Source organism: Zingiber officinale, chromosome 7A, assembly GCF_018446385.1.
Source record: "Zingiber officinale cultivar Zhangliang chromosome 7A, Zo_v1.1, whole genome shotgun sequence".
Taxonomy (NCBI): domain Eukaryota; kingdom Viridiplantae; phylum Streptophyta; class Magnoliopsida; order Zingiberales; family Zingiberaceae; genus Zingiber; species Zingiber officinale.
The window spans coordinates 126,965,568-127,037,214 of NC_055998.1; the positions used below are offsets into that span (position 1 = coordinate 126,965,568).

Below are 71,647 nucleotides of genomic sequence, written 5' to 3' on the forward strand. Positions count from 1 at the left end.
AAAAAAAAAAATACTAGATGTTCACATTGACCATAGAAAAATGTGCAGGATAAAAAAATTCTATATATATATATATATATATAATGTTAATTTACTAATTTTTATCTTTAATCTTTTTAATCTTTTTCTTGTGTTTCTAAAGAGTTTGATAAATATTCATAGTTTCGTCGAAATAATTCAAATTCCTTTCTTAAAAAAAAATATAGGTAGTATGAAAATCTAATCTTCAATGAAAGTTGAATATAAATGGATATAAGAAATGGGGATAAAAATAAAAGATATAAAATCTGATCTAAATCAGACTACGTCATCTTGGTCTCTATTGACTTTGTCTGCATCTCTTGATACCTTTCTATTTATTTATTTATTTATTTTCGGGATGATACTCTTATCTATTTCCTTGTATATGTTGATGATTTAATTATTACAGAAAGTGATACTTCTTCTGTTCCATACAAAATTATGATTAAGGATCTTAGGGCTCTTTCCCTCTTCTGCGGTGTTGAGGTTCGCCCAACCTCAAATGATATTCTCTTATCTCAGCAAAAGTATGTAATTGATCTTCTCTCCAAACACAACTTGCTTGACTCTAAGCCGGTCTCCACTCCTATTGTTGTTGGCTCTCATCTTACTTTACATTATGGGTCTTCATTTTTTGATGCAACTAAATTCCGACAAGTGGTTGGGAGCTTACAACATCTCTGTAGGACTCGCCCTGATATTTTCTTTGCCGTCAACAAGCTCTCACAGTTTATGCATGCTCCTTCAGAGACGTATTGGGGTGTTGTGAAGCATCTACTTTGATATTTCAATGTTACTAGGGATCTTGTCATTCGTCTTCTTGCGGATACACCTCTTACTCTTCATGGGTTCTCCAATGCGGACTGGGCAGGAAATCCAGATGGTCGGTGTTCTACGGGTGTATTTATTATTTTTTAAGTACTAATCCGATTTCCTAAAAATCTACCAAACAGCGCACGGTTGTGTGCTCTTCAACTGAGGCTAAATATCGCGACATTGCCTTTGTGGTGTCTTAGATCTAATGGATTATCACTTTTGACATACCTGGTTCTTCCAGTTACCACGCCTGCTGTTCTTTTCACTGATAATTTGAGTGTCACTTATCTTTCAGCTAATCCTGTTTTTACTTTTAGATGAAGCATTCGGCTATTGACTATTACTTTGTTCGTAATCTGATGTAGGCCTCCGAACTATGAGTTACTCATATTCCTACTAAGGATCAATTGACTGATGTACTTACCAAGTCACTTTCTCGACCTCGACTGTTTACTATTTGTAGTAAGATTGGTGTCATTTTTGGGACACCATCTTGAGGGGGCTTATTAGGAAATAATTATTATTAGTAAGTATTTATTTATTTCTTAGTTATTAGGGAATAATTATTATTAGAAAATACTTATTTATTTTTAGTATTTTATATTTTTTTTATTTTTCACTTGTAATAATATTTATATATCACATATTATTTTTAATAAAGTACATGAATTCTATCATCAATATTTACAATCTCATTAAACAAACCAAACAACCCCTAAAAGTTTTAGAAGTCAGGACACCATTTTTCACTTTTTGTAATATATTTATTCAGAAAGATGAGTAATTTATTAACAAAACAGGAGGCTTGCAATGTAAATGATTTATTGAAACCACTTATGATTGTTTATCAATTATTGGGAAACCTAGAAAGGAATATCCGAATTGAGTGCATCACACATAATCTAAGTAGTTTCACCATTTAATAAGCTGCAATGTTGTTGGCCATAAATGTCTTTCTAACCTCTAGTAATGAAAGTGCATTCAAATACTCATGTGCCCTACTTTCATCTTTTCTTCACATGTCTAAATAGTGGTTATGCCTGAGAAACCAAGTGATTTTTTGTCAGATTATTTATATGACATCAACCATGGAAGAGGATGAAGGTCGGGCTCTTGCCTCAGTATTCCTTGACCTTAACCTTTTCAGTTCACCCGTTGTACATATCAGCCTGCAAAGTAAGCAAGATATGTCAGGAATGGATCTCATTTAAAAACATCTTTGAAGGTTAAGACTGTTATTGCATGTAGATGTTTTGTCTCCACTGCAAATCACATATCTCTTGTAGCAACTCCTCCTTTTAATAGGCATCTTCCAACTGCAGAAAACAAAAGATGAAAATGCAATTAAGAATCAGAGCCTAGCAATTGTGACTATTTGCATTTAGACTTACATTTTAGGAAATTACATAACACACTTTGAAATATAGGATAAATTTTGGATTATTTTGAAATTTTAGAGTTTATTTTGAACTAATCATGATTACTGGTAGGGGTGAGCAAAAGTTCAATTTTAACTGAAAAAATCAATTGAATTTAAAAATTCAGTTTGATTATTTTATTTTTTAAAAAAATATTTATTCAATTAATTTAGTTTGATTTTGATTTTAATTTTAAAATCCTTATTCGGTTAAACCGAATAAACTAAAATAAAAAAATTGATAAATCTCCTATGTTAAAAAAAATGACTTCAATTTTAGTTAAATCTCGCATGAATCCATCATTATTAAAAAAAATAGTTAATTTGGTTTTCGATTGAATTAATCGATATTTTATAAGTCAAGTTTATTCATTTTTATTGGGAAATTTATTCGGTTCGGTTAATTTGAAAAAATTTAATTTACTCAGTTTCAATTAATTTGATTTGATTTGATTTGATTTTAACTAAATACTCAGTCCTAGTTACTTACCACTTATGCATTGCATGACTTCTATCACCTCCCTTGACCAACTTCTTCCACTTCATCCACTACATCTCCAATGCCAAAACCAACTCTGATCACAATTAGGAGAATGAGCGACCCAATCCACCCTCATCATAATCCACACCTCAGATATGTCAGCTCACTTGACCTATTTTTTGGGTTGTTACATTTTTCACAAGGGGTATTTGTTGGGACAATGACTCCTCCCTTGTTGCTGGAATTATTCACTGTGCTAAGATAGATTGACAATATATCTTAAGTTAGATGTATAGGTGTGGTATGTCAAGCACATAAAACTTGGAATGATAAATATCTTAATCAAGTAAGGAGTTGTAACAGAATTTTATTAATTCGATTGTCTCATTTTCACTCTCTTCTTTATCATATTAGTTTACTTATTTTCACCATCAAAATAAGCACCCCCATATATGGGTCATCCATGAATAGCTAGTATTAGTTTTTTTAAATATATTAAATATTTTTTAGGATTTAGGATTTAGAGTTTAGTGTTTAGGCTAAAGAAAGTTTTTTTTTTTGAAAAATTAATACTAGGTGCTCACAGGTTGCTCATAGGGATGACAATGAGTCAAATTCGAATTGGATATTCATTCTCATACTCATACTCATTAAAGAATCGGATATCTTCTATACTAATAATTTTTCATTTTTCAATTCAATTATCATTATTCAACAAGAGTATATTAAAATATTAAAAAATATAATTAAAAAATAGATTAAATATTTATATAGTCTACTCCTAACATATAAAAAAATAGTTAGCGGTTTTGGAAAAAGAAAATTTTCTTATATATATAAATATAAATATTCATAGATTCATCAAAATATTTCAAAATTTTAAAAAAAATATAGGTGGTAATAAAATATTTGAGTAGAGTATAAATACGAGGATGAAAGTTAAATACAGATGAATATAATTAACAAATAGGGATAGAAATGAAAGACATGAAATCTCATACCTAAATGCTACCAATCAAGACATCTCTTTAATCTCATCATCATTTTTTTTCTCTCTCCTTTCTTTTCTATTGGACAAAAAATAATAATCAATCAATTAATCAACACAATAATTCATTTTATTTTTCAATGTATTAATCTATCATAAATTTCATGATTTACCTACTAAGAGTCCCCACGTAGAGGTCCAGTTAACTAGAGGATGATAAACTTATTATAATGAGATAAGAGATTAATTCTCCACATACGTATATCTTAAGAAAAAAAATCCTCCCACCTCTAGTCATTTAGCGGTCGATTATAAATTGATCTTGTGATTTATTTCCCTTAATGATTTACACATTAAAATAATTTTTTATGAGCTCATCAATTTTATTGCTTTTGGTTGTGAGAGTGAAAAGTCTCAATAAAGACCGTTATAGTTAAACAACTTCAATGCATATTATTTCTCATATTTTAATACATGAACTAATTAGCGACAAAACTATAATGAAATAATTATTTCCTTTACTATAATTTGAGATAACTGATTTAGACTTACTCAATTGAAAGAGTCAAATTACTCGAAAAGTTCTTGTTGACCATATATTGAGATTGATATTGAAAAAAATAAATATTAAATCCTAAAAGAGAGAATACAAATGATACCGACGTAATTTGGAAGGCAAATTTATAGCACAGGAATAACGAAAGGGAAAAATAATAGCTATCTGAGGGGTTTAAATAGTCATCATCGAAAATTTAATTTAAAAATTAAGTTATGCAGCGAAAAATAGAAGTAAGTAAAATAATATTAACATAAGTTGTTTTTACTTGATTCGGAACTTTCGATAACTCCTATTCCAAGGCTCGCACTCGTCGAGTGCTTTCGTTGAGTAATTCACTAATAGTTCGAAAAGGTTACAGATTTCCAGTACAAGAACTATAAAACTGTATTACCGACAACAAAAGAAAAAGAATCTTAATCGTCGATTGTCAGAGGAGTTTTACAGCATCACAGGACCTTTTTCAGAGCACCGAGCAAAAGAAAAAGTCGTAGTAATTGTTGTTATGAAGCTCCTGGTCGAAGGCATTTAAATAGGTCCATTCTGGATGCTTGGAATCCCTCCGGACGTCTAGACCACGTGACTCCGCCAATTGACGCTCTCCACGTCAACTTGTGGATAATTCTTCGGGTCCAGGCGCCTGGACTGCCTGGGCGCCCGCAGCCCCGTCTGGGCAAGCCTAGTCTAGGCGCCCGGAGCTGGTTTGGGCGCCCGGAGCCTTTTTCTTCAGTTTCTCCTCCTGCAAGGAAAAGTTAGTCCAGACAATCGAAAAATAAATTTTACCCTGCAAAACAACGTTAGCACAACATAATAAAATATGAGTATTAATTAGATCATGTCTTCATGAGACTAGGACCTAGTTAAGATCTCAACTTAGGTTTCCCAAATAGACCTAAGTTGGAACGACGTCTATAGTTCCCTCAACAGAGAACGCGTCCTCACTGGATTTCTCCTCCAGCTGCTTACCATCACTTACCACTTGCAGTCACTTGACTTGCCTCTAACCCATCAAGTCTTCCTTCCAGTTGTCAGGTTCGTAGACCCAACTGGACTTTAGCTGTTTGTCAGGTCCCACGGACTCAACCGGACTTCCCACCAGATATCGAGCCCCGTGGACCTTTCTGGATTTCGTACCAGCTATTGGGTCTTGCAAACCTAGCTGGATTTCAGCATAGTGTTAGGTCCTTCAGACCAATCAACTCCTGGACACTTGATAGAAAGGTTAAACAACAAATCACTCTAACTTTAGACCCCTTGTCATTCATCAAAACATGAGCTAGATTATTAGTACAAATTGCACGAACAATCTCCTCATTTATGATGCAATGACAACCTGAGTTAAAGTTAGAAAAAAAATAATATTGAGACAAAAACAAACAAATGATAAAATTTGTTTTACATTATTTTGTTTGTTGTTTTTCTACATTAATTCTTACCCTCCCCTTTAGCATTCATCAAAAAAACTAAGGTAAAGGAAATGTAAATATACAAATAATGTCAGACAATAATGAAAAAAATTGAATGCTTTGTATATCTAAGACTTAAGGAGAGGTTTGAAATCAATACTTCAAACAAAATTTCTAAGAAAACTTTTAAGAACAAATCGATTTAAGAAATTATTTTTAAGAGTATTTTTGAAATAAGAACGAAAATATTTTTCTAATGAAACTACTTTAAGTTTGAAAAAAAAAATTCGAACTTCATTTGATCAAAAAATTTTTATGTAAGAATTTTAAAGTTATTTCAGAAAACTTTGCTAAGAGAAATTATAAGGATTTTTAGGAAAGTACTTGCAAAGTAATTTAAAAGACTTTCTAAATTTTATAAGTAATCTCTTTCAAAAATATTGAATGAAGTTTTTCAAAGATGTCAAAAGTAATGACTCTTCAAAATATTTTAAAGTTATTTTTCTAAAATATTTACCAGAATATTTGTAAGGAAACTTCCAAATAGGTTTTAAGTAATTTCAAAATGAATTTCAAATTTTGTGAGTAAAAAAATTGTCTAAGGGATAAAAATATTTCTAAAATTATTTTTAAGGTACTTTTCTAAGAAATAACATTTTAAGATTAATTTTTAAAGTACTAAAAGGAACAAAGAAATATTTTTAGAAAGATTAAATAATTTTTAAATTGTTTAGAGAAATCATCCCCCTTAATCTGATATAATGATTCAAAAAATAAACATTTGATTACCAATTTGAAAAAATTATCTAACCGTTAATTACTAAGTATCTACCAGAAGATAGTAGTGTTCACTTGGTTAGTCAAGTTAAGTCAGATTTAATTCAACTTATTGTTTATTAAGGAGGATTACTTAACTTGATCACTGTATTGCGGTATTTTTCGCCCAGACTTATATTGATGCACTGATATAAGCATCTGAAGTCCAGGCAAGAGGCCTACGCATCTCATGTCATTCTATATTTTTGAATACACAACCAAGGTAGACTTAGTGTGTTTGTGAGATGCTCGTTACATAGATCTATAGGATCATGCTTGATATGGGCTTAATCTAGGCTAAGACTATTTTTTTTTTTTTTTTTTTTTTGCAACACTAGAGAAATGGGAAAGTTTTTAGAAAGTATAAGTAGGTAATTTTCCTAGAATTTGAAATTTTCTAGAAAATTTGTTTGATGATAAATGTCCTAGTCTATTGTGTACATTCCTAGTCGCCTTCGTAGATTACTGAGTTCGGATTCTGGTAGTGGTTTAGTAAAAAATGTCAGACAAATTTAACTTGGACTCAACATAGTTGAGTTTAATGTCTCCTTTGACAACGTGATCTCTAATGAAGTGATGTTTGATTTCAATATATTTGGTTCTTGAATGATGCACTGGATTTTTGGTTAAGTTGATTAAACTGATATTATCAATATAGACTTTTACATTTTTATAGTTTAAGTTAAAGTCTTTTAATATGTGCATCATCCATTACAATTGTGCTAACACTCACCCATTGTTATGTACTCGGCTTCAGCAGTAGATAAAGTAACACGGTGTTGTTTTCTACTAAACTATCTGATAAGTAATGATCCAAGTAATTGGCATCCACCACTTGTACTTTTACGATCTAGTTTGCAGCCGGCATAATCAGAGTTTGAGTAGCCTATTAGTTCAAAAATATGTGTTCTTGGATATCAAATTCCTACATTTTGTGTTCCTTTTAAATATCTAAAAATTCTTTTTACATTAGTTAGGTGGGATTCCTTAGCACAGGTTTGGTGTCTAGCACATATACTAACTGCAGACAAGAAATCAGGTCGACTTGCAGTTAAGTATAAAAGACTGCTTATGACACTCCTATAGAATTTTAGGTCTACATATTTTCCATTTGGGCCACTATCTAAGGTTGTGTTAGTTGCAATTGGTGTTTTTATTTCTCTTGTATTTTCTATTCCAAATTCTTTAAGTAATTCTTTGATGTATATTTATTGATAAACATAATTTTCTTCATTAGTTTATTTAATCGGTAATCCTAAAAAGTAAGTTAGTTTATCTACTAAGCTCATTTCAAATTCTTGTTCCATTAAGGTTATAAATTCTTGTAGAAATTTTGAATTGGTTGAACCAAAGATTATATCATCTATATATACTTGGGATATAAAGATATCTTGTTTGATTGACTTTACAAATAGAGTTGGATCAATTTGACTTTTGGTTGAACCCTTTGGAGATTAGGTAGGAGGTCAACCTTTCATATCATGCCCTAGGTGCTTTTTTAAGACCATATAAGACTTTCTTAAGTTTAGAGACATGGTTAGAATGATCTATACTTTCAAATCCAGGTGGTTGACCTACACGAACCTCTTCTTTAATTAGCCCACTTAAGAAGATAGATTTTACATCCATTTTATAAAGTCTGAATCCTTTATGGGCTGCATAGCTCAGTAACATTCTAATAAACTCAAGTCTGGCTACTGGAGCATATGTTTCATCATAGTCAAGTCCCTCTACTTTACCCTTTAACTACTAGTCTAGCCTTGTTTCTAACAATTTCTCCATTTTCACTTAGTTTATTTCTGAATACCCATTTTGTTTCTATTACCTTTTTATTATCAAGAAGTAGTACTAACTCCCAGACTTCATTTCTCTCAAATTGGGCCAGTTCTTTCTACATGGCTATAATCCAGTTTGGGTCAAGTAGGGATTGTTCTATAGTTTTGGGTTCAATTTTAGATATTAAGGATATTTGGCTTAGGTTTCTGAATGATGATCTAGTCTGAACTCTTAGGTCTGGGTCACCTATTATTTGTTCAATTGGGTGATATGAACTGACTCTTATTGTTCCATGCTGTGTTTGTTCTTATGGTTGATTTTGTTCAACTTCATATTTGTCTATTGCTTTTCACATGCTCCCCCTAGATCAATGCCCGCTCTAGTGAAATCAATCGGTTAGTATTCAGATTGAGTTGGGTTAAATTCTTTAGAGTTAGTAACTTCATCAAATTTTACATTGGTTGTTTCCTCAATTCTTAGGGTATTTTTATTGTAAACTCAATATCCTCTACTATTTAGGAAGTACCCTATAAAGATTTCATTTTCTACTTTTGAGGTAAATTTTTTCAAATATTCTCTTATGTTTAATATGTAAATAGGATACCCAAATACTTTAAAGTATTTTATATTTGGTAATTTATTATAGTAAATTTCAAATGAGGTTTTATTATGTTTTTTATTTATTATCGTTCTATTTTTCACATAGCAGGTTATACTAACAACTTCTGCCCAAAAATATTTTGGTAATTAGTATTCATTAAGCATTGTTCGAGTGACTTCTTAGAGAGTTTTATTTTTTCCTTCTACTATTCTGTTTTGTTAGAGGGCATTTGGACATGTGAATTCTTGATGGTACCTATTTTCTAAGCAAAATTTAGTGAACCTATGATTTTTAAATTCTTCACCATTATCACTTCTAATTCTTTTGATTTATGAGTCTTTTTCATTTTCAGTTTATTTACAAAAATTACTAAATATTTTAAAGGTTTCATCTTTATTTTTTAAGAATTTTACCCTAGTGAATCTTGAGTAATCATCAATTATGACTAGACAATATAAATTTTCATTAATAGATTTTACTCCATGTGAGTCAAACAAATCTAGGTATAGTAATTCAAGGGTTGAATTAGTTTAAATTTGATTAGTCAGTTTGTGAATTGATTTGGTCTGTTATTCTTATTGGCAAACAATACAAATTGTTAATTCTAAGTTAGGTAGTTTTGGTAATCCTCTAACTAAGCCATTTAGTTTAGTGAGGTTTCTAAATCTGGTATGGGGCATTCTCCTATGCCACAACTAGGTTTCTTCTTTTTGTGTCAAGTGACAATTGAGGAGTCGGCTAGGTTAATTGTATAAATATTATTATTCCTAAGTCCTTTTAATTTTATTGTAGAATCTTTCATGTGTTTAATTAAGCATTCAGTGGATGTAAACCTGACTTTATATTCGGAATCACACAATTGACTAACACTAAGCAGGTTAAACTTAAAATTTTAAATAAGAAGTACTTTATTAATAATAAAATTGGATTCTAATTCAATGTTGTCTATTCCAATTACCTTCAGTTTACCGTTGTTTCCAAAGACAACTGTTTCTAGTCTTTTGAAGGTTAGCTTTGTGAACATTGTTTGATCCCCGGTCATGTGTCGAGAGCAACTACTACCCAATATTTATTTAGATTCCTCGTTAGGACCTTCAGAAACGAGTACGGACTCATGACTTGATTCGACTTCGAACTCGTCATCTTGCTCCTTCCGACTCGCTTTATGATTCCGATTATGTTGTCATCAATGCGAGGTAGTTGTGATGCTTCTGATCTTCGACATCTGATTCTTCTAAAGATGATTCATCCCACGTCGCCTTGAGTGCCTTCTTCTTTCTGGTTGTTTTGGGTTTGTCATCTTTCATCTTTAGACACTCGTGCTTGTAGTGTCCTTTCTTATTACACCCGTAGCATATGATCTTCGCCTTCGTGTCATTTAACTTGATTACCTTTTGTAGGTCCCTCTTCGAGAAATTATTTTTTCTTCTTGTGAATATTTTTCTGACCGTGTTCACGAGTTGTTCTTCTTCGTCTTCTGAGTTAGATTCAATTTCTAGCTCTGGCTTGTTCTTGTGTTTAGATTCTTTCGAGAGACCTGCAAAAAGTACAATACCTTTCTCAACCTACTTTGAGTTAGTTAGTTCATGGAGTTCAAGTTCACAAAACAACTCATCTAATTTTAATTTAGATAAGTTCTTCAAAATTTTGTAGTCATCCATGATGAATGCCCATAGTGCATTTCAAGGAAACACATTTAGAGCATACCTTATCAAGTTCCGGTTCTCCATTTGATGGTCGATTGTGTGAAGCCCGTTGAGGATGCCTTTTATCCTTGTATGTAGTTAACTCGCAGATCCTCCTTCCTGTATTTTTATGTTAAATAGTTTATTTAAAAATAGATTCCTTTTTGTTACCTTTGCCTCGTTGGTTCCCTCGTGTAGTTCGATAAGTTTGACCCATAGCTCCTTTGCACTTTCGTGTGGGTCAATGCGGTTTAGCTCCTCCTTTGTTAATCCGCAATAGATTGTGTTGAGAGCCTTGAAGTCGATTTGGACCTTCTTCTTCATTTCCGGATTCCAATTTTTAGGATCCATTGGAATTCCAATGTTGTCGATGGGAGATTTGTAACCTTTGGTGAAGTTGAACCATATTGGTCAAAGTCGGTCTTCAGGTATACCTCCATCCGCTTTTTCCAGTACAGGAAGTCGTCACCGTTGAAGAAGGGTGGACGGACGGTGTTGTATCCCTTGTTTTAGACCATTTAAGTTACCTTTGCACACAAACAAATAAAAAAAAGGAAATCCTAAGACTATATCTTGGATTAGCAGTGTGAGAGATAATAAAAGTATTTAAAAATTTGAATGGTGTTACACCAATTCAAAGTATTTTGCAATGAAAAAACTGTATCCAAAGAGGTAATTGTACCAATTTGGATTATATCGAAAAACCTCAAAAATGGAAAGAGATATTAAAAACAAAAAATTCACCCCTTGCTTGATTGATGGTTGTACCAATTTAGAGGGGTACTTGCTGTGATATCATTTGTTGGATCAAAAATTCATTTGGGGAGATAGCAATCGTCGAAAATTTGATTTAAAAACTAGGTTACGCAGCGGAAAATAGAAGCAAGAAAAACAATGCTAACACAAGTTGTTTTTACTTGATTTGGATCCTTCGACGACTCATACTCCAAGGTTCGCACTCGTCGAGTGTTTACATTTGGTAATTTACTAATAGTTTGAAAAGGTTATAGATTTCAAGTACAAGAACTATAAAACGGTGTTACCGACAATAAAAGAAAAAGAATCTTGATCGTCGGTGTTGGAGTAGCTTTACAGTGTCGCAAGAGTTTTTTCGGAGCACCGAGCAGAAGAGAAAGTCATAGCAATTGTTGTTATGAAGCTCCTAGTCAAAGGCCTTTAAATAGGTTAATTCCGGGCGCCTGGAACCCCTCCGAGCGCCTAGACCACGTGGCTCGGCCAATCGATGCGCTCCACGTCAGCTTGTGGATAATTCTTCGGGCCTGGGCTCTTAGACCAAGTCCGAGTACTCGCACCGCTATGGCGTCCACTGTTGGTTGATCCTAGGAATATCGTACCGGTTCCACTGTACAAAAATTTTATACAAGTGTCAAACCTTTCCTAACAACCTATTGTGTTCTTTAGAAATTAAATTCGGAATCGCAAACGGAACTTAACATTATTGATTCCAAATTTAACTTATCTGTTCTTAGTGGTTTAGACTTGGATCGCAAACGATGATTAACATTATTGATTCAAATTCACCCATGTTACAAATTTAATTAAATATTAATTTCAGAAATCGGCTTCCAGGTTAAACATGGCGAGGCACTAAGCCTTCTTGGATATGGGAGCAACCACCACTTCCTAGACAAAGCCTTTCAATGAAATCTAATATTTAATTTCCTTATATAACCCTAGGTTTAACCAAAAGGAACAATCGAATCACAAATTCAAAAAACAAAAAAAAAACACAAACTCGAATCATAAATTCGAAACCTAGAATTACATGCCTCTTGTGTTTGGAATTCATACAAAGAAAAACTAGTATGATGCGGAAAATAATTACTAGTTATACTTTTCTTTGTAAACAACAACCTCTTGATCTTCTACCGTATTTCTCTTCTTATCTCGGACATCGTGTGGGCGACGATCTACCGAGATGAGAACCACCCAAGCCCTTCTTCTTCCTTCTTCCAAGTTTCGGCCAAGCAACCTTCTCCAAGAGATTATAAGTCTCGGCCACCAACCAAGCTCCAAGGAAAAACTAGGATTCCTTTAACCCTTTATATGGCCGGCACCTTCAAGAGCTCCAAATAAGGAAAATTTTGTACACAAAATTAAACTTCCTTATTTGCTTCTGGAAATTTTTAAAATAAAAATTTCTCTAATAATTTTTCCCTTCATGGTTGGTTATAAAAGGAAACTTTTATAAATTAAAATCTCTCTATTAAAACATGTGGATGATTTACAAAAAGGAAAGTTTTCTTTAAAATTAAAATTTTCCTTTCAATCTACAAATAAGGAAAGTCATCAAATCTTTTCTTAATCTTTTTTAGAAACTATAAAAGGAAATATTTAATTTTAAAACTCTCTTTTAAAATCATGAGGATGGTTTCATAAAAGGAAAGTTTTATCAAAAATTAAAATCTTCCTTTTAACTACAAATAAGGAAAGATATCAAACCTTTCACTTAATCTTTTGTAGAAAGTTATAAAGGGAAAGATTTATAATTTTTAAAACTCTCTTTTAAAATAATGAGGATGGTTACAAAAAATGAAAGTTTTCTCAAAAATTAAAATCTTCCTTTTAACTACAAATAAGGAAAGATATCAAACCTTTCACTTAATCTCTTGTAAAAACTATAAAAAGAAAGATTTAATTTTAAACTCTCTTTTAAAACAATGGCTTCCACATATGGAAAGATTTTAAATAAAATCCCTTTTATTCTTTACATGGTCGGTCACACCAAGCTTAGACTCCAAGCTAGGGCCATCCACCTTGACTTGGCTCAACCTTTGGCTTGGCCGACCCAAGCTTGGACTCCAAGCTTGCTTGGCCGGCCACCTAAGGTTGGGTAGGAAAGTGGTATAGGTGGGTATCACACTTTATAAATAAGAGACTACGATAGGGATCGAGAGGAGAAATTGGTTTTGGTCTCCCGATGAAATTAAGCTTCCCGTGTTCGCCCCGAACATCCAACTTAATTTCATCAATAATAATTCATTCCACTAAAGAATTATTATTGAACTACCGCACCAATCCCAAATTACATTTTGGGCTCCTTCTTATCATGAGTGTGTTAATCTCTCTGTATTTAAGATGTCGGATGTCCACTAATTAATTGAGTTATTCACAACTCATTTTAATTAATATCTTAGTCCAAGAGTAATACCACTCAACCTTATTGTCGTGTCGGACTAAGTCCACCTGCAGGGTTTAACATGACAATCCTTAAGGGCTCCTCTTGGGGACATTATCAACCTAGATTATTAGGACACAGTTTCCTTCTATAATCAACAACACACACTATAAGTAATATCATTTCCCAACTTATCGGGCCTATTGATTTATCGAGCTAAATCTCACCCTTTGATAAGTCAAAGAAATAAATACTAAATATATGTGCTTGTTATCATATTAGGATTAAGAGCACACACTTTTATAATAACTAAGGTCTTGTTCTTTTATTAAGTCAGTATAAAAAGAACTTACCTTAAATGGTCCTGCTCAATACACTCAGAATGTACTAGTGTAATTTATCAGTCAAGATAAACTAATACCTAATTACACTATGACTATTCCAATGGTTTGTTCCTTTCCATCTCAGTCATGAGCTACTGTTTATAATTTATAAGGAATTGATAACATTATCTTCTGTGTGTGACACCACACACTATGTTATCTATAATATAAATTAATTGAACAACTACACTTAGCTTATAAATATAGATATTTGACCAATATGATTCTTATTTCTAAGTAAATGTTTATACAAAAAGTTAGGCTTTTAGTATACATTCCAACACCCACAACCCAATCTAAGCAAGTCTGGTCCGGGCGCCCGGACCAGCTCCGGGTGCCCGGACTCCTTCCAGGCACCCGGGCCCCTTTTCTTCAGCTTCTCCTTCTGCAAGAAAAGATTAGTCCAAGCAATAAAAAAATTTATTTTACCCTGCAAAATAGAGTTAGCACAACATAATAAAATGTGAGTATTAATTAGATCATGTCTTCACGAAATCAGGACCTAGTCAAGATCTCAACTTAGTTTTCCCAAATGAACCTAAGTTAGATCGATGCCTACAGTACCCTCAACTGGGAACGCATCCTCATTAGATCTCTCCTCCAATTGTCTACCTTCACTTACCACTTACAATCACTTGACTTGCCTCTGACCCACCAGGTCTTCTCACCAGTTGTCAGGTCCACAAACTCAACTGGACTTCGGCTGGTTGCCAAGTCCCGCGGACCCAATCGGACTTTTCGTCAGATACCAGGTCCCACGGACCTATCTGGACTTCGCACCAGCTATCGGGTCCTGCGGACCTAGCTGGATTTCAGTCTGGTGTCAGGTCGTTTAGACTAGTCAATTTCTGTACACTTGGTAGAAAGGTTAAATAACAAAACACTTTAACTTTATACCTCTTATTATTCATCAAAATATGAGTTAGATCATTAGTACAAATTACGCCAATACTTATGATTGTTTATCAATTATTGTAAATTATTGGCAAACCTAGAAAGGAATACCCCAACGGAATGCATCACACATAATCTAAGTAGTTTCACCATTTAATAAGCTATAATATGGCTGACCATAAATGCCTTTCTAACCTCTAGGAATGAAAGCACATTTAAATACTCATTTGCCCTATTTTTATCTTTTCTTGACATGTCTCAGTCATGGTTATGCCTAAGAAACCAAATGATTTCTTATTAGATTATTTCTATAGCATCAACCATGGAAGAGGAAGAATGCAATGCTCTTGCCTCAGTATTTTTTGACCTAAACCTTTTCAGTTCATCCACTGTACATATCAGTCTGCAATGTGAGCAAGATATGTCAAGAAGGGATCTCAGTTAAAATCATCTTTGAAGGTTGAGACGGTGCTATTGCATACATTTGTTTTACCTCCACTGGAAATTACATATCTCTTGTAGTAGCTCCTTCTCCCTTTCATGGCCAGCTTCCAACTGCAGGAAACAAAAAGTGAAAATGCAATCAAGAATTGGAACCTAGCCACTGTGACTACTTGTATTTAGGTAGACTTACATTTAGGAAATTATGTAGCACACTTTGCAATCTAGGATAAATTTTGGATTTAGTTTGAAATTTTAAGAGTTTATTTTGAACTAATCAATCAACTCAAACACGATTGCATGCAAGGTAAACAAAAGTTTGGTTAAATTAAATAAACTGACCAAATATAAAAATTTGGTTTGATTATTTCGATATTTTAGTTTAAAAAAATTGCTTATTTGATTAATTCGGTTCAATTTCAATTTTAAAAATCCTTATTCGGTTAAAATAAACTAGTAAATCTCTCATGTTAAAAAAAATTGATTTTGACTTCAGTTAAATCTTGTATGTTTCCATCATTGTTAAAAAAATTGGTTAATTAGGTTTTCGACTGAATTAACTAATATTTTATCGGTTCGATTTGTTCATTTTTATTTAAAAATTTCATTGGTTTAGTAAGTTTGAAAAAAAAATTAGTTTATTTAATTTCAATTAATTTAGTTAGATTTTAACCGAATACTCAACCCTATTTATTTGACCACTTATGCTTTACATTTCTTCCATCACCTCCCTTGACCAACTTCTTCCGATTCATCCACTATCTCCAACATCAAAACCACCTCGGAATACAATCCAATGGAATGATCTATCTGTTCTCACATCCACCTCCATCATAATGCACACCTCTAGATATGTCTGCTCACTTGGTCTCTTTTCTGGGTTGTTACATTTTCACAAAGGTATTTGTTGGGGCAATGGCTCCTCCCTTGTTGCTGGATTTATCCACGGTGCTAAGATAGGTTGACAATATATCTTAAGTTAGATGTATAGATGTGGTGTGTCAAGCACGTAAAACTTGGAATGGTGAATATCTTAATCAAGTAAGGAGCTATAACATAATTTTATTAATGATTGTCTCATTTACACTTTCTTCTTTATCATATTAGTTTACTTATATTTACTATAAAAATAATAATATTGGATATTCTTACTCTAATAGCTCTCTGACCCTTCACTCACATCTATGGGTAATCCATGAGCAGTTAGTATTAATTTTTAAAAAATACTAAATATTTCTTTTAGGATTTAGGATTTAATATTTAGGCTAAAGGAAGTTAAATTTTTTTTAAAAAAAAAATTAATACTAGGTGCTCACGAGTTGCTCATAGGAATGACAGTGGGTCGAGTTCGGATTGGATTCTAAATTCTTAGTCCCTATACCTATTGAGTATCGGATATTTATTCTCCTACCCATACACATTAAAAGATCGAATATCTTCTATAATAATAATTATTTTCTATCCAACTATCATCATTCAATAAAAATATATTAGAATTAATATCAAATTTAATATATATATATATATATATAAAGATTAAATATTTATATAGTCTACTCCTAACATAAAAAAATAGTTAGTGATTTTTTTTGTAGTTAGTGATTTCGGGAAAAGAATGTATATATATATATATATATATATATATATATATATATATATATATATATATATATATATATATATATATATATATATATATTATTTTCGATATTCGAGTCGGATATCAGATATTGATAGTCATTTCATACACTCTTCCAGTCGACTGGATATCTGATCCTCTATCTAGTTTGAAGGAAATTATCATTTATAGTTGCTCATAGATGGTGTATCTATATATATATATATAATAATAATAATAATAATAACATTATGGTGCTTGGATAAATTATTTTTAATATCTTATTATTTCTTCTAATGTTTAATTTGCTAATTTCTGTTTTAATCATTTTCTTATTTTTTTCTTAAGAATTTAACAAATGTTCATAGCTTCATCAAAATAATTCAAATTTGAAAAAAAAAAATAATAATAATGGTTGGTAATAGAATATTTGAGTAGAGTATGAATAATCGATCCTTCGACGAATATGAAGATGAAAGTTGAATACAAATGGATATAATAAATGAAGATGAAAAATGAAAGATATAAAATCCGAGTCAAATTCTACCCATCATCATCCTATGACATCTCTTTAATCTCATCACCTTTTTTCAAAAATAATAATCAATCAATCAATCAACAAAATAAGACAATTTATTTCTCAATGCACTCATCTATCATAAATTTCATGATTTGCACATTAAGAGTCCCCACGAGGTGTGTCCAGTTAATTAAAGAATGATAGACTTACTATAATAAGATAAGAGATAAATTTTTAAAAGGTGCATGTCCTCCGAGAAAAAAAAATCCTCTCATCTTAACTACTTAGCTGTCGGCTATAACCTAGGAATGGACTGTGAGAGACACATGAGATGAATGCAATCACCTTTTTGGTACAATGATTTGCACATTAAGATAAATTTTTATAAGCTCATCAATTTCAATACTTGTTTTGAGAGCGAAAAGTCTCAATAAAGACCTCCCTGGTTCAACAACTTCAATGCATTTTATTTCTTATATTTTAATACATGAATTAATTAGCTATAGAACTATAATGAAATAACTATTTCCTTTACTATAATTTGTGATAACTAATTTAGACTAACTCGATTGAGAGAGTTAAATGATTCGAAAGTGATTGTTGACCGTATTTTGCGATTGATATTGAAAAAAAAAAACACATTAAGTCCAAAAAGGGAGAATAGAAATGATAGTGTAATTTGGAAGACAAATATATAGCATAGGAATAACGAAAGAAAAAAAATAACCTCATTAAACAAACCACAAACAACCTCTTAAAGTTTCAGAAGTCAAGACACCATTTTTCCCATTTTACAATTTATTTACTCAGAAAGATAAGTAATTTATTAACAAAACAGGAGGCTTGCAATGTAAATAATTCATTGAAACCACTTATAACTGTTTATCAATTATTGTAAATTATTGGCAAACCTAGAAAGGAATACCCTAATGGAATGCATCACACATAATCTAAGTAGTTTCACCTTTTAATAAGCTGCAATGTCGCTGGCCATAAATGTCTTTCTAACCCCTAGGAATGAAAGCGCATTCAAATACTCATGTGCCCAACTTTCATCTTTTCTTCACACGTCTTAGTTGTGGTTATGCCTGAGAAACCAAGTGATTTCTTGTTATATAATTTCTATGACATCAACCATGGAAGAGGAAGAATGCAAGCCTCTTGCCTCAGTATTTCTTGACCTTAACCTTTTCAGTTCATCCATTGTACATAGCAGCCTGTAATGTAAGCAAAGATATATCAGGAAGGGATCTCATTTAAAAACATCTTTGAATGTTGAGACAGTGTTATTGCATGCACTTTGTTTTACCTCCACTGCAAATCACATATCTCTTGTAGCAACTCCTTCTCCCTTTCATGGGCAGCTTCAAACTGCAAGAAACAAAGGGTGAAAATGCAATCAAGAACCAAAACCGAGCAATTGTGGCTACTTGCACGTAGACTTACATTTAGGAAATTATATAATACACTTTGCAATCTAGGATAAATTTAGGATTTATTTTGAAAATTTAGAGTTTATTTTGAACCAATCCATCAACTCAAACATAATTGCTTATAGGTGTGAGCAAAAGTTCGGTTAAACCAAACAAACTGACCAAATTTAAAAATTTGGTTCGAGTATTTTAGTATTTTTCCAAAAAAAATATCATTTATTTGGTTAATTCAGTTCGTTTTTAAAAATACTTATTTGGTTCAACTGAATAAACCGTTGAATCTCCTATGTTAAAAAAATTCGATTTCGATTTCGGTTAAATCTTGCATGATTCCATTATTATTAAAAAAAATAGGTTAATTAGGTTTTCGATCTAATTAACTGATATTTTATACATTTTATTTGTTCAGTTTTTATTGGAAAATTTGGTTAGTTTAGTTAGTTTGAAAAAATTAGGTTTATTCGATTTCGATTAATTCGGGTCAGTTCAATTTTAATTGAATACTCAGTCCTAATTATTTACCACTTATGCTTTATACGACTTCCATCACCTCCCTTGACCAACTTCTTCCACTTCATCCATATTACATCTCCAACACCAAAACCACCTCTGACCACAATCCAAGGAATGAGCTACTTGATCTCACGCCCACCCCCATCATAATCCACACTTTTAGATATGTCAACTCACTTGGCCTCTTTTCTAGGTTGTTGTTACATTTTCACAAGGCGTATTTGTTGGGGCAATGGCTCCTCCCTTGTTGGCTTTAGCCACGGTGCTAAGATAGGTTGATAGTATATCTTAAGTTAGATGTATAGGTGTGGTGTGTCAAGCAAGTAAAATTTGGAATGATGAATATATTAATCAAGTGAGGAACTATAACAGAATTTTATTAACGATCGTCTCATTTTTATTTTCTTCTTTACCATATTAGTTTACTTATATTCACCATCAAAATAATAATATTGGATATTCTTACTCTAATAGCTCTTTGACCCTTTTGAATTATTATCTTTGACTATATCTTCTACATTTGTCTCTCAAACTACACTATTTATTAAGCTATATAAGTAAAGCGCATCGTAATATTCTAAAGTTGCATTTGAAATATCACATTTATACATTTGTAGTAGGTTAACAATGCTCACTTGTGTTAGTCTTGTTTAGCTATGAAAGTGCATCAATATAACCTCATATTAACCCTATTAATTCTTGCATAGTAGGATACATATATGTTGTGTTGTATGTAGTGAAACTATCCCAAGTGAGGTGATTTTTCTCATATGTGAAAAAACCGCCTTTAGGCTGCATAATCACTATGAACATAGAATTTCTCTTCATTCTCTGATTAAGATGCAAGCTAAATGCAGAAGCAATACAACCCAAATATCTTGGTGAGTTACTAGTTACATGTATCTGTATAAATTCATTGAGGTCTGGGTAAGTAACACTGATGAAATGAAGCAAACTTAAAGCTAATCCATGAACTAGAATAACACAGGCTTTGCAACAAAAAGTTAGCAAGAATTCAAATAAACTGCTAAACTCACAGTGTCCAAACTCATAGTGTCCTCATTCAAACGATTTGATGAACCAGTTGACATTGATGATAAATCACCAGCAATTAGCTGCTTCATCATACCAGCAATACATTCCTACAAGAGAAAATATGTTTGAAGAACCTGTAAGCATCAGGTTAGGAAAGAAGGATAGTCCATTTACCCATTGCAAGATATTTGCTTGCAAGACAGAATGCAGTTGTGGATACATGGAAAGTCCAAGATCTGATGGATGGTCAATTGATGTTGCTGAGTTTGGTGATAGTTGAGAAAACACCTGCAATGATCTACAAATTCTCAAGAAATATAATATCAAAAAAACAGAAAATGAACGATAGGAGGTCTGTAGTGGTTGAAAGTGAGCATAGCTCAGTCCTTATGAATCATACTCCAATAACATACATCAAAATGTGACATTTTATATTCTGATTGTGTACAATGGGTAACAATTTATACATACGTGTTGGGTATGTAGTTTATCTATAGTATGCAAACAAAATTGCTAATAATAGAGTGTTTACAAAATTTCTATGGATATAAGTTTAAAATGGTTCTAATTAGGGGTGAGCATTCAATTAATTTAGTTAATTTGGTATTAATTTTGTATAAATTCTTTTTATTATTTTTTAAACAAATTCAACTAATCTGTGTTAATCAAAATAATCGATTTTTAATTTAGTTCAGTTTTAGTAAAACTTTGATTTGATTCGGTTAGCCGATATTAAATCAATTTTCGATTAATTCGGTTAATTTATGGACCGAATTAATCGAATGTTCACACCTAATTCTAATGTAAATTTGATAAAAGTGAGAGCTCATGCAAAAAAGAGAAAAGTATTTTATAAACACTCTAGACGAATGACAAAATTAGTTGAAGGGATCATTTTTGGATAGAAAGAATACATATATATATTGTTGAAGAGAAAGGAAGAGATGTATTCTGCTCAAAGGATGAAGGCAGATTGGCCAACTAAGCTAGTTGGCACCTTCAACAAAAGTTTGTTTTTTTCAATTATCCCATTAACTGCACTAATCATCTAGTGGAAACAACAATCACTGTTTAAATTCCATTTTATATTTTCTCAAATAAGAGATCAAGCTTATTGAGATTTTATTGAAATCAAAATGGAATTAAAAAAAACACAAATTGGACAAGATAGAACTTGTGGAGAGCAATTGGATGGTAGAAATTTTAGTGGGTACTAAAGACATCTCCAATGAGTTGACCGAGGGCAGTCGAGTAAATATTCGGCACACATCACAAACCTCTTGATTAGTATTAACTAACACCAACTCCACTACCAGTCAGTACATGGATCACACTAAATTGATCTTATTCTGGCGAATTACTGAATTATTAAACCATATCATCATAATGAATTTTTAAACATTGCATCAAGCACTCTGTAGAAAAAGAAATGGTTTCCATGAAAACTCATAATAATGAAAGAATATAATAGAGAAACAAGGCTCCCAAGTCTTGTGAGGTGAAAAGTATTTCTCCAACCAACAAATTATGTGCCCTGAAATCTACATTTTAAATTCTTTTGCATGGCGTAGGATATGAATTAGGCAATTCAAAGAATCACTATAGTAAGAGTATCCTGAATATTATATATTAGTTGGTTGAGAATATAGTTATTAGGATTATAATGAGATGAAATAAATTGTTGAGGAAAAATGGTTAGTAGCGCCTTTCTCAAGCATAAAATCTAGAAAATAAATTTTAAAACTTGTGCAAATTGAAAAAGGAAAAAGAAGCAAAGATCAAACGACCACAAAACCGACTTATGTGGTTCTATGTAAAAGGGAGGAGGAGAATCCACAATTAAGCAATCTGGAATAGTACAAGCAATGGGCACAACTTCACCAACATGCTTGAAGAAACCAAAGATCAAAACTCCCAACTCAATAAGATTGGAAACCAAGAAGATGAAAAACAATATATCTATAGCACAAAAATAATTGCTAAACAACAAAGGATTCTCAAGATTAATCTCCATTTTGCTTCACTTGCAAAGAAAGGGGAAACTACCATACACAATGCCCAAAGAGGAAGGTAGTGAAGAAGCACAAGAGAGAATGGAAGAAAGTTGCAGGCTCAAATTAAGGTGGAGGGCTTTAAAGGTAAGTAAGAAGGAATTGTGTCATAATTTGAATTAAAATTTAAATTTTAAATCTTCCATGAAAAAATTCATATGCTCATTTAGCTACGCATAATTTTAGCTTTAAACATGATGATTCTAGGGTTTGATTTCGTGATCGCTCTTTTTTTCCTAAGGTTAGAAAAGCAACTCAAAATCTAAGAAGGATAGACACATGCTTAGGTGTAGGAACATGCAAGGAGAACATGGGAATTCTAATTAAAAAACACTAGTATTTTCCCTCTACTAACTTCCACTAAGATTTGAAATCTCATTCCAAGCCTAGGCTTTAGTCCTTGACCAGAATGAAACGCAACAAGCGACACTTAGTGTCGAAGACACAATAGGAGAAAGGAATTGAATCAGAGGCGAAAAGGAAGACAATGGAAGGAGAAAGAAAAAGACCTTAACCTTATCATATGGTTGTCATAGAAGCTTGCGCTGGAGTTGGACACAATGACCACTATCATTGTAGTCTATGGTCAAGCAACTTCATCTCCAATAGTACAAGCCTCAAGAGGCTTCATCATCTCAAAAAACTCATGAAAGTTTTATTAGTCACGGTTAGAAGTGTTCAAGAACTGAGGGCAACCAAAGACAATGGAAGATTTCTAATCGCAGTTTTGTTGTCTCAAATAAGTACTATATGTCGTCCAACGGGTGGAGAGAGATGCTTCCCATGTGTCAACTAGCATGGAACCCTATTTAAATCCTTGACTTCTGCAATATCCGTATCTTGTATCATGTCTATGCAATAATAGTTATGACAAAGTTATGGCACCCACACCGTTGCACCTATAATTTGAGAGAAAACTCCTTAAATTTAACTTGAATAAATATCACACTCTACATTTGAATGATTGTGATGGTAACTAAGTCAAAATGAAGATGAAAATGAGCACAGAAGATATTTCCCAAATATATCAATTAGGATGCATTCAAACAATTTTTCTTGTTTGATGAGAACCAACAATGAAAAGGTAGATATAATAAAAAGTGTTATGGCTAGAAATTCATAAGTATGAAATGGATTATCAAATATGAGAGACTTCCTAAACAAGAAAAGATATAGCATCCAACAAACCTGCATACTTTGACTCTTTTGAAGGATTGGAGAAGCCTGAAATAGAAACCCAGCATGTCAGTGTTACAATAAACAAAACAACACTACTAGAAAAACCATTACAAATGTACCTTTTCTGAATCAACAGTTTCTGACATCACTTTGAATCGACCTTTCCTCTGAACTTGTGGATGCTTTGACTTATCTTCAATATCATCAACACCTTTTGATACAAACAATATAAGCTAAGAGAGTGTAAAACAGGTGTAATTATATAGTTTAATAAACCAAATATTGAATGCTTGCCTGCTGACTTTGATGGTCTAGGTACTGTATCAATAGGTATATCATTTACTTTCTGAAGTTCTTCAAAACCATTTCCACCATTTTGGAGATGATTTTGTTTTCTAACACTAAAGAAAATGAAATAATAATTACTTAAAAACCTTGGTGAAAGTATATTATAATAGCATGTTAGCACATCAATCGTCGAGGTAGGGCAATGTTACTTGGTAGGTAAAGTCAAAGTGTCCATATAAAGTAAACAAAAAATAAGTTAATGAGATGTCAACTGCCTGAATATTTTATAAGAATGGCAAGACGAAAGAGGTCTATGAAGAACAATAGATTGGGCATTTGCAAGCATATGTAGTTAAGCATCTAAGCACAATATTAGCAAGAATACCATTGGAAAATAGGTAGTCCCTTTCAGGAGAATAATGAGATATTTTAAGGTGGAAAAAATCACATATTTTTCCTTCTCTCCTTTTTCTCCCTACAATTGTTGTAAGTTTGTCATCTTAGCTTCTTTCCTACATAACCTACATCTATGGTCCTTTAGTTTCTAGTTTGAACTAAATTCTAAGGGATATCCCAATCCATATTGAATGTTGAACAAAAGAAGCAATGGTCATCACCTCAATGCAGTAGTTTATATATATAACAAATGCAATAATGAAATTTGAATGATAAAGAGAACAACTTAAGTAGAAACTTTTATGCAAATACATGATGTCATTACTACCACATAAATGTAGCGACGAAATTGAAAATGGATGTGCACAACAAGTAATGCAAGTTATACATGAAGAAAAGGTTGTTTAAGTATAAGAACAATTATAACAGCTAGAAAACAATGAAACATTGCATGTATTTGTTATTGGAGTTGCACAGCATATAGCACATGTCAAACCTTTCTACTTTTGATGAGGGGATAAGTTCTGAAAATGATAAATTTGTAGAAAGTCTTCGCTCATGAGACGACTGAGCTTGCAAATTATCTTGATTCTTTCCAAAAAACTCAACTTTATTATTTTCACCAGATCCATTTTGTTCATGGTTAGGCTGCAGATCACTTCTGATAATTTTTTGATCATTGGTAACAGCAACCTTAACTTCATTGTCTGATCCATTAGATTTGTTTCTGTTAAAAAGATAAAATAAATAGTTCTTAAGAAAAATGAAATAGATAGTTGCATGAGAATTTAGTTGTCATTATGAGAATTTATGTTGAGAAACATAGTTGAAAATAGGGGTAAACATTCAATTAATTCGGTTAATTTGGTATTAATTTTATATATTTTATTTTATTATTTTTTAAACAAATACGGTTAATTCGGTGTTAATCGAAATAATCGATTTTTAATTTAATTCGGTTTTAGTAAAACTTTGATTTGATTCGATTAGTTAATATTAAATCAGTTTTCGGTTAATTCGATTAATTTATGAACCAATTAACCGAATGTTCACCCCTAGTTGAAAGAAATGTGTTGAAAGAAAGCTAATACAATGAAAAGATTAAATACCTGAGTTGCTCCTGCACAGATATTTCATTAAATTAACACAACAGAAATGACATTCAATAGAAACATACTAACAATGGTAAGACCTATATCATTTCCATAGATTACCTCTTGCATTGAGCAGGTGGATCAGCTGCCATAAGAGTTGACTCATCTGAGAGGACCACTTTCTGCTAATTCATATGTTGTTAGTAACCCAGACAAACTTCTCCCATCAATTTAGAGAAGGCTAGAACTTACAACTTCACTACTACACTTTGAAGAGAAAATAGGCACAAGTTCTTGAATTGTTTCTTCCAAAGTCTCATTTTCAAGCATTTGGCTTGAATTTGAGTCTTTAATTTCTTCATTTTCCATAATCTGACATGATTGAATTTACTTTACCAAAAGCATTTACTAATGGTTTCAACTTACAAAAACCATGGAAAAATAGACAGAACACGTTTACCAATAAAGCTTGAGCTTTCAAATCCTCCATATCAAAGTTCCAAGCACTAATTCCTCGTTTGTATTCACTCTAATAATGAAAAAATGGATAGTCCATTATAAGCATCAAAGACTACTAATAAGTAGAAAGCACATGTGGTGACATGATATAATACACTAAAATCTCTCTGAAAACAAGGATAAAGATATTGAACACAGGTCCTATCATGGAGTAGACAGGAGAGGGATTATTGAGAGAAGCTTAAAGGACTCTTGTTCTTAATGACAAAGGAAATAACATAATCACTTAAAGAAAGGTCATGAGAATGATAACCTGAGATAATTCTTCCTTCTCACTATCTAGCATTTTCTCTTGTGCAAGTAAATCTTCTTCTTTCTCCTATATTTAATAACAAAATTTGTATTACAGAGCTTGATGTAATTAACTTCAAGCAAAGTAATTCCATACGCTCCTACCTTAAGTGCTTGATGGCGATCAACTAGAGTCGGTAAGCCATCCAAAATCTTTCGTACTATGTAATCTTGTGATCGTGCCTGTTTGAAGAAAGGTTGTTTCAATAGCTTATGTGCAGACGGCCTCTTTGAGGGATCTTTGATCAAGCACATAGATATCATATCCTTGAATGACTAGAAGCCGAAAACAAAAAAGAGAGAAATGAGTTGTCATTCAAACAAAGAGGATACAACAAATGTAAGAAAATATTACTTTAGAGAACTTTTTATCTGTTTCGTAGTCAAGGCCTGGAGGAGCATTTTGCAAGGTCATGAGCAAGACCTGACATGTCAAATGAACTTGATATAGCAATTCCTATGGTAAAGAAATAAAATTTGGAAATTTTCAAGAATTTTCATGACCTCCTAATGTATATTGAATATGTGCCCATCAAATAGATAAAATGAAATGAATTGTGATGGATTCACATCATTTGGCAATGATGCAAAGTCCATGATGATGGAAGAAATACCTTAATTGGAGGATACTTCGAAAAAGGAGCATGACCATGAGCAAGTTCCAAAGCAGTTATTCCAAAAGACCAGATGTCAGCCCTGAGATATTTTGTAATAAATTCTTTGATATATGTGAGAGGGAGAAAATTAATACACTGACTTAACCAAGGGGAATCAGTAAACCAACTTGAAATCATATCCATGGAGTTGCTCCATCACCTCAGGAGCCATCCTATTGGAGAAGAAACATGTCATACATTTGGAAGATGCTAGAGCATAATCACACAAGCTTCTAATTAAACTAGCATTTGCACCAGCAAGGTGTCCCAACAAATGTATTTCTTGATCTTTGCCTATCACCCGAATCAAAGAGGCAAGCTGAAACACCGAAGTCCCCAAGTTTAACAGCACCTTGTGCATCAACCAGAATGTTTCCAGCCTAAATATAGACAGGACAAACTAGAGAGTTAAACTCGTAGGAATATATTTTATGTTTTGAACAATTCCATAATGAAAACTCCACAAACAATCTTGAGGGATGTATCACCAATGAAACAGCATAAATAGTTTGTTAACAATGAAGAAACCACTGAAAAATTAGCACTTGTCAGAGAAGGTTGTGAAGTTACATTATGTTTGTAATACTTCTTCTAAAATATGACCATTCATTATCCATCTAACCCGATAAGATTGGGAGTATCCTTGCCCAGTGCAAATCATTTCTATATTCAATTCATGAAATGTGAAAACTGAAAAGCATTAGCAACATAGGAGGAGAAAACCACAAGTTGTAATGCCTATCACTATAGGCAAATTTGCTAAGCAACTACTCTGAAGTCCAAATCTGTCAGTATTTCAGCAATTCACATATTTTTAGACGGCAAGAAAAAAAAACTGATTTCTACCAATAGAAATACTAAATATAATGCTTGTGGTATCACCATCACTGATAATTCCTAACAATGCCACATTATTGAGCTTGTTAGCTAACATCATCATGCAATAAGGTGCTCATTAATAATACGTTATCATTTTGTTCAAAATAAGTAAGATAATCATATTGACACTTGAAGTGCTACATCTTTGGAATTAGCTACATTCATGTAATAAACAAAAGATGTCCTACTTAAATAGAGCAAGGAGATCAAAAATGGAAAAACATTATGCTAGTTATTCAATAAGTAAACATAATTTCCAAAAAAGTTACTGCAAAAATGGATTTGGAAAAATGACTGTTTGAACTCTCATGACTTTCTTTACTAATATCATCAACAATAGTCCCAAGCTTTGATGAAAAAGATTGAGGATTGTGTTACACATCAACTAACAGTGCAAAAAAGTGTCTAAACTCTGAGAATGAATCCTAACTATATTTGTGAAGTTAACCACTAATAGTTGAGACCAATATGACTTCTTGTTGTTGTTGATGCCTATCTTTTACTATTACATTTGATAGTTTCTTGCCAACCAATTGCCAAGAATGAAAAGGATTTACAAAATAAGAGAGTGGACAGATGAATCCAACATAGGCGTACCTTTACATCACGGTGTATATGCCCATGATTATGAAGATATTCCAATCCTTTAAGCACCTCTCGTAACACTGTTGCAATGATGTTTTCATTGAATCCATTGGGGTAAGCAGACTTCATTATATGAAGACAAGATCCTCCCTCCATATAAGGCATAACCACCCATAGGTTGTGATCATTCACGAATGAGCAGTGTGCCTTGAGAACATTTGGATGGTCAATCAATATCATAGTTTGTGCCTCTCGACAGATATTGTTCTGGAAAATCATAAACAGAAAGATCATTTACAATAGAATAAATCTTTTTCAATACCAATAAACAAGAATAAAACTGCTGCAAAATAATAAATTAACATCAAAGAGATTTGATGTACTTTGATTTACACGAAATAGCGCCCACCATATAAAGGAAACTTAACAATTGACAAGTAAATAAGCTAGATGTTTGTCATACGTATGACTAAATATCAAAGGGTTACTACAAGTTGTTAGTTGGTAGTCTCTTGAAACATGCAAACTCAAGGAGAAATTAATTTGAATGTGGCAGAGCATGATTAACTAAATTGTGATATATGATGAAATACATAAATAATAAGTAAAGATAAAAAGTAGCATACTGATAGGAAAAGAACATCACCTAAACTTCATCATAAACAATCATGTATATCCTATAGTTAGCAAACTCAGTCCATCCAGATACCGACTGCCTGACTCGGATCAGGATCGGCAACAATTAATCTGATCATGGCCAATTTGAGACATCTATTCAAGGGTTACTAAGATGATGCAATTCCAATCAAAAATTGTTTATATCTTGAAACAAATCAATTAAATCATGTTAAAATTGAAAGGAATTAGTGATTAAGTTGGAAATGGACTGATTTCTAACTGACACAATGATTTCATCTCAATAATCATTCCAGAAGGGCAAAATGATCAACAAGGTAGCAAGGAGCATGAAAATAATAAAAAAGAAAGAAAAAAAAGAAGAAAATGAATGTCTATTCAATGGGATTGCATTTAGATTTGAAAGAAGAAAATGAATGTCTATTCAATGGGATTGCATTTAGATTTGAAGAGAAGAGTAGAAAGAGAACCTATTATAGGAAGTGTTGTCACAACCCATCAAATTTCAAGCCCAAGAGAGAATCTTAATCCACCCTGTGGCCCACGCTCTTGACCCAAGGGTATAATGTCATAAGAGCTTCCAATCAAGCTTCCACCACGGAATGAGATAGATCATATATTCAGCTAGAGTCAAGTACTAAGCACATTGCCCATGGCACCTTATCACATGCTAGCTCCTAAGTTAGTTGAGTGCAACATAATAAGATGACAAATCTCTTTAAAACAACTCCAATGATTTTTATAAGCACTCGTGAGTAGGGGTGAGCAATTGATTAATAATCGAACCAACTGAACCGTTTAGACTGAAACCAAACAAATTCGATTTTAAAACCTAATAGAATTTATCAAACTTTTATTAAAAAGTTAAATAAACCAAACCGATAAAACATTAGTTAAACTAGTTGAAAATCAAAATAACCGAAATTTCAATTTTTGTTAGACTCGGGACGGAAGGGAAGTCACAAATTATGAAATTAAGGATTTTAAATTCCAAATTCCAATTCGAACATAGCCGAATTCGGTTTAATCAAATTCAGATTTTTAAAATCGAATCAAACCACCGATTTGATCGAAATAACTGATATTTAAAGAAAAAAATGAATTTACAAATTAATTGAGCCGAACTTCTAACTTTTTGGTTCGGTCATTGTTAACAGACAAGATTCATCCCTTAAGATGATTAGAGTCAACCAATCAAAATTCTTCTCGCTATCATTCATATAATCGTAAGGTAAAGTAACGACTAATAAATATCGGCATCTAAGAAGGAAAAAATGTCATCCTTAGACAAATTAATAGCTTTCTACCATTATTCATCAAATCAAAAATCAAAGATATTAGTTTATATGAAAGAGTTAGAGATCGCACGCACCAAATCACTGTTATGTTTTTCAAAATCTACTATCTTTATAGCAACGACTTTATCAAGAGACACGCAGCGTGCACGATAGACGGAAGCGCTGGCCCCCTGCCCCACCACCTCCAGCAGCTGGTAATCCTCTACCTGAATTGGGTACTTCTTCTTCTCCCTCTCCATCGGCTTCCTTGCCGGCGTGGCGGCGGCCGCCGAATCAAACCCTAGAAATCGATCCAGCCTGAGATCGCAAAAATAAAAATAAAAATAAAAATAAAAAAATCAGAAAACAACAAGAAACAGAGAGAGAATTGAGGAGAAGACGAACGACGAGATGAATGAGAGAAAGGTTGGATCGGACAGAGGCTAAGGATTGGGGGTCAAGAATCCCGAATTAGGAGGAGGAGAGATGAAGAGTTCTTATCGACAGAGCGCTTTTTAGGCTTTCTCGTGAGACAGAGAGCGACACCACGCCGCGATTTGAGCTCTTTCATTTATATGGCGGAGGCCCTGTTCGTATGGGCGGCGCGCGCCATATGACGTCACGCACGGTGGTCTTGTGCTAAAGGAATGGGACTGGGCTTTGTATTTAGCCACCCGATTTCGTACCTTAGTGGCGAGAGTCTTGCGTGTCACCTGCAGCCGTGTAATTAGTTGCCAGAGGTGGATCCCACGGTGGTCGGTGGTCTTGGACTGGGCTTTCTTTCCCAGTATCGGTTTTTCAACGATACTTGTATTGACCCACCCGATTTCGTACCTTAGTGGCGAGGGTTCTTGCGTTTCGCCAGACATTAGATCTCGAGGTGAGGTGTCAAAACGAGCCCGTGCCAGGTCAAATCGGGCATCAACGATAATGCTTTAAAAGAATAAATCCGTCAAGTTTTTTTTAATATAATATATAAATAAATTTAGAAGAATAAAAAATGTTCAAAAAGAAAATATTTTTTAAAAATTCTCAAAATATCTTAGGCCTTGTTCATCAGGCTTTTTTTGCAGAATAAATCCGTCAGGCTTTTTTTGCCATTCATCAGGATTTGTTCACATAAGATCAAGATCCTTCATGCATAAATTCCATCACTAGACTTCACAATGAAGGTGAATGCTAGGCACCAGACATCACCAAATTTTATAATAAGATCGTATAATTACACCCGTCAGAGAAGAAATTACACATCTATAGATCTTGCGACAATAAAGATTCATATCATCCATTGACTAATGATCCAGATGCAAATCATTTGTCCCACATCACTCCTGCAACAAGTTCAAAAGCATTCAAGTATAGATATAGTTTCAATCAATAGATCAGCAAGAAAGTCTTCTCTATCAGTCTTCTGTAATCAACCAAGGAATATCGGAAGCTCTACAATCAACTGGCACTGTGCCTACGATCCTCTTGTTTTCGACGAGTTGCAGAGATCCCGAATAGAGATATATCACAATGGGAACAATAAGCAATGAAAAACAATGAAGATTTGCTACTGCGGCTGCTTTAGAATGGCTCGTTCAAAATATTGTCTAAGAGATTGATTTCACGTTCTAAGCTCCATGAGAACTCGTTCAACTCAGTGATCTTTAATGTGTATTCTCTGAAGTAACCATTGTGAGAAATGATGAAAATAGATGCCCTGATGGAGCAAAAACAACTGTCAGTGGAATCATATTGCAAATCATGAGGTCAGCACACTCAAACAATGGTTTGTGCAGAACTCACCGAAAACCAGAAGCTCCTGAGGTACATGTAAGACTGTCAACATTGTAGATCCTAACATGGCTGAAGCAAAGGAAAAAAAAATATAGACTATCAATTTCACAAGGTAAGAAGACAAAGAAACTAGTAAACTTTTTTTTTTGTGAAAATAAGATTGTGGAGTTTTTTTTTCACCTTTTGACACCGGTAGGGGCAGCATTGTGAAGAATGTGATGAAAAGTTTGGTCAAACGAATCAGACAACGTGTCAGGGATCAAGGAACCAATGACTCCACTTGGTTTTCTTCTGATACATGTGGGAAAAAAATGAGATTGAGAAGATGAAAAGTTTTGAGTAATGAAGAAAAAAAGGATGGAGGTAGTTCCAAAGCAATGACCATGAGACAAGATTGCAGCTTGCAAATGCAAACGTATTCAATTTCAGCAAGATTCTAGTGTTAAATACCATCAAGATGCCAACCTTTGTTTTATTGCCTGCCCCAAGGAGAAAGTATGTAGGGAGCCAGATGAGCTTGTAGCAACTAGAAATTCAGGGAATTCAAGGCATGGCCCAAATGACAGGGAATAGATTGTTGATGGATATGTTCCTCTGCGGACACTATATGACTGTAAAGCAATGAATAAGACTCGAGTTATGCAAGGCAAAATTGAGGATGTAAGATCATACTATGATATTATACATTTCACATCATAAGAATTGATGAACCTCAGTAGCTTGCGAAACGAGGTGCACTCTGATGATAGTTCCTTGTTCAGAAGCTGTTGCCAAATATGTACCAGTGGAGGAGAATGTTATTCCAGCCAATGGTGAACGGTGTGCATCTATCTGTTGGGAAGAGTAAAGAAGATCAAGATTAAATTATAATGTCCCTTAGCCAGCGAAAGAAGGTTGGATATGTACCAGTGGAAGAGAATATTGAAAATGCTTCATAAAAGCGCTGAGAAATAGCTTAATGAATTAAGAAAATGCAGCAAGAAAGTTTAAGGTAATACAACTTAACATTCTACCTGATTAATACAAGAAGGTGCTTCTCAAATGAGCTACTTATTCTGAAATCTAATCAAACAACTCATAAAATAGGGAGGGAAAGGTTCATTTATATCAACGTCCTAGTGTCAGAAAAGCTCATAAATAAATTTTGGAAATTTTTAATATAATAGATGAGGACAAAAATCTTATCTAACAGGTTACAATAGAATGTCACTAAAATAGAAAGAAAATAGAAAAAAAAAAATTCAAGCTGGAACCATCCAGTCTAGCATCATATTCACTTTACCAATCATGAAACTCAAGCCACAAAATATTAGTATGTTCAACCTGGCAGACTGATTGGAGCTCAACTGTGTTGTAAATCAAGACAGATCCTTTACTTGTACTTGCCGGAAGAGCCAAATAACAACCTTCTGAACCAGGGCAAAATGCACAGAGTCCTGCAATGAAAGTAACAAGTTTTAATCTTAATCTAAATAATTGTTAGGGCCAGATCGCAATAGTTCTCACTTTCAACAGGGTATTATTTTTTGGATTTCAGGAAGTAAAAAAAAAAAAAAACTTCATGATTGGATACTAACGTAATAAAGTATGACCACTAAGGCGATGTTATTGCACATTTTAGGATGAATGTTGCAGATTAGTTAATGAATCTCATAAGAACTTCATGCTTTTTTGGACTACAAAAAAGTCTTGTAATTTTCTTGATAAATAAAGGAAAGACTTCTGTCATTCCAAACCTTTGTTGTTTGGTACTGTATCTATTGTCTCCAAAACAGCCAAGCTGTTCAAGTCATAAATATATGCTTTATCCTGCAAGATGACAATAAGCCTGTACGGTAAAAAAATGAAAAATGTCATTTAGGATTCAAAGAATCAACAGAACAAAGAATATTGGATACAAAAATCGAATACACAAAATAAATTGACTTAATATAAAATAAAATTTGTCAAATGCAGATATAATTTCATTAAAGGGTATCAATTTATTTTAAGTTTCTAGAGAAGACAGACAACCTGAAAAGTTTCACATTGTTAGATCAATATATAAATACTTGTTGTTTTCACTAAATCAAAGTTTTTGTAACATTGAAGTTAGGTAGCTTGACTTAACTTAAGTGCTTAACAATTTTGTAATCATCCGACCAAGTATGTCCTTTTTGAGGTCTACTACACAATTTTTGCCCTCGATTGGGCGCTACATAAAACTATATCTCTAGTAATTCAAATCAATTAATTTATTTTTATTACACTAATTCTTTTTTCCCTTTTTTTTTTGTCAATTTACATCTTCCACTCTAATTAATCCAACCCATCTTAACTCCTATCGTTTTATTATCAATTGTAGCAATATCTGATTGCTTTTAAATAATTATTTATTTCATCTTTCTCATATAGAATTCTCATATTAACCATAAACTACAGGTCTTTTAAAAAATTTCTTTTTAACTTAATGGACGCGACAATCACGCATGACTCCAAGAACTCCTGTCTATTTCCAATCATCTTGATTGTTCCCTTGATTATTTTTTATTAAAAAAAAATGAAACGGCATTGCATATATTCCATTTTTATTCTACCTAAACCAAGTTTGTAAAGTTTTTCTCGAACCTAAATATAATAGGTAATGAAGCAAACATTTTACATCACAAAGGAAACTAAGAACAGACTATTCCATGGAACAATTCAAAATGCAGTTAAATAATTAATCTTATGTAATAGATGAAACAACATATAAACATAGATAGTGTCGTTAAAATAAACTGATATGTTTAATTTTGCTTTTTGGAGCTAGTACAATATCTTTCTAAAAATGTTCAAGTGAATAGCATCACACACATCATGTGGGCACTTCGATATTGACAAAATAGACCTACAAGACAATTGTTGACCTGTGTTTAAGTGGTAAGATTGTATTAAGTTATACTAGAGGCCTGAAAATTAATTATGAAACAAACTGGGGTATAAATATGAAATGTTTGATTCTCTTGATGGTAAAATAAAATAATAGAGAGTCCAATTATATACTTCAACTATCATCACTAGTAATGCATTTACTAATGTTTTTTTTGCTCTCTTTATCTCTTAGACATACTCCAATAAATTCTTCTAACTACAGAATATGTTAATCACCTTTGATCATATCATACAATCTCAATGTATATTCTTATTTTATAATCAGTTGGAACTAAACCCATTTCAGTTTGGGTAATTAATATTTTGATCTGATTTAGAAAGAGAATGCAGACACTAAAAATCATAAAAATAATTATCAGTAGTAAAAATTAAGATAAAGATTCACAAGAGCAACAACAAAGGAACTGTTTTTTCTGTTCCTCTAGATGTTGGCATATACATTCTATTGGGTAAAATCCTTCAGGATGGGAAATTTCACAAAAAATTGTTCAAAATTATAGGTAGATGAAAGGTCTAATGAACATGTTTAAACATCTGATATTCACAAACATATAATTGATCTCAGCCAACTAGATCATAAATGAAATGTTAAACAATGATTCAGTAACAACCTCTTTTTGTTAAGACGAACAGCTAGGACTGATGTCAAATAATTTAACTCTCTGAGTGTAGATCCAGTCAGAAAATTGAAAAGACAAAGTCGCCGAGGCGATAGTGATGGCTGTTTATGTCAAATCCAAAGCATAGCAGCAGAAAGAGTTTGTACTCTGGGAAATTAAGAATACTTAGGGGGAAAAATGCTCAACGATTAGAAGTCCAGAAATTACCTGCTCTCCTGCCCCAACAATAGCAAGAAGATTTGTACTAAATAGCATCTCAACAATGTTGAAAGCACCAACAGCTGTGAACATACAGAATAAAGCTTTATTTCTAGGGGAATAATTGTACATATAAGACGGCATGGTTTCCTAGAAGAATGTTTTTATTGCATTTATCCTCTATAGTAATATCATTGCTACATTACTTTTAACTACACCCAGTGGTTAGTGTTGTTCAAGTTACTGCATTATATTACAGAGTTTAGTTTTTACATCTTGGTTTCACTATCTATCTTCATTGGTACAGACATAGTTATGCAACAAATTGAGGTTGAGGAATGATGGGTGCAATTAGCTGCTTTTGTTAATTTCTGTTGGTTTTTCTTTGATGAGAAGAGGGATAAACAAATCAATTCCTAGATGGTTTTTTTTGAACATATTTCTTCAAAGAAAAATGCGCAAACTTGTTAACAACTAATATAAGAACCAACATTCCACAAGAAATCACTTCTGATAAGTTCAAGATATAATCATTGAAAGATTATGATGAGCATGGCTTTCTTATAGACTAACCTCTTTCATAGCACAATCTACCTGACCTGGCATCAAAAATTTTGAACCCATCTTTTGTTCCAACTGAAAAGAAGCTGCAAAGCCAAACAAGAGGGAGAGAAACAACAGTTACATTATTTATTTCCTTCGCAAAAGAGAAGAAAAAGAATTAACTGGAAATCAAATAAAAATTATAAAGAAATTAACTGAATTGCATCAGGAAACAGAAAGAGAGGAGAGAACGGAGAAAAATACAATCAAAATGTCGATCCTAAACAACCAAAAAACCTGATAAATGTCCCACGGAAATCCGCATATAAATAGGACTTCTTTGAAGGAGAAAGACTCGTTACGGTGACATTATTAAATAAAAGGAAACTGGGTGATAATTCAACAACAGCAGTCAGATTTACCAGCAAAAACCCAACTTAGTTGTGAACACGTAACACAGACTTCATTTATTTCAGTAAAATTAGAAGACAGAATTGAAAAAATTGCACACAAAAAAATCCAATCAATTCCGATCCAATTGACATGAAGCCCCCATCGAATCGCGCAATATTGATCAAACCCCTACTTTGTCACCGCGCTGTTTATCAGAGGAAACGAAATCGAAACCAAGACCAAGGCCGAATAAAGAATCATATCGGAAACGAAGAGCACTCTAAGCCCCAAACCAGGCGTAATAAAGACGAGGAGGGGAGAAAAGCGGAATCTCACCTGTTGTCTTGGTTGAAGGACGCGCAGATGATCGGCGAGGAAGAAGGGGAGCCGACGGAACTGCTCTTCATCCTCTATTCGTGTTCACTTGTGCTCGTCGGTTTGGTGGAGGAAATTGTCCTGGCGAAGCAATGAAGAAGACGGCGACGCCACCGGCTAGGAGATTCCAGTGCTCGTGTAAATATAATGCATATATATGTAGGTTATATTAAACATTATTTATTAAATGGATTTTTTTAAAATAAAATAAAATAAAATGTTGCAAATATCCAAGGACAAATATCAAAATAACGTCCACCTTTTCCGACTAAAGTTAAATGATCGATTATTTGAAGAAATATTTCTTGATCGAATTTTAATATTTAGATTCTAATTGCTATAATGTGTAGTGGTTAGTTGCAAACTGCTCTAATATGTAGCAGTTGTTATTAACTTTTACAACAATGTATTTTTCTTATATTGAGTTTGCTTATTGGATAATGATAATTTGATGGAAATAATATTTCAATAAGTAAACTAAAAGAACTCTATAATATCTCTTATATTTTAATAAATATTATCTAATTATAATTGGTTGTATAGAAGCTAGTAGGTAGTTACTATAATGTGTAATAGATAGTTACTATTTTTTTTTTTTGCCCCAGGGTAAAGTGAAAGGATGTCAAGTTGTCATCTAGATATCCGTAATTTAATCCCTAATTACGACATATTTGTAGGAATATTTTCTCTAAATAGAGAACGCAATAACGGGATAATAGGTATCTGAGTCGTCCACCGTGAGCACTTCTCAATTTAACCTAATGGTGATAGAAAACTTTCGTGGAACTGAATCGATCATCCCAGATTCAATATTATCTGGTTCAATAATTTTTTTTTAGTTGCTAGTTTTTATCATAGTGTCATTCTCGTATTATGTTATGTTATTTTTACTTATTGAAAGTAATAACATAGTTAAAATAATTTTTCAATGAACAAAATAAATTAAGAGAATCCTATGACATCCACTATATTCAAATAAATATTATTTAATTATAATCAACTATGTAAAAACTAATAAATAGTTGTTACAATGTGTAACATGTAGTTACTAAATTCTACGGCATTATCATTATACTATGTTGATGGTGTTTATTGGATAGTGATAACTTAATTAAAAGATATTTTAATGACTAAAATAAATTAAACATTTTAAATAAATATTATTCGATTAGGATCAACTAATGCAGAAGCTAGCTCTTATACGTTACTACTATAATTACTTTCTTAATGTTCGATCCAATTTAAATGGAACATTCATTTGATATTAATTGAAAAAAAATACTCATATGATGATTTGTAAAATGATGGATCTCTTTTTAATTTTTAATCTATATGTAATAACATTTTATCAATAGGCCCTCATAAGATTTCATATTACCAAAGCACCCATGTGATTTTATATTTATTAAAGGATGCACTTCACTAAAGGATGCACTTCACTAAAGATCAAATTATCCCCAGGGAATAGTGCAACGATAGAGTACTTTCTCAATTTTCTATACATTTAAGGATTGAGTTCTAGTCTCGATGAATTAACGGATGAATTTCTCATAATGAACAATTAATTTAAGAATATTGGACTGGTCGATCGTCTACTGCAAACGCTTTCTGATTTATCCTAATGGTCGGTAAAAAATTTTCATGGGGCTCGATCGATCACTCCTAAGATTAATCAATGTAAGTTGAATACCTAATGCCCACTAAAAAAAATTGTCCCTCCTATGAATTCTTCCCATCAAACAGCATCTCTTGCAGCAAGAACAAGTGTATCAGCACAGGATACAGTGCCAGGGCACACCATTTCAAGCAACCTCTTCGCGGACTCCACCACATAGAACGCCCCCAGTGACTTGTTCGCAGGGTCACTCCTCTCCGTGCCATTTCCTTGTATCAACACCGACCCATCACAACCCTGCACGCTCACACAGTACAGATAATTGAGGGTTCTTTAAGATAATTGAGGGGATGGGATTAATTAAGTTGGACCTGGACTAGGCAGTCATGGAACAAGAGGCGCAGCAGCTTGCCCGGAATGGTGGAGTCCAAGTCTGAGGCTGACCTGACTGTGCCCCTGACAAGCAGCTCGACGGTGGGGCAGGACAAGGAGTAGAAATCTGGGGAGAGTTGGGAGGCGCAGCGGAAAGAGAGGAGGAGCAGGGGGACGAAGGTGGAAAGGAGAAGTTTCATGAGGCTTTGGTTCATGAAAGAGGAAGGAAGGTGGAGATTGCTGTGGCTGAAGCCTGAAGTGGTGGTCTCTGACTGTTGATGAGGATTTATGGAGAGTACTGAGAGAGAGAGAGCTGATTGTATGGTTGTATTTAATACTGCATTAAGTTGCATGCAGGGATGGCAACCAAGACCAGAAACGATACAGCTGTGACTGTGAGACGACAACTGAGAAGAGGCCAACAAATTAAAGAGAGGGTAGCTGAAGGGATTTAATAAATTAGCTAGCTTCGCTTGGTCTGTCTGGCTCGAGGCTTTGGGGCTACAAAAATCCAGGAAGACCTAGTGGCAAGTGGCAAAAGGTGATATTGTTTACCCAGTGTCCTCACCGCACCACGCCCAAGGTAGAGCAAGGTAAATCATGATAATTGGAAAAGTTAGTGCGCATGAGAAGAAGTACACAGGGATAAGAGAATTACGTCCTGACTATCCCACGGTTCGAACCCACACTTTCAAGTGACAAGCTTCTACGCACTAAGACCTAGCTAACTCTAAAAGAAGAGAGAGAGAGAGATCGGAGGCAAAAGGCAACTTAGTTCATATGTTTCAGGCAGCTAGCCAAGCCCTTCGAATTATTAAGGAAACAAGATGCATGTGTTCTCAACAGAACGTTTACATCCAACTCTTAACATTTAATTAAATACGATGCGAGTGCGGCTTTTCCTCACCCGCACGGGTCTATATTGGTAGTCGGTCAAATCATCTCTGAATTGGGAAAAAAGTGTTAGAGGGATGTTCTCAAATGCTATTGGAGCTCGGGTTGCTCCATATGGATCGGATTCACTATCCACATATGCTGGATTGGAAGGGGAATAGAGTCTCCTTGTATTAAAATACATAAACTTTAGATGATGTTTGATTTGTGAGTTTGAGAATAAGAGAATGAAATGATAGTAAAAAATAATATTTAAATTATGGATTTAGAAATGACAATTTAAGTATGATTTTAAGATTTATGAATTTTATTTTTATTTCTATTTTCGTTCCACTTTATTATTAAATTTATACCCATAGTCATTTAACTAAGGAAAATGTAGTTATTAGAAGCACTTTGGACCAAAAAAAAATATTGAACTGTAAATATTGATGCCTTCATTTAATGATGATTATCATAACTTTATTTTGATAAATTATAAGAGTAATATGACAATTATAACTTCAAATAGCACCACCAATAACAAGGATGATAATGATTTCTAACCACTTTCGTCTCCTCCTTTTTCATATATATATAGTGATTAACTTAATTTTGTCATTTCTTTATATACATCAAATAAACCTAACTTTTTCGATAGGACGGTAAATAACTCAAGCGTTTGTGAACAAGTTTGGTGTTTGATTTGGTAAAAGCTTGTTTATGTTCGTTCAATATACATAAGATTAATTAAACAAATAAGTTTGAACAACTCGTTAAGCTAAACAAACAAACTTGAACACATATGTGTTCAGCTCTTTCATGTTCGTGAACAATGTTCATGAACAACGTTCGTGAACAATGTTCATAAATAATGTTCACGAACCATATTTATTAATACAACTCTTTTCAATATACTAAATAAATAATAAAATAAAATAAATTTAAAATATCAAGCTCAACAACCAATCAAACAACTAAAAGTTTCAAACAATCAAACAAGTTTAAATTGAGAACTTTATAACATCTAAATGAATCAACCTCAAACCAAGCTCAAGGTAAGCTTGAATAGAGAGCTTGATAACATTTAAACTAACAAAACTCAAGTCAAACTTCAAACAAGTTCAAGCTCATAAAAAATAAACCAAGCCAAACTTGAATACTCATTTCAAAAACTTGGTTCATTTTAAGTTTGACTCGATTCGGCTCGATTACTTTATCAAACAAGCTTGAACACCTTAAAATTCGACTTGATTCAACTTATTTACAACCCTATCTTTTGATTCTCTAATCAACTCGACTATTAGTCAATAGAATTGTTATACCAGCATATATAAAATAAAAATATAGTTTATAACGGTTTAGGTTTAGAATTTAGAGCCGATTGAATTCAATCCCAATTCAAAGATATGCTTTAGGCTACGTTTGGTTGGGCATAATATAATTGAGCTTGTAATGTAATGTAATATAATCTTGATTATATTACTACGTTTGGTAATGAAATGTATGTAATCTTTGATTACAAAGGTGATTACATTTTTTTGTTTGGTGTCCATTATTTTTATAAGGAATGTAATTCGTATTATTATAAAATGACAAAAATATCCTACGACTTCTATCGACGGGCGCTACATATTTGTCGGAGCTTGCGGTGGGCGCTGGCCGCCGATCGCCGGTCGTCGCCTGTCGCCGACCATCGGCGATCGTCGCCCGCCGACCGTCGTCGGCCGCTGGCGGTCGCCGGCGCCCGCCGGTCGTCAACCGCCGGGGGTGGTGGTGGGTGGTGGCAGTGGCGGCGAGTGAAGATGAGGGGCGATAGACTAGGGATATATTTGACATTCAAACTTTTGTTAAAAGATGACCTTGTTTTGTAATCCAGATTACAAAACTTCATTACATTTTGTAATCCAGATTACATTACATTACAAGTTAAAAATGAAACCAAACAAAATAATCAGCCTTGTAATATAATATGAATTACATTATTAGACAGATTACACCCTACCAAACATAATCTTAAACTGGACTTTAAGTTAAGCACATGTCACCTATTTCCGGCCGAGTCCAATGACGACTTTCCAATAAAATTATGGAACCACCCCAAATCAAATAGAATAATTGGACACAGATAGGATGACAAATAAGTTAAATCGTACTCAGTTTTATAGTATTTAAATTTATTTAATAAAATAATCGAGTTAAGTTAAATTGAGTTAAAATAAATTAAGTCTTTGAATTATTTAAGATTGACTTAGTTTTTTTTAATGAGCTTGAGATTTATTCAAATTTGACTTAAGTTTAATTTATTTAGTTGTAAACTCATTTAATTGTTTAAAATTTTTATATTTTAAATGAGTTGGTTATTGAGTTTAATTATTAAGTTTGATAATACCAACTAATTTATTGATTTTGATTATTTATTTATTTAGTATGCGATAATAATTTTATTATAAATATTATTTATAAATATGTTTATGAATACTAATGAGATGAGCATTAGTTTAATTTAACAAAATTATTGATCCATTTAATTTATTAAATTGTGTGTTTATTGAACGAACGTAAATAAAATCCCACTGGATCAAACCTGGTCGGTCCGGTTTGGAAAAATCAGTGGAAAGCATAACACATTGCGCCACCACCACGTCTCGTTGCCTTGCAAATTAATTAAATCCGACACCATCGCCTTCGTCTTCTTCCACTCAGATGGCGGAGCGCCGCGAACGGCTCATCCCCCGGAAGCCATCTTCCACCTCCGGGTCCCGCGAGCCCATCCCTGTCCGCCGCCCTCTCTTCCAGGGCGTCGATTTCTCCGGCCTCAAGAAGCGCGGCCAGAGCCTCCGCTCCTGGATTCGCGTCGACGCCGCCACCGGCAACTCCCAGGTCATCGAGGTCGATAAGTTCACCATGATGCGCCGGTGTGACCTCCCCGCCCGCGACCTCCGCCTTCTCGACCCCCTCTTCGTCTACCCCTCCACCATCCTCGGCCGCGAGAAAGCCATCGTCGTCAACCTCGAGCAGATCCGATGCATCATCACCGCTGATGAGGTCCTTCTTCTCAACTCCCTAGACAGTTACGTCCTACAGTACGTGGTTGAACTCCAACGGCGCCTAGCGGCCAGTAACGCCGAGGTGCTCTCCGGCGGGGCGCCTTCGCCTGATGACCTGCCTTTCGAGTTCAGGGCCCTCGAGGTCGCCCTCGATGCAGCCTGCACTTTTCTCGACGCACAGGTTCTGTACTTTCTCCAATTGTCGGGTCCTTTTATGTTGGTTTTGCGATTCGATTCCATATTTAAGTATCCAGTCTATGGTGTCAGGATTCTGATAAACGAATTTAGGGCTTCAATTATGTTTGATGTTTTGCTCTTTCTTCATCTCGCTTAGGCGGGCACGGAACTAGCCAGAATTGTATAACTGATGCGAAAATTAGGTTTTTGAGTTTGTTTTTAAGTGGATGCATAATTCACATATATACAAAGTATGCTTTTTTTCGTGCTGCCATTGATTTGGAATTTGGATGCGGAATTGACACATTTAATTGTGATGGTATTTTTTTGGTAGGACCCTGGTTGATTTTTTTTTTCTTTCAATGACTTGCATAAAATGTCTTCTTATTGTGGACCAATTGAGACCTCCTTTAATGAATTTACAATAGACAAACGCCCTTCTAAGTTCTAAGATTCTTCCCTTCTCAAATAGATATGCTTAAGATTCCTTTGGCGTTGAGGTGTTGTTGAGAGTTCATGAGCATACAAATATTTTCTTTAGTAACTATTAAGGTCACTATATGAAAGAAATGATAACATAGAATCTTCCTTTGCTTTGTCTTACATTGAGTTCTCATCGAGTTATGATGAAAGAATATTCTAAACCATGCTATCATTGAGCTATAGTTAATGCACCGAGACCTCTTATGACTTATTTTACTTGACTAGGAGTGAGTTCAGTAGTATTGTTGTTTTGTTCTCTTGAATGATGGAAGTAAAGATTGTTGTAGATGATAGAGGCTGACAAAGAGGTTTTAATGTAGTGGCTTCAATTATAGGTGTTGTGATGAGTCTGATAGATGAATTCTTCTAATCATTATCAAAGTTTAGATCCTCACGTAGATTGCTCTCTTGTTGTTTGTTCTTTTTCTCTATCTCTTCCATAATATTTTTTTCCAATTGGTATTTCAAACTTGTATTATCACAAATCATGTTAGACAATGGGATGCTCACAATTTTGTTATTTCTCCATTCTTTTGCAAGGATAGTTTCTTCTTATCATCGTGCAAAGAATAATGCAATTTTTAGGTATGACGATAGTACATCTTAACCTCTTTTTGGATGTTAGTGGAGAAAACGATTATGATATTTTACTATTGTCGTGATGTCGAATTCTAGATAACTCCTCTTCATTTACATACTCTTGAGGGATGAAATAATTGAGAAGAATATATTTAATTTTCAATTTATTTAGCCTCCAATAGTTTATTTTCCAGCCTATTTCTCTATTTTAATATTATTTGCAATTCATTTTATAAATTTATTTATGCACAATAAAATATATACGAGTGGAAGGAATGATTTAAATTACCTTTATGTACAACAAAAAGCTCCGAAAGTCTATAAATCAGCGTGCTCTTCTTGAACTTGCATCTACAAATACAATATGAAAAATAATTCAGAAGACACAAAATAAATATCTAATAATGATAATAATACAAAAATCAATAAATTAACTAAAATTCAAAGTCGATGGATTAAATTTTGATTGGCTACCTCGATATAATTATAATTCCTACATGAAACCCCTACCATTGAACCATAGTTTTTTTTTCCCATTCTAGACAAGTTAGCCTAAAACACAATATATAAATTTAAATATTTCCTTATAATTTTTTGCTGATTGATGGAACACGAAGGTGTTTTGCTGATCTGAAAGACTCAGCCAAATCGAACCAAAATAACACATTGTAATTAATCTGAAATAATTATTATTTCTGATATCAATATATAATTATTTACCAATATCAATCACTCATTTTACATTAATTCATACCTTCTATTGACTGCGAATAATGTCCTCGTTCACATTGAGAGGCTCAGGAAATGAGAAAAACCAAGGGTTCTCCTTGGTTTGGGCAAAAGCAACTGAAGCAGCTAGTTGTGGGCATCAAAAAAAGAGGAGGGCTGATGGCCGTGGACACAGAAAAATGAGAGAGAAAGAGAGGAAGGGAGAAAGGTTTCTCTAGTCTTGTTTCTGGTTGTGACCAATGTAGTGATGAACAACAACACTTGCTGCTGTGCACTCATGGGAAGGGGAAATAGAAGAGGGAGAAAAGAAACCAAAGGGGTAAAAGAGGATTACTGGCAGCTAATGCAGCTATGTGAACGTGGCAGAGGTGCAACAACAGGGCATTGCCGGTATAATGACATCACATGGGAAGGGCATCAATAAGGGAGGAGTAAGAGGAAAGTTGCTGGTTGGGGTACAAAGTGGTGTTGGTGGCCGTGGGGGGAGGTTCTGTGATGCTGGTTTGTTGCTATTGTTGATATTGCTGGAAGAGGAAGAAAGGAGGAGGGAGAGGAAGGACAAGTGCTGGTGCCGGAAGAGATGAAGAAGAAGAAGAAGAAGGTGTAGTGGCTTGCAGGAATAAAGTTGCGTGTGTGTGAATGAGAGAGAGAAAAGAGGAGAGAAATCTATTATCTCTAGCTCCGTAAAACATTTTCCTAATTCATTCCAACTGACTGAACTCACCAAACATCTTATACGTAATCATGCTACAAATTGTATAACTTCTATATCTATACCTTGTAATGCAGTCATGAATAAATCTGAACCTGTTGAATTGTGTTTTGGACACTTTTTTGCCATCCGGATTCTTCTCTATCTTTTGGAGATTTTTCATAGAAATGGCAACCTAATATATGTTCCCCCATTAAGTGTATGATAAGTTCTAAGCCAAGCATATAAAAGTCAGTTGGTTCAGTTTTTTACTATTTATTTCTTTCAGTTTCTTGAGCTCTTTCAGGTATCTAAGTTTATGGTTTTTCTCAAATGAACATGTGTAGCCTAATGTTATAACTATCTATATATCCTCATTTCTGTGATTAAATTAGTACTGATCTTGTCTATGAAAAATGCAAATTTTTAGGCAGCAGAATTAGAAATTGAGGCATATCCATTGTTGGATGAGTTGACGTCTAAAATCAGTACCCTTAACTTGGAAAAGGTTCGTCGCTTGAAGAGCAGGCTTGTTGCCTTAACTCGGAGAGTTCAAAAGGTATACCAAGAAGCTATTAGCTTCTTATTAATTTTATAGGATCATTCACTCCTGACTGGACACTGAACTTTCTGTAGGTTAGAGATGAAATAGAACAACTGATGGATGATGATGGTGATATGGCTGAAATGTATCTCACGGAGAAGAAACGGCGGACGGAAACATCTTTTTTTGGCGAACAATCATTCCATGGGTTCAATTTGGCTGCTGGTGGTGTGTCAGTTTCTGCTCCAGTTTCGCCTGTTTCTTCACCACCTGACACTCATAAGCTTGAGAAGACTTTAAGTTTTGCAAGGAGCAGACGTGACAGTATGAAAAGTTCCAGCACTATTACAGAGAACATAGAGGAATTGGAAATGTTATTGGAAGCTTATTTCGTGGTCATTGATAGCACACTGAACAAACTGACCTCAGTAAGTAGTTATTTTATGGTGATCTCTCTTGTATATATTTGAGATTCTAAACATTTGTTCTCTTGCACATTTGCAGTTGAAAGAGTATATTGATGACACTGAGGATTTCATTAACATTCAGCTGGTACGCTCAGTCTTGATTTTAAGATGATGAAAGTAATTGCTTATCTGTTCATAAATATATATATATAGGTAAGAGTTAGTCAATAATCAATCACGAATAATGACAATGAACAAGAAGAAAAGATGCCTTTTCACATTCCAAAATTACTTCTATTGGTCTATGGCATAAGTTCCTCTTTTTTGAAAGATATAACTTGGATACAATCAGTTGATAGAGGAAGAAATAATATTCAATATGTAAGGTGTAAGGGTGTATCTTATAAAGTCTAGAAATACATGAAAAGCAACAAAATAATTCATGTAGTATTCTTATCTATTTTTTTAACAACCCTCAAGGGCATAGATATTATCATTCCTAGCTTGGAATTCAACAGAAAAAATACTAGACTAAGTTGGATGAAGAACTTAGCAAGATGTTGATCTTTAGTTATGATCTTCAAACTTATTCATCTACTTCTCACCTACAAATGTCAGACAACACAAACACTGAGTAGAGCACCAATATTCCCATTGACAATGTGAGAAAATATAGAAATGGAAGTTATCAATAATTGACTGGAAGCATACATGTTGACTATGCTGGCTGGTAAGTTATGAGAAGTTGAGAACTATCTAATGCCAATTGCATTATTAGTTACTGTCATCTAGACAACCTTACATATTATAATAATTTAATGCTTCTTGTAGCCGTGAGAACTCTTACATTCATTTAGAGCCCGCGAGAATAACAAAGGCATTACGTATGTGTTGGAGAGGGAGATCATGGTTTCTCCTTCAATCCTCAAGACATTTATTGGAATTCCTAATTCCAAGAATTAATTTTGTATTTATCCAAAGTTCAATCTGAATAGCCCCCTTGCCTCCAAAGTTTCACTCAAGAAGTTCAAATTTCAATACACAGATAGCCCTTTCAACTAGATTGCCAAAGCCTAACACTCATTAGATCTTCAACCTAATCATGCCATGCTTTATCATTTTACCCTCCACTTCTAGGGATTTGACAAATATCACCTATATGTGTATTTATCATGTACGCATTAGCAAAACATTTTGACAAACTTTGGTTTACTTTTATATTAATACATGCTTGGAAGCTAGAGACCACTCCAGCACAGGAAAGTTCATATGTTGTGTTGTCTTATCATCATATTTCTCCAGAGCCATGTACTGACCTTTGGTGATGTAACCCACCTCTAAGACAGTGCTAAAGACTAGACTAACAAATATGAAACTTAAAGGCATGACCAGATCAGGTGACACCTTAGTATGGAAAGATAACTAGACTTAAGAAGTTATACAAATGGAAGAGACTGAGGGTGCAAAAGCACTAGAAGAAAAAGAGGAGGAACTGTGACGTTGGCCAAGGATAGATGAGCTGCTATGTTATCAACCTGATTTCAATAGCTTGGCTGACACATGGATGAACATTTTAATACAACTGTCGCCTACCATAGCTATACAAGCAAAACATCAAAAGATTCATACATATCTTTGTATGATGGGAGGAGGGGGGTCTTCTTGGTTATATGATTTGTTGTTCTGAGACCTATTTCATTTACATATTAGGCGTGTGTTGCACTTGTTTTTGTTTTTGATTGTGTCTTTGATACTTGTTTACATGCTGTACTTGAATGTAACTATTCGGTTAGCTAGTCATGGTATTTATTATGAAAGCATTGCCCTTTTTCGCTTGTGTACGAAGGTTTCTATATTGTGTGATATTTGTGTATAAGTTAATCTTTTATGATTTAACTTCACAATATATTATGTTTATGATATGTTTTGATATTATGATGACAGTTAGACCTTTATGATTCTCTTTTGCTTCATTTTTCCCTCTAGTAAAGGGGGAGTGATAAGTTTAACTTAGTTTTTCTAACTTTATCTAGTTTTTATTATTTTGATATCATGATACATATTTATGAATGCTTATTTGCTCTTATTTGATGTTTAACATCACATGATTAATTGTGGTGCTCATATGCATTGCTAAAGAGTAGCATAGTAGCAATATAAAGAATGTATATTCCTGCACTTGTTAACATACTTTTAGCTTTGAGTTATATTAGTTCTATCTAGTCAGTGAGTGATAGTTTTCTTTACAAACACAGAAAAATTAAGTCTTTTGTAATACGAACATTCTATAGAGATGCGGTTTAAAGTTTATCAAAGCAGTTACAATGTGTTTGTTGTTAGTTTAATTGGTGATATTTCGTCAACAGTGGTTTCTTGGATGTATTTTTCTCTGGAGTCATTGATTTGGCATATCCACGATGTCTTATTGCTTACTTTGACTTGCCTCTTCTTTAGGACACTGTGCGGAATCAATTGATCCAGTTTGAGCTGCTACTAACTACTGCCACATTTGTCGTCGCCATCTTTGGAGTTGTTGCCGGGATATTTGGTATGAACTTTGAGATTACTTTATTTGAAGTACCATCTGCATTCCAGTGGACCTTGGTGATCACTGGAGTGACCGGCTTAATTATTTTCTGTTTGTTCTTATGCTATTTCAAGTACAGAAGACTAATGCCCTTGTAAGTAGCCATTTGAGGAGACGAGAGGCTCTTCCCCTAAATATTATGCTTAGCTTTGCAACACGTATCCTTCAACACCCCATTATTTTATTACGTGTATATTAAATTCTAGTATCTTGCTTGTAACAAAAGGCTTTTAAATAAATAATAGATTTGGCAATGGAAAATTTATTCAACTTTGCGTTCTGTTGCACTAATTTCTTATGAAGCTTCTTGTGTTTCGGAATTCCGTTGAGCTGTTGCTTGAAGTTCGGTGTGCATTTAAAGGATGGCTTGTGGTGATGAGCAGACGAAGGGGTGCTCTACTTGCTTGCACAATAGCCCAATCTTTTTGGTATGTTCTAGTTTAATTTTTTTTACGTGGAAACATATCTAAAGTGGCTCAACCTGGGTATAACACCGACTCTTTTACTTGGTATATCAATACTGCACATATATACATGTCATGTTACCACCATGCACTCCTAACATACAAACCGCATGCTATCAACAATTGTCACACCACCACAGCTAACAAACATCACTATATATCATGATAATAAAGTAACTTTCACATCCCATATCATATGGTACCTAATGGATGTTTTCATGTATCAAAATAACATATTGTTGCTACTAATTCATAAGACGAGCATGGTATGATCAAAACCACTTGACTAAACACAGACATGAATCAAGTAGAAGAGGCAATAAATTTCTTGGTAACAACTCTTCATATTATTTGTACCAATTCACTAACAACTATTGTGGACATGGTACATCTACTAGCTATCCAGTAGACTCTGTTGGCTCTCTAGATGGCAATAGGTCAGATTTGGATCAGATTCCTTATCCTTCGTCTCCATAACCATCGGGGATCGGATATTCATTCTCATACTCATACCCATTAAAGGATAGGATATTTATGTACTAATATTTTTTCTTCTTTTCATCCAACTATCATCGTTCAACAAAATATATTAGAATTAACATCATATTAAAAAATAGATTAAATATTTATATAATTTACTCTTAACCTCAACAAAAATAGTTAATAAGTTTTGGAATATATATATATATATAATTTTGATACCTTGCACACCCTTATATGAGTGATAGCATACTGGATGATATGACGCGGCCAAAATTTTTTTTTTTTTAATTTCCTTCTCACATTTGCATGCAACGCTTTTCTCTCTCCTGTATGAAAGCAACTTTTTTTCTCTCTCTCCTTCATGCAAGGAGGTGCTGGGTGTTGGTCTTTAAAATCCAACATTAGTTGGTGTCGCCCTAAACCAGCACCAGCAAGCACCAACACTGGTTTGAAATCAACACCAACGTGGTGTTGGTTTATATAAATCAACATCACTTTGTATGCAGGAGAGCGAAAAGCATTGCATGCAGATGAGAGAGAGAAATAAAAAAAAAAAAAAGAGTTGTGGTTACGTTAGATCATCCGCGTATGTTGTCGCTCATATAAGTGTGCAGGATATCAAAACTGTGTGTATAATTTTCTCTGAACCCGATGGAGAATCCAATATCCGACCTGAATGAAGGGGAGTATGGAGGGACTACTGATATCCAATATCATACTCTCCTCTATTAAAAAGTGTGTGTGTATATATATATATATACCTGAATAGAGGAGAGTATGGATATATATATTTTAATCGGGTTATCGGTAGTCCCTCCATCTTGCTACACTACATACTATTGTCGATAACCATTTCATCCTATACCTTACAATCAACATAAAAGATGGTGGTACCCAACTTGATTTACTTATCACTTAAGGCTGATATCTCAAGGAAATGGGAACATGCTCTTCGCACATGATCAACAATCAACCCATTGATGCTTGATGGAGCTAGGCTCACTTCCTAAACCTCACTGCGCACATGATCAACAATCAACCCATTGATGCTCGATGGAGCTAGGCTCACTTCCTAAACCGCAATCCCAGTGATTCGAGGTTTGAATTTATTAAATTCTACTTTAGCAAAATCATACACTAGAGCCCCCACGGGCTGGATCAGCTGGAAGGGTGTCTGACGCTTGCAACGGAGGTTCAGGGGTCGAGGGTCGCCAGTTGCACACGGGCGTAAAAACTCGGTCTGCTGCGCTTTAAATTCCACTCGACCCCCAGTCACCCCTCCTCCCCAGCTTAATCGTGATTTACCCCCTCTGGATATCTGTGGGGTCGGACCCAGGGGGCTGCTAAGGTGGCGGTTCCACCTTTGCAACTTGGATATAATTTAGGTTCCAGCTCGTGATAACTAATCTAACACTTGATGTAACCCTAATTAGCCCAGCTAAATTCAATCCACGCCTAGTATCTAACTCTCCACTTGTAAAAAAAAAAATGCTCTTCCCAATTAATTTATTAAAAAAAATGTATTGTCATCTAATAATTCAACCATTTATTCTAATAATTTTTTGTTGTTTGTATTATGTTATGATGTGTTATGAATGCTATTCAACGTCAGCTTGTCATAGTCCATTATATTGAAGTCCAATCTAACTATATTTTATAACTTTAAAATCGTGTTCACAAACTAGATCAAGTCGATCTGTTTGACACTGTCTCAAGATTTTTTGATGATGTTATCATTACAAAATTCTCACAACTTTTCCTTGTTACCAAACTCTTCTTGTTTGCGAAGGGAGAATCAGTGTGAAAAAGGAGTTTGTCAGTCCTCAAATCAATTATCTTGAGCTGGACTCAAAAGTTAGATGAAGATGAAAGGGAGAAGCTTTATTTGATGTAACCAGTCATCTAATTGCCAACAACATCTCAATCTCTACCGACAAGGTGGACCAGTGTCTCCTAGTTCAAACGGAACATGAGATCAATCAACTTGGAAACCAAAAAACAAGCAAGCTGTTGATTGGAAGCAACAACACAATTCTGAGTTTTGCAGACCATTAGAAACCTAATAATTGAGAAGAAGGGCAAGCAAGTTCATCAAGTCATTTTATTCCCAGCTTGCAAAAGTTAGCTGTGCATATGGACCAGATTAGAGTTGCCCATTCCCTAGACACAGTAGCAGTTGTTTTGTCCACCGCACTATATAAGCTTGATGGTTCTCTCATGCCAAAGGCACCAAAAGATGGTTCACCACCACCTTTGCATGAAAGAAAATGGTCCTATATATGATGCAATCCAAAGTCATCAGTCACGAGTCTAGTTGCCGAAAACAGTGTTTATGGGCTGCTCTGTGCTGCTACTTATTTTGTTCTGCTTAGTTATTATTCAATGGTGTCGAGGAGGAAGTATGAGAGAAGATGTACGACTCCTCTTTGTCTCTGTCGAGCTTATCAAATCCTAGATTGAGCAAGACTGAACTAGGTATGTAATGAGTTGATCATGGCCCCAATCCAGTGAGAGCACAGGTTCAGCATGAGCACGATCCCAACTAGCTCATACTAGTAGAAAATGTTGTCATTTGAACACGAGTATGGCGATCAAACCGTGGAACTGCATTATCAATTGGATTTGATGTTAAATCATAGAGACATACTAGTAGTTGATTTGTTTGATTTAGACCTTTGGTGAACGACTCGAGCATGTTGGCTTTAGTCATAGCCCTACGACTAGTAAAACTACTATATCCTCAAACTTTGAAACTTTTCTCTTGGAGATTTATAAGCCCCATTGAGTCACTATACGGTGAACTCAATAGTATAGTGTTTGCAATCTTAGCTAGTTGAATATTAACATGAGAAAAAAAAAGAAACTGAGGAGCATAATTTGAAGTGTAGAATTGTTAATGGAAGTCTGAATAATGAAAAAAAAAAGACAATGCGAGAATGAAAAAATTAATAATATCGAGGTCCTTAGTATTCTATATAAAAAAATTACTAATGTACTTCAACAATTTCATTTATTATTTTTTTAAAAAACGAGGAGAATTTTTGGTACTGAATGTGAGGAGTAAACTAAGCTTGAGCTTGGGTTGTGCCCAATCCAATCAAATCCAAGATGATTTGAGCTCCAGTATTAAGTCTAGCCCAAGTTTGTGCCATGCTTGCACTGTCTATGTATTAGGCTATATATGCTGAGTTTGGCTGACATCATGCTGAAGAAGAATCATGCTCAAGAGGAGTTTGCAAAATCTCATTGTCTGGTCGACTACTTTTCATCCTTGGAGGTCATGAACCTCAATTAAAACATTCATCCAACTAATGACACACTAAATGAGTCATAGACTATGGATTGGAAGAAAGCCTTAGAATCATGTTAAACATTCATGTTAGTATTGCATTTATTATATATACCTCCACACGTGTATATATAATATATTTTCAGATACAAGCACCTTGCCACTAAGGATTTGTTGAGTTCATAATTTGAGAAAAATTTATCAAAAATTAGACACTATCTATCTAATGGCATCAAAGACTTCCCGTCTAGCGGAATCCTTGCCGAGATGATCATTTTCGATCCAACATTTCTATTAGATTTCATTCAACTCCACTTTTTATTTTGACTTAGAGGAGGGATATGTGATGGTATTTGAAGTTACTCTTGAGCACCTGGCCTAGCTTTCTGACCTGTCAATTTCTTTTCTCGAGCACTTAGCTTTTATCCAACAATGTCTCATTCAGATTCTGAAAGGTCACTCGGATCTACACTCTTAAGCACTTAACGTTTGTCTATCATTATCCCACTTGGACCCGAGAAGACTGCTTAGGGTCTTTGCTCTTGAGCACTTGGCTAACCGAGTGCTCGGCTTCTCTTCCAGACTAACGAGAATCCTCTCTCGAAGCGCTTGCCCTTAGTCTAGTGGAATCCCAATCGGACTCAAGTCATCTCCCAAGCACTCAATCTTCATCTTGCAGCATATATCCCAGTTGGATTCGGGAAGGTCATTCAGAGTTTGCGTTCCTAAGTACTCGACATTCATCTAGTGAATTCCCATTCACACTTGGAAAGGCCAATCGGCTATCGACGACATCCTACTTCTCAATCTCAACCTCCAACAATTTGCACACACTTGGCAACAATCCGACAACCTTCGACAACTCGTGTAAAAGGTGACACCTGGCAAACGACCCGACAATCTCATAGGAATGGTCTAATGGGTGCCGCCCTAGCTAATCGCCCTTCAGGTAGTTAGCTGGTGGGTGGCATCTTGCTAGTGTGGTTGCCTATGTGGCTTGTCTAGGGCTCACGTGATCGCTTACGTAGACCTTATACCTCCGTGGCTATATAAGGCTCAGCGAAGATAAGTGAAGGTGTGATGATTTTTCTTATCACACACAAATGCAACTCTTCTATACCAATAATCTTCCTACTCTCTCTCTCTCTCTCTCTTTTGAGCATTTCTCTCTCGAGCATTTCTACAAGCTTGTCTTTCAGCACATCGTTAGCTTGACCATCAGAGGGGACACCGACAACATTGGCCCTCCACTGATGCACTTTGACTCGCAAGCCACCGGGAGCACCCAAGAGGATGATCAAAATCTCTCCTCGGAAATCAAAGAGAGAGGAGGAACCTGCATGGACGAAAAAGGACACCATCACTATCTATTCAACTCCTTCTAGCCGATCGGTGATACCCAATCCACAAAGACAAGAGCGACATCATCTACAAATGCACAATAGCCTAGTGTTATTATGCTTTATGAAGTTATATATACGCGCAAGCGATGCACATGATTCTATCACAGGCACCATCACATCTGGTAACTCAAACCAGCAAAACCCTTTAAATTAAACCTACCAAATTTCATGTAAGGCTTATCCAATGCTAACATTGAACATCAACACCGGCTTTGACCTCGACCTTTGCTCGCTGGGGAGCGAGATGATTGTCGATCGATCGATCGACCGAGGCCCAGCATCGCACGTCGATGTCAATAAATGTCAATATAAATTATATAATTATTTTACTTTGATTGAAGTTGAAGTTGTTTCATTCGATTCACTTCTAAGTTAACTGTCTGACGGTTGACATGTGCCGTGCTGAGTCCATTAATGAAGAGAAGAAAATAAATGAATATAAATATATCCTTAATTTGCTGATCGATTGCTCGTGGTAAATATATATACAAAGAGTAATTAATTAACGATTTGTGACAAAAGGTGAATACGTTTGTCCCCAGCGCCCCCGTCAATTCGTCCCAAGATCAACACGGAGGAGGTAAATCACGAACGGCTACTTGCCTTTGGAATAGTGACTAGCATATAAGAGAGATATTTACCTCGGCTTTGCCGAGATTTGAATCCCAGATCTCATTATGACAACACCTCATGCGCTAACCACTAGACCCATCCGAGTGAGTAATTAATTAACCAATGCAGCTACGGATGGTACATGTCACTGTAGCATATGCCGACCAAACTGGGACCAGTGCCTTCCTTTTAACCTCCTTGATTAAACCCCATGCCATGTTCACGCACAGCATATTGGACCCAGTCTATTGGCAGCTGATAGCTGCTATCAGGAAGAATAGATAGATAATAAACTTGAAGAAGTTATTTATTATATATATCAATATATATCATAATTAATTAGTTACTGCAGTAAAATTGGATGTTTTTTTTTCTTTATGGTTGGCTTGTTGTTATAAATAGTCAGCCTACCTGATTGCTATACTCCCTCCACCTACAGAGTTATACATTTAATTTGTTCCGCAGAACTAAACTAGAAGCTACTTATCGATCAATCCATCTCGTGAACATGGAGCAAATGGACTTGGATTTCTTGGTCGGTTCCCCTGAGACCCAGATGGAGCTGATGAACATGATGCTGCAGTTGCAGCAGCTCGCTGAATTGTCGGACGAACCGCTTCTCCAGCCGAAGGCTCAATATCTCGCCGGAGCTCCGCCGCCGCCGCAGCAGGCGGCGCAGCTGGTGGCGGCTGATTCATCTCCCCTCGCTACGCCTGCCTCCTCGCCCATGTTTCCGGCCGCGAGTATGGCGGCGCCGGCGACGGGCTACGGGGAAGAATCGGCGGTGAGGGAGATGATATTCCGGATGGCGGCGATGCAGCCGGTGCAGGTACTGGACCCCGAGACGCCGCGGCCGGCGAAGCGGCGGAACGTGAGGGTGTCGACGGAGCCGCAGAGCGTGGCGGCGCGGCTTCGGCGGGAGCGGATCAGCGAGCGGATGCGGATCCTGCAGCACATGGTCCCCGGCGGCACGAAGATGGACACCGCCTCCATGCTCGACGAGGCCATCCAATACGTTAAGTTCCTGAAGACTCAGGTCCAGTCACTGGAGCGCGCCGCCGTCAGCCAGCGTATGCTCCCGGCCGTCGCGTACGGACCTCCGTTCGACGGAATCTGCTACCCTGCCGCCATCCCGGCCATGTACCAGATCCAAAAACAGGGGTTCACGAATCATTGAGTACTAATCCCTAGCTCCCACCACTCCTGCCATACGTGCACGTACAGCACATATATGATTCCATTGTATTCCTAGCTAGCTAGTCATCGTGAGTTCTGCGAAGTGGTGTACTTTTTCTTGACGAAGAGTTCCTCCGGGGACACTTCCACCCTTCCTCCTCAGTACTGTGTTTGTTTCTTCGTTCCTCACTCTCATCATGTTCTCCTCTTGTTTGTGAATAAATCCATCGACTGTTAGTTTGATCATATATAGATATAGATATTAATCAGATGGCCGGCCGGCACGCCTGCCCACGGCTGGCGTCTTGTGCTTGTTTGAATTAATTAATTAAATAATTAATTAATTAATTAATGGTGAGGGAGGAAGGTCGTTATATGTTGACGGTTGGAAAGCGGTGGAGAGGTCGGGCGGCGAGATAGGCGCGGGGCCCGTCGGTCGGTCGGTCGTACCGTGCCTCATAAATGAGGTCAATTAATGCCGGTTGCCATTCCGCACCTTCCAACCTCGGTCAATAATCACTCCGCGTCCGGCTGCAGCTCCGGGCCCGGCCGTGGGACAAGGTCAACCCGGCCGGATCTCCCCCTCGGATTCGCTCAAGATTAACAAGGACTCCCGCCTTTTCCCATGTCGATCCACTCTCGTCCCCAATCATGTTCGAATCTTCCCCTTCTTCCTTCCTGGAAAACAGAGTTCATTGAATCAGAACAACAAACAATCGGCCTTCCTATGCGTCGAGAACAGATTAATTAATCATCGATGGAGATCGATCGCTGTTAGGGTACATTGCAGTGGTACTGAGAAATACTAATTATGTCCGTCTCCCTGATTAGCGTCACATATTTTATAATCCAAATTTGGGTCCTGTCTCAGTCAGTTAGAAAGAAGAAAAGATTCTGGTTCATTGCACCGGAAAAGAAAGATATGATTTGAAGATTTAAAAACTGAATAGTGCGTTTTAGTAACCAGTAGAATCGCTGCGTGTGTATACGTGAGGAGAAGGAAGAAATGGTGGTCAGATTCAGGAAAAAAAAAAAAAACAGAGAAAGCAGAACGACTCCATATCTGGAGATCTAATACAGTTGAGGATAAGCATTCTCGAGGTGATCTAACTTTTCTTATGCTATCTTCCAATGTTCATAGGTGGCCTGAATCCAGAACACGAAGTTTACAAGTCAACCTGAACCCCAAACGTTTCCTTAGCTAGATCTTTCAATTGACCTGCGTTGACCACGCGTCGGGGTCCCACGTTTGTTTTAGATTTAATCATAATCCACATTTGGGTGTTGTTTTTGTCGGTTTGGAGGAAAAGATTCTGGTTCACTGCACCAGGGAAAAAAAAATACATGAACGTGGGACTTTCTGCAGTATGATTGATTGCATGAGTGAGTGCTCAGTTCACGTTGACAGAGGATCTAATTAATTCCATGGCTTCATTTGGGGGGATTGAGCACGATATTAAACCTTCTTGCTGAGTAGAATTCCACAATGACTTCGGATAAAGACATTTATTTTACCTTTCTTTTTGTCTCTCTCTCTCTCTTGCCGACAGACTCGAGTGTTGAACGAGTCTTAAAGAGCAGGCGGATTATGGTGCGTCCATAAAGGATGGTTTCAGCGTCACAGGATCTTTGCTTTGAGTCAGATGACAACTCGAGTCAATTCGCACAGGTCTACGGACGGATCGTGAATGAGAGATGGAGCTTTCTTGCTTAAATCAAATTAACTGGTTAGTCGATTGAGTAATGAGAAGGAGAAAGATAATGATGTATGCTATCAATTTAAAGGATCAGAAATCATAAAGAAAAAATTGAGGATTCAGAAGAATCATATTAAATCATCGAGATTGGTTTGTCTTCTCGTGCAAGTACAAATTGGCAAGGAAGACTATTCACTTCTCCTCCCCATGTGACGTAGAGATCATTAAAAATTGCCAACGAAGTTATCTACAAATTTTACGCGTTATATCAGGAGAGTTTAAAAAATTTATGATGCGGACCATCCGTAAAATTTATATGTACTTTTTAATTTATTTTGATGGTTAGTGAAAAATTTTTATCTATTAACTATATGTACTAAGCCCTGGCTTAGTTACACTATTTAGCTAAAAATTCCCTAAACCTTTTCCTGTCTTCCTTGCCCATCCAACGCTCTGCGCCGTCTCCTCTCCTCTTCCCCATCCATAAAGGTTTGAATTTTCACAGTACAATGCAGCCCTAGCAATCATCTCCTGTGTGGTGTGAATATAAACGCTAAGTTTGAGGTACTTTGTTGATTTTCCTTGGTTCAGTTATATGCTCGCGTTCACAGTTGAAGATTGTTTCCAAAACGATCAAAAGAAAACAAGGAGCTTCACAGGTCTACGAAACTTTAGCTTCTTGATTCCTCCCCCTTTGAAATGTAACACCTGCAACTTTCATAATTGATTGGAAAATCCCAAAATGATAGAACTATGATTTCCTTTTTATTCTTATCATTATGTAGAAATGAGATATACTCAAATAATTTTATGGGCATTGTGTTAATTTGGTCTCACTCAGCAATTCCTCAGCATTAATGTACTTAGCACTGATCTAATGATTAATTTGATGAAACTGAGTGACTCAAATTTTTTGATCTTGGTTACATTTATGACCTTTCTCGTTCAGCTTCTTCCACTCCATGAGATAGGAATCTGTATGTGGATCAGTTGAATTTAGTTGTTTAAAGCCATGGTTCTTTCTCGAGCATATCTGCTACTAATTAACACTTAATATAGAGTTATGCTACAAATAAAACACTCCCCATGTGTTCTAGTACTCCTTATTTGGTTCTCAATGATTAACCTAGTTTGATGAATTTTGAGAAAATTCTGGTACAAGGTGCAAACTTTGAGCTTATGTATTGGTAGTTGGTTGACTAGCAAGTGAAGAATTAACTCCATCAGAATCACACATGACATTTTAGGTTCTTGATTATGATAATAACATTTGCTGGCACAGAGTTTATCATGATTTTGTGTGCTAATCAATGCTTTAAGAAATTATTATTGTGGGAGACTATTATGTAGTATTCTTCACCTCTTAAATAACAATCAAATTAGGAAGAAGAAGGGGATCAAATTTTTCTGATCATTGGAGCATGGAAACTGCTGCACCAGTATTGCTATAAGGGATGGAAAAATTTTCGGCACGCCATCCACGGCTGCTACAATTACAGGAAGCTTAAAATGCAAAATGTTCAATCTAAGCTTCTTGGATTTAGTTCGTTGAAATTTGGAAGAACAGATTGCGGCTCCAAGATCCTCGAGAGCAACGATGTTAGTGCTAAATTGGGTGATTTCAACTACAATGAGGTGTCGTCTTATCTATCTTGGAACGATACTGCAGGTGCACTTACAACTTGCTATTTAGTTTAAGGTTTGTGTACAGTTTTGAGCAAATGTTTAGACATCATCATGTATAGTTTACACATCAGAGCTCGAGATGCTAATGCTATAAATTATGTAGGCTGTCTTTCTTGCATTTGCTTTTGAACTAGACATTATTTTAGGCTATGAAGTTTTGTGGATATATTGATTATTTTCTTTAGATCCGTTGACATGTGCATCATATCACTAAAATTCTTATAGGATTTTGTCATTTGGACATTCTAATTTTTGTTGCTTAAATATGAGAATTGGTGAATTAAGCGATGGCATATAGAGAAGTCTATTAGGTGTCGGCCGAGTTTAAGTAAGCCAATGTTGATGACGATGCTAGATCGAGGTTGATACTAATAAGAAAGACTTGGAGGCAAAGCCTATTGGTAGAGGAAGATCTGAAAGTGAAGTCTAAATCAGTCTTGAGAAATTACAAGTGACTTTGTAATCTTAAATTTTGGAAAGATTTTTACTTAAGCATAATTTTAACCAAAAAAAAATGTATTTTGGGGCTATAATCAATGATTCAGTTGATTGGGGGTTAATATCAATTGATTGCTATGTTGATTAGACAAGTAGTCGAATAAAGATGTTCTGTTGGCAAATAATAGAGTTATGTTTTGAGTTAAGTCGATTGGATGTGAATTCAGATGACTAAATTTAGTTGAGTTGACTGGCGGTCAAATACACAACTGTTGAAATTTAAATTTTGAACTTTTGAAAAGAAAAAAATATATATTCAGTCTAGTTGATTGGTGAGATTTGAGTCGATTGGAGATTATCGATGAGTTAAATGAAGTCAATTATCATAGGTATCTTTTCTTCTACCACATCCCCTGCTTGAATCGCCTCAACAATTCTTGAGTTACTTGGCATAAAAAATTTAAGGCTTTAATAGTTTTTTAAAAAATAATTTTTTATATAAAATATTATTAGAGACTGTTGCGGTGATAAAAGGGGTCACTAAGTACGGGTCAAAGGATGGAGATAGCAGCCAACGTAGAAGTCAAAGTCAAGGAGGCCAACGCCAGAGAACCAACGAACTCACCAAAAGGGGGTTGAGCGGAGCTCCACTGCAGTCGTCGAGCAGGCATGAAGCTTTTGACCGGCAAAGGGCTAGTCCAAGCAAAATGCCCGTACAACCAATATCATCTTGTGTTTGTCATGGAGCAGAGGAACATTGCGAGGACCAGAGTGTTAGTCTGGTCGGACAGAAACAATCTACCGAATCGAGTCATTGTAGGGAAGCAACATAGGTCGATCGGGCAGAGATCCTCGACCGAGCGGCTCCTCCGCTCGGCCAAACAGTGGGACCCCTCTCATATCCTTGGATATCTCTTTGGGAGATAATGCTGCTGACAACGAGGCATGGTCAACAGGCGGATCATACGACGGAAGCTTCTACTATCTTATCAGGGATTTGTATGCCCTGTTAAGGTATGTTGTCAGAAACACTTTCTTGATAGGTCCTTTCATAGGAAAAATTGGAGAATGTGCTTACACTTCGAGGAGCGTGCACGTCGTCTGCTGGAGCGCTATATAAAGGGGGATCGATGTACCAACAGAGGTACGCGTTATTCACTATTCACGCCTGCGTTTACTGTTGCTCCTTTTTCTTCTACTGTTTCGGCGACTGACTTAAGCGTCGGAGGACTATCGCCGGGGACTCCTTCCCTAGCTCGATACTGACATTTTTTTTTATTGTAGAGCAGAGCGAAGTCCGCATCCAATTAATACAGAAGTCACATTCCTAGCTAATCATCTCCATAATTTTCGAACAAGATAAGAGACATTAAATTTTATTAGTAAAATTTAAAAGAATTTTGTACATTACAAAAGATTATTTCCATAATTGTGATCAACTTTATCTTGGGTCAAAGATGACTTCTTTATTGCTCTCGGAGTAATAATATAATAGTTAAACTCTCCAACAGGTAACTAAAATAAAAGATTTATTGTTCAAATTTCAACTACAGGGCATTATAAAGAATTTTCTCTCTATTGAAAAGTGTGCCTAAGAACGATGGCAGTTGGATATGCTTTCATGAGATTTATCCTGATTGTCAATGGAAAATTTTAGTAGGACCTAGCTGCTTATTCCTATGATTAGTCGGATCGAAAAGCTGAATTATCAATTAAAAACATGACTTCTTGAAAAAAAATAATATATTTATCTAATGAATATTTTTAATTAAATAAATAAATAAAGTTAAATTTTAACCATAAATTATTAAAAATATTAATTAATTTGGTAACAAATAATAAATTATTGTAATATTATTAGTATCTATTTTTAATTGTTATTTTAATTTTTTTTATTGATTTTAACTTCCATAAAGGGAAGTCTCGATGTAACTATAAATTATTATTATGTTATCTAAAGGTAATAAGTTTGAGTAACGGATATAGCCTCTTATAAAGATAGATAAGACTGCGTACAATAAATCCTTTTTTGGGATCCCATATTAGTAGGAGTTTCGTGCATCGAGTTATCTTTTGACGCTGAGCAGAATATAGATTATTCTTCTTGAGAAAATAAGAGCGGGAATAAAAGAACAAAAGAGATGTAGTCGTAACGTGGCTTAAGCGAAACCAACTGATTCAATATCAATTGTCCCCAAACATCATCTAAACATAGGTTTATATAGTTCTCAAAACCTTCAAAAAAAATCTAAACAGAAAAATAACCAACTAAACTTATTCCCTAAGATTTAGGATAAATTAACTATCAAGACTCGGTTCCTAAGATTTAGAACAAAATTAAATATAAAAAATAAACTAAACTTAATTAACGGATAACTACTTAAAAATCCCTAATTTTGGATTCTCTCCTACATCAGTCACCTGGAGTTGAAAAGAACTCGTCCTCAAGTTTAGAGTGGGTATATCCGGCTCCAGAGCACGATGACTTTGGTGTTTTACATTTAAAACATCAGAAGTTTTTAAATGACTAGGAAGTCGCAACCTGTAAGCATTGTCATTAATCTTTTCTAGTATCTCACAAGGTTCAATCTTTTGATCTTTGAGCTTGTTGTATTCACCAACAGGGAAACGGTCACGAGTTAATACAGCCTAAACTATATCACCAATGTCAAAAAGAACCTAATGTTGATGCAGATCTGCCCTGATCTTGTATTCGATGTTGCTTTCTTGAATATCTTGCTTAACCTGCTCATGAATAACTCGAAGATGCTCGGCCATCTCCTCAGCCTTGGGGTTAGTTTGTCCAGGACGCGAAATAGGGACTAAATCCAGTACCCCAGATGGGTTTCGTCCATAAACAACTTCGAAAGGACTCAAACCAGTGGTCATGTTCTTTGATCTATTACATGCGAATTCTGCTTGAGGTAAAACTAGATCTCATTGCTTCGGTTTGGTTCCTGTGAGACATCTCAGAAGATTTCCTAAGCTCTGATTCACTTCCTCGGTCTGACCATCTGTCTGAGGGTGATAGACATTGTTGAAGTTTAGCTTTGTCTCTAGCTTTTCCCATAAAGTCTTCCAAAATTGATTGCAAATTTAGTATCATGATCCAAAGTAATAGTTTGAGGAATACCGTATAAACGCACAATCTCTTTGAAGAAGAGGGTGGCAATCCAAACAGCATCCATGGTTTTTTTGCATGCTACAAAGTGAGCCATCTTGGAGAATCGGTCCACCACAATTAGAATAGAGTCTGCGGTCCGTTGGGTGCGGGGTAAACCCAATACGAAATCCATGCTAACCTTATACCAAGGGGCTTCAGGAATTGGTAAGGGAGTATACAAACCAACATTGGTGAGGGTTCCCTTAGATTGCTGACAAATAAATCAATGATCCACGAAATGAGTTACGTCACTAGTTAGCTTGGGCCAATAAAAGTCGGAAGATATGATGGCTAATGTCTTGTCTCGGCCAAAGTGTCCTTCGTTATGCAATTCACTGATAATGTGTTGTCTTAAGGAACAGTTTGGAATGCACAATCGTAGTCCACGAAATAGATAACCATTGTGCAAAATAAAGTAGTTGCGAAGTCCATTAGTTACCTCCTGAAATATCTTGCCAAAGGAGAGATCATCAACATACATATTTGAGAAAGATCCAAAGTCGGTAACCTTAATACTCATGGTAGTAAGTAGGGAAGAGACTGCACAAGGATTCATACTCTCACGAGTATAACCTTGTCTCAATAGCTCCACAACTTGTCGTAGTTTTTCAGCATCCTTAGGGCTAACACGGTATGCCGACCAGTTAGGTAAGATTGACCTCAGAAAAAGGTCAATCTGGCATTGAATGTCTCTCCTAGAGGAAAGTCCCGGAGGAAGGTCTTCATCCATCAAATTAACAAAGTCGAATAGGAGTTGTTGCACCTCAGCTGGTAGATCCAAGTCTAGGCCTATTTTATCGCTTTTAATTTGTAAGGAAGCAAAGTATAGACCTGTCTTCGTACTTCATCTTGTTCAAAAATCTGAACATAGAAAGTAGTGTAGAGTTATTAGTTACCAAATCTGAAGGGATTCCATCTCGTCGAGACTCTGAATAGAGTGCAACCACGTCAGAAGACCACGAACTCATCATCTTCCTTGTAAGTAGCTTCGATCGTCCTTCTTCTAGATTCAAAAGGAAAGTTGGTAGCTTTATTTTCTTCTCGTAACAACTCCAAGGGGAACATAGCCATGTTGGATGGTACGAGATGATTGTGTCATTGGATGCTCCTGCATCAGATGCCCTAGGTTGAAAAGAACTTGTCCTCAAGTTCAAAATAATGTATTCAACATCCATAGTCTCCCTTTTCTTCGCATTATCTTTCGATACAACACAAACCGCATCCTCAAATAAGGGCAAAATCTCATGGTCATCACCATAGAGTACCTCGTCAACTTCATCATCAAATATCGGTTCGCCTTATGCTTCGATCTCGTCTTCATCATAAATTGGATCACTAAATAATTCGATCTTGTCGTCGTTTTCACTGCCTCCTGCAATTGGATGATCGAGAGAGTAGGACTGGTCGTACTCGATGTTGTCGAAGACCGTATCCTCATGGTTGTCTCCGCTGCCGTGAGAGGAAGGGGGGACGTAGAGGCACTGGGGAGTTGGTGTTCTCTCGAAGTTGTAGGTGGTGGGGTGGTTGAACCCATATTTCTCGAAACCAAACTTGTGCTTGGACAACTCTTCTCGATTGGAAATTAGAGATTTTTCAAAAGGGGAATAAAGGAACTTATGATATTTACGTTCTCGTGTCGCTAGACGTTGAGATATTTTTGTGACTTGTCTCTGTAGATACTGAATCTCGTCCTGAGTGCTACGACAAAAATGCGAGGCTTCCTCAGCCGAAACCTACCTTTCACGATCATGACCACGTCCAACTCGACCCTCCATTGGATCTTAATGAGCTCTGATACCAACTGACGTCGAATAGAATATAGATTATTCTTCTTGAGAAAATAAGAGCAGAAATAAAAGAACAAAAGAGATGTAGCCGTAATGTGGCTTAAGCAAAACCAATTGATTCAATATCAAAATAACTTGTCCCCAAACATCATCTAAGCATAGATTTATATAGTTCTCAAAACCCTCAAAAAAAATCTAAACAGAAAAATAACCAACTAGACTTATTCCCTAAGATTTAGGATAAATTAATTAGACTCGGTTCCTAAGATTTATGACAAAATTAAATATAAAAAATAAACTAAATTTAATTAACGGATAACTACTTAAAAAACCCCAATTTTGGATTCTCTCCATCACTTTTTTATCAATTTTAATTTTGATAAATTATCAATTAAATTTATTTTGTCAAAAAATATTTAGCTAGTAAACATCAATGATGGAAAAACCTATGGAGCCTAAGGACACAATAATAATAATAATAATAATAATAATAATATACCAATGATAATGAAAAAAAAATGAAAAAACAATAAGAGAGAAATAATAATACAATATTAAATATATTTTTCACTTTTAAAAATATTTTTATAAAAAATATCAATTACATAACTAATATATATTTTTAATTTATTAATCAAACTTAATTTTAATTCATAAATTAAATTTTTATTAATAAAAAATTACATATCAAATGTTAATAATAATTAAAAATACCAACCAAATCTAATTTAAGAGTAAAAAATTTAAAATAATCAAATTTAAGTTATTTAACTTTAATGTATAAAAAGTAAAAAATTTATTGGCCAAATCTAAAAAAATAAAACTATTACATTAAAAAGTTATGGTCTAAATTTTATTTTAGTTAATAATTTAAATATTTATCATTAAAATTCATATATTTGTTAAATAATAATTATATTATATATATATATATATATATATATATAAAATTTAGTAGCCCCAATACAATAAAGGTTTAGGCATAAGCTTTAGGTCTATACCTTAGGTCGATTCAATCCATAGGATAGTGGCTATGTTTTTAGTTGGGCATGCCCCTTCTTATGATTGATCCTCATATTTATCGGAATCTTATAGTATATGCCATCCTCCTACAATGTAAAAGAATATTTTACTACCTTAAATAGATTATTATGTATGAGTTTTTAAAGTTACATGATTATAATGATGGAGATTAGGTCGGCTCTCTTAAACATAAATACTCTACTAATAGATATACAATATGAACAGCGGGATGGAATTTAATTTTATTACATTATAAAAATCAGACTTTGCATCACATTTAAACACTATAATTGAATATAAAACTATTGCGATAAATCATTTGATTTTAATTTCTCCTATCTAAATTATATTTGTCTATTGATATTATGCTTAAAATTATGTGATAATATTAGAATGACATATTTTATTGTTATCTATTTTTTTATGCTCATATAAAATAGATGAAAATTAACTTTAGATTACCAATCAACATCTACACGCCTCCCATTCTATATAAAAGATCACTTTGTTAGCATCTATACTAAAGCTTTAGCATGTTAACCATCAAACGCAATATTCAAAATCTTCTAAAAAAGTATTATGGATACATTAAAAACGAAATCATATAATTATCAATAAGCTTTAACATGTTAACAATCAAACTCAATATTCAAAATCTCCTATTAAAGCATTATGGATACATTGAAAACGAAATCATATAATGCATGGATACAATTATCAATCATCTATAAGGCTAAAATTTGAAATCAAAATAATAACAAGCAAGGATTCATCTGAATGCATTGCAAGAGTCATTGATCTTACTCATTGCCTTTCAAACTCTTGCAAGCACAACAGATAATCTTATGTAGGGATCGGACAATCTTCGGATTCCTTCTCAATAGGAAAGAGAGAAAGAAGAAGAAGTCAAAGTCAAAATGTCCAAATGAATTTTGACCTTCTCTCATATATTAAGGCCCATCCGGTAGGACCATCCATCAAAAAAGCTCGTAACTCATTAACAGCTCATGAACCGAATTATTGAATTTATACATTACATCTACATCCATTTAACTTAAATTCCCCTTCATGCATCAATTAAGATTTAATTTCTTAATGACAAATCATTGTGTGTTATTAATCTCGTATTAGTCAGAGACTTAAATCGAATTGATTCAAATAATATTTGCTATCAAACTATTGTGATTTAGAATGATTTTTACCATAAACTCTTCAAAAATGAGAGGCGAATGGGAGCGATTACATGGTCAAATGTAAACACACATCTTTCGTCCCCTAATATGAAAATGCTGGCTCCGTAGGATAAGAGCAGCATCGAGTGTCTAAATAAATCTTTTTTGTCCCATGCACCCGTAGGCCACAGCACTGCACGGAATTGAATTGAATTTGCATTGCAGTAGTGAAGACGATGGAGGTCGATGCTGGGTGCTGAAGGATGCAGTCAAGCTGGTGGGGTGCGGTGTGTTGAGATGTCAGCCTCGAGCTCACATGGGTCGGTCACACGCCTTGCAGGCAGTTGGCCGTTGCACGGATGCCGTGGGACGCTGCTGCTGCCGCACGCTGCCTGCACCGGAACAGTGGCCGGTGGCAGGGCCGCCCCCTGCCTCTGGTCCCCCGCGACCTGTTCCTCTGCTTTTGCGGTTTCAGTTTGACCAACTAACGAAGCCTTTGCCCTTTCTGTCCTTTGGCGTTGCCTTTTGCGATAACAATCACCCAATGTTTGACATTAATTAGTATATTTATTGTTCTGTATTAATAAAAAACAGTTAGTATTAACTATTGTTTTTTTTTTAATTTTGATAATCTAAATATTCAGGTCTTTTGGTCCATCAGATAAATTCAATAGTTCACACAGTAGTCCGACGGTCCCAGTAGTTTAATCACTGAGGTAAATTCCTTGGTGGGCAAATATTGATTTTTGTTGTTGCAATCACATGGGTGATATGCTTGTTTATTTAGTATCTTGCCTCACGGTACATTATAAATGTTTATTATAATATTTCAATGAGAAAAAACAAATGCTCTGATGTTTTATAGTCTACTACTATTCACTAAAATCTTTTCACATCAAAATTTAATGCAGATGTATAATTAATGTTTTATTCATTTGTTAATGTCAAATTTCCTAAACATGAATCTAGGGTTCAGTTTTTTCATAAACGCTCCACACTTTCATTTGGACTCAAGAACACACTTTCTCTCATGTTTTTTTTTTCTCTTTTCAAAAAACCCATAGTTTTCATTCCATTAATCCCCAAACAGACTCTAATTAATTTAATTATTTTACGAGCCACATCAACTCCGAATTTAATTAAAAACAAGCTTAGGTTCCTATGAGTATAAGAGGCTTAAATTTAGCCTTATTTTTTCAATCCAAAGTGTTTACCCCACAACATCATTTGATCAAAATAGTTTGTTTGACAAAAATTGTTCCGAATTATAAGAGAAAACAAGATGTGTTTTTTTAAAGTGAGAAGAGTACAAATGTGAACTAATTATGCCGATACATTATCATTGGGCTTGAAATAATCTAGTTGTCATTAACAAATGTAAATAGTTCAATGAACTACCTGAGCAATCAGGCAAAAAATGTCTATGTAAATATCGGATCCCTTCTCTTGATTACCAGACCACGATGTAGACATAAAATGGAATGGAGGTGTTGGATAGCTTTGAGAAAAATCATTTTTCAACTTAGAAGATGGATGGTTCTGCCTTTCAAAGTTCATGCACCTTCTTTTGTTGAGACAACTCTTCTAACGGCCGCAACGAGATCGGTAACATGGGGGTCCTCACATCCTACACAAATTGAATAGATAAATATTGTTTATGACCAAGAAAACAAAAAACAAAGGCATTATGATGGAACACACCAATTTGTTTTAGTGACTCCTCAAGATGGAAAAGATAGTCCGTGTTGGGTCCCGAAGGGCCTTCGGCCACAGCAATTTGTCTGAACATTTACACATTTAACAACTTAGTCGAGCACATTATAGACACGACTGGCACAGAAATTCAAATGGAATGAAAACGCACACCTGGCCATTTCATCAAGTGATGCTGGTCCCAAATAATTTGGATTGGTTTTCTTGTCTTCTGAACCTATGTAACTGATTGCAAATGCTGCAGATTATGTTTAATCACAGAAGCTAAATTATAAAAGTTGCCTTCCACTTACACCATAACACCATTGATGGCAGGAATAGAAGAGGCTTCATCCTGAATAAATATATTAAGGTGAGTTTTCTTAGACAACAGTATTCAAAATCAAGCAAAGCAAGGAACATGCACTACTACTGTGTAACTTTCAAGTCGTACTGTTTTTCCCTTATTTCTAAAGACTGCAAAATATGTAGATGATAAAAATGAGGAGAAAAAAAAACAGTTGACATCTACCAAAATAGATGTAGTAATAACCAATTCATATTAAAATTTCAACTTCTATTTTTTCTGAAAAAAATAAAAAACAGAAACTATTTAGTTCGCTGAATCAAGACATTCAGAAATCATTCTCATGTTTCCGTTCATGTATGTAATTTAAACTCTAAAAAGTGATACTGGCTTTGATAAAGTTGCCGGTTATCAAATATTCATGTAATGTAGTAGATGGACTATTATAATTATAGCCTCAAATATTCTTCTGATGTAGTAGGTGGGTTAACTGTAATTTTTTATAAATTGTAAAGAGATCTTGTACATCATCTATGCAAATCGTCTAAGCAGATAATGGTTAACATATGAAAAAACTTTTGAGCTTTGTTTCACGGCATATTTTTCCAGTCCATTGTATCCCCCCATTTAAAAGGAAAAGGAACAACTCTTGTCTAGCTATTCAAATATTCAATTCCAAATTTATGGTTTTCAGTGAGAATGGAAAATATGAAGCTTCCAATACTAGAAATTGTAAAAAAAACAAAAAGATTAAATTCTGAGTAAAGAAATAGAAATGGGAATAATTCATCCTAATAATTTCTACTTTACAGGTACAGGTTCCAATAGTCAGTAACATGAGTAACAATGATATTGTGATGAAATAAGTGGAGGTTGTAGGCTTGTAGCTATGCAATTAAGGAAGAAACAGACTTTTGTATATAAAAACACAGTTTGTTCTATTATAAAGTCAGTTTTTCTTTTGGGTTCTCGTTGATGTTAAATTTTGTTGTTTTTCTAACAAGCAAGGCGCTAATAGAAGATAATGAGAGAAACTTGACACATTAAAGAGGTAGAATCAGTTAAAGGTTAATTAAATAGCTTCAACTCGTAAGTCAGCATCATACAAGAGTAGATTTGTCTATGTTAAGGGGGTAGCTAAATTCAAGCATCAAAATGGAATCTCTATATGCATACCCACAAGAAGAAGAACTAAATATAAAAGTAACTGTTAAGAAACCCTTAATTCATCAAACTATACAATGAAGCATTGTTCTTAAGAAGTGCAAAGAAGCTTGGACAATATTGCCAAAGGAGTTAACTGTAACTAACTATGAAATTAGTTCAATGTTTAAGAATGTTACTTGAGTCAGTCAATTGATAAATAGAAAAGAAAGGTTTTAGGGGGCAAATGCATATGAGACGTTCATTTAAAAGGAAAATAATATGAAAGTAATGCCAATGAATAAATAGAAGATTTTTTAAAACTCTTTGAAGCATACGTGTTTTAACATCTTTGTTATTTTGCAATATTGATTCAGAAGAAAGTTTGTTTCATAGAGTTTGAAAGCAGCACAAGATCATACAGATGACTCCAAATACCTAGGACACACAACTTCAAGCTTTGTTTCAAATGCAAATTAATAAAGTGATGTGGACGCCGAGGTGGATGTCTTTGTTGAACATTGCTATAGTTGGAAACAAATTAATTACTACCTAATTAGCTATTAGAAATAAATTAGCTATTGCCTACTTAGTAGAAAATAAATAATGGCCTAATTTAACTACTGCTATAGTAGAAAACAAATAATGACCTAATTAGTTTTTCTATTTTTGATTTCTTGTTTTCCTTTATGGTTGATCTTTCCTAATCTTGTCATGTTTGACTCGTTATATAAGGAGTGTCATTATTAATAAAAGAGGGAGAAAAATTGAGCAATTAGGATTTAGTCTAG

General features: G+C 34.7%; 6 protein-coding genes across 11 annotated transcripts in view; 2 read left to right on the forward strand and 4 right to left on the reverse strand.

Moving 5' to 3' along the window:
• Positions 1-18,338: 18,338 nt before the first annotated feature.
• On the reverse strand, positions 18,339-30,939 carry LOC122002440 (serine/threonine-protein kinase BLUS1-like). Of its 3 annotated transcripts, none has more exons than XM_042557610.1 (21): positions 30,796-30,939; positions 30,486-30,708; positions 28,490-28,744; positions 27,269-27,393; positions 27,142-27,186; positions 26,972-27,053; positions 26,713-26,781; positions 26,463-26,633; positions 26,320-26,385; positions 26,008-26,076; positions 25,800-25,919; positions 25,668-25,729; positions 24,950-25,180; positions 24,064-24,170; positions 23,889-23,980; positions 23,779-23,814; positions 20,714-20,827; positions 20,542-20,646; positions 18,868-18,929; positions 18,724-18,775; positions 18,339-18,646 (listed from the first exon to the last, which is right to left on the reverse strand). In XM_042557610.1, the coding sequence occupies exons 2-21, from the start codon at positions 30,648-30,650 to the stop codon at positions 18,641-18,643; spliced, it is 2,034 nt and encodes a 677-aa protein (XP_042413544.1). In that variant the 5' UTR covers positions 30,651-30,708; positions 30,796-30,939; the 3' UTR covers positions 18,339-18,640. The 3 variants fall into 3 exon arrangements, with proteins under 3 accessions (XP_042413544.1, XP_042413545.1, XP_042413546.1); XM_042557611.1 differs by having other exon boundaries at positions 30,486-30,691; positions 30,796-30,920; XM_042557612.1 differs by lacking the exon at positions 24,950-25,180 and having other exon boundaries at positions 30,796-30,921.
• A 611-nt stretch (positions 30,940-31,550) lies between these two features.
• Positions 31,551-37,348, reverse strand: LOC122002441 (autophagy-related protein 18b-like). Of its 3 annotated transcripts, none has more exons than XM_042557614.1 (11): positions 37,176-37,348; positions 36,477-36,550; positions 35,913-35,986; positions 35,697-35,806; positions 33,909-34,000; positions 33,496-33,608; positions 32,884-33,003; positions 32,638-32,783; positions 32,353-32,460; positions 32,182-32,241; positions 31,551-32,095 (listed from the first exon to the last, which is right to left on the reverse strand). In XM_042557614.1, exons 1-11 carry the CDS (start codon positions 37,244-37,246, stop codon positions 31,960-31,962), a joined length of 1,104 nt encoding a protein of 367 aa, XP_042413548.1. In that variant the 5' UTR covers positions 37,247-37,348; the 3' UTR covers positions 31,551-31,959. The 3 variants fall into 3 exon arrangements, with proteins under 3 accessions (XP_042413548.1, XP_042413547.1, XP_042413549.1); XM_042557613.1 differs by having other exon boundaries at positions 32,353-32,463; XM_042557615.1 differs by lacking the exon at positions 35,697-35,806 and having other exon boundaries at positions 32,353-32,463; positions 37,176-37,315.
• A 1,601-nt stretch (positions 37,349-38,949) lies between these two features.
• Positions 38,950-39,569, reverse strand: LOC122002443 (peroxidase 18-like). Its single transcript, XM_042557617.1, has 2 exons — positions 39,201-39,569; positions 38,950-39,126 (listed from the first exon to the last, which is right to left on the reverse strand). The coding sequence occupies exons 1-2, from the start codon at positions 39,552-39,554 to the stop codon at positions 38,950-38,952; spliced, it is 531 nt and encodes a 176-aa protein (XP_042413551.1). The 5' UTR covers positions 39,555-39,569.
• Positions 39,570-42,673: 3,104 nt separating this feature from the next.
• On the forward strand, positions 42,674-49,591 carry LOC122002442 (magnesium transporter MRS2-1-like). The gene is made up of 5 exons (XM_042557616.1): positions 42,674-43,305; positions 46,214-46,342; positions 46,420-46,755; positions 46,832-46,879; positions 49,189-49,591. The coding sequence occupies exons 1-5, from the start codon at positions 42,781-42,783 to the stop codon at positions 49,417-49,419; spliced, it is 1,269 nt and encodes a 422-aa protein (XP_042413550.1). The 5' UTR covers positions 42,674-42,780; the 3' UTR covers positions 49,420-49,591.
• Positions 49,592-55,953: 6,362 nt separating this feature from the next.
• LOC122000475 (transcription factor LRL3-like) lies at positions 55,954-56,996 on the forward strand. Its single transcript, XM_042554866.1, has one exon. It carries the CDS (start codon positions 56,081-56,083, stop codon positions 56,747-56,749), a length of 669 nt encoding a protein of 222 aa, XP_042410800.1. The 5' UTR covers positions 55,954-56,080; the 3' UTR covers positions 56,750-56,996.
• Positions 56,997-68,982: 11,986 nt separating this feature from the next.
• Positions 68,983-71,647, reverse strand: part of LOC122002445 (gamma-glutamylcyclotransferase 2-3-like) — an 8,351-nt gene continuing 5,686 nt past the window's right edge. Inside the window, exons 4-8 of one of the 2 annotated variants that reach the window (XM_042557619.1) lie at positions 69,848-69,883; positions 69,721-69,788; positions 69,581-69,652; positions 69,416-69,495; positions 68,983-69,341 (exon numbers count right to left, since the gene is read on the reverse strand). In XM_042557619.1, coding sequence (XP_042413553.1) covers positions 69,268-69,341; positions 69,416-69,495; positions 69,581-69,652; positions 69,721-69,788; positions 69,848-69,883 — 330 coding nt within the window. In that variant the 3' untranslated portion in view covers positions 68,983-69,267. The remainder of the gene's footprint in view (positions 69,342-69,415; positions 69,496-69,580; positions 69,653-69,720; positions 69,789-69,847; positions 69,884-71,647) is intronic. The other variant, XM_042557618.1, reaches the window with a different exon arrangement.

Excerpts from the sequence above, each read along its gene's own strand:
- LOC122002441 (XM_042557613.1), bottom strand. The coding sequence starts at position 37,246 with ATGAAGAGCAGTTCCGTCGGCTCCCCTTCTTCCTCGCCGATCATCTGC. Across the intron at positions 35,987-36,476 it reads TAGATTGTGCTATGAAAGAG|CTGTTGGTGCTTTCAACATT; the intron begins GTTAGTCTATAA and ends GTATGTTCACAG. Across the intron at positions 32,096-32,181 it reads TCAGGAGCTTCTGGTTTTCG|GGCATCTATTTTCATCATTT; the intron begins GTGAGTTCTGCA and ends TTGCTCCATCAG.
- LOC122000475 (XM_042554866.1), top strand. The coding sequence starts at position 56,081 with ATGGAGCAAATGGACTTGGATTTCTTGGTCGGTTCCCCTGAGACCCAG.
- LOC122002440 (XM_042557610.1), bottom strand. The coding sequence starts at position 30,650 with ATGGAGAGGGAGAAGAAGAAGTACCCAATTCAGGTAGAGGATTACCAG. Across the intron at positions 23,815-23,888 it reads AAACTGTTGATTCAGAAAAG|GCTTCTCCAATCCTTCAAAA; the intron begins GTACATTTGTAA and ends TTTCTATTTCAG. Across the intron at positions 18,776-18,867 it reads ATATGTGATTTGCAGTGGAG|GCTGCTATGTACAATGGATG; the intron begins GTAAAACAAAGT and ends CTTACATTACAG.
- LOC122002443 (XM_042557617.1), bottom strand. The coding sequence starts at position 39,554 with ATGCAACTTAATGCAGTATTAAATACAACCATACAATCAGCTCTCTCT. Across the intron at positions 39,127-39,200 it reads TCCATGACTGCCTAGTCCAG|GGTTGTGATGGGTCGGTGTT; the intron begins GTCCAACTTAAT and ends GTGAGCGTGCAG.
- LOC122002442 (XM_042557616.1), top strand. The coding sequence starts at position 42,781 with ATGGCGGAGCGCCGCGAACGGCTCATCCCCCGGAAGCCATCTTCCACC. Across the intron at positions 46,343-46,419 it reads TAACTCGGAGAGTTCAAAAG|GTTAGAGATGAAATAGAACA; the intron begins GTATACCAAGAA and ends AACTTTCTGTAG. Across the intron at positions 46,756-46,831 it reads CACTGAACAAACTGACCTCA|TTGAAAGAGTATATTGATGA; the intron begins GTAAGTAGTTAT and ends GCACATTTGCAG.